Source organism: Nuphar pumila, chromosome 15, assembly GCF_984573655.1.
Source record: "Nuphar pumila chromosome 15, dmNupPumi1.hap1.1, whole genome shotgun sequence".
Lineage (NCBI taxonomy): Eukaryota > Viridiplantae > Streptophyta > Magnoliopsida > Nymphaeales > Nymphaeaceae > Nuphar > Nuphar pumila.
In genome coordinates this window covers 71,840,606-71,912,694 of record NC_143263.1, presented here as the reverse complement: position 1 = coordinate 71,912,694, position 72,089 = coordinate 71,840,606, and the positions used below count along the sequence as shown (strand labels likewise).

The 72,089-nt window shown below is 38.2% G+C and overlaps 1 protein-coding gene across 4 annotated transcripts; it reads left to right on the top strand.

The window, feature by feature from the left end:
• The first annotated feature begins 24,697 nt into the window (after positions 1-24,697).
• On the top strand, positions 24,698-71,461 carry LOC149815566 (shaggy-related protein kinase epsilon-like). 4 transcript variants are annotated; one of them, XR_016427840.1, is made up of 14 exons: positions 24,698-24,934; positions 65,241-65,439; positions 65,557-65,649; positions 66,340-66,399; positions 66,527-66,799; positions 66,995-67,069; positions 67,138-67,194; positions 67,981-68,121; positions 68,313-68,363; positions 68,459-68,554; positions 68,718-68,801; positions 69,430-69,532; positions 69,604-69,834; positions 71,062-71,461. XR_016427840.1 is itself a non-coding variant. In XM_089988469.1 (13 exons), the coding sequence occupies exons 2-13, from the start codon at positions 65,326-65,328 to the stop codon at positions 69,663-69,665; spliced, it is 1,209 nt and encodes a 402-aa protein (XP_089844595.1). In that variant the 5' UTR covers positions 24,698-24,934; positions 65,241-65,325; the 3' UTR covers positions 69,666-69,937. The 4 variants fall into 4 exon arrangements, 2 of the variants coding, with proteins under 2 accessions (XP_089844595.1, XP_089844596.1); XR_016427839.1 differs by having other exon boundaries at positions 70,014-71,461; XM_089988469.1 differs by lacking the exon at positions 71,062-71,461 and having other exon boundaries at positions 69,604-69,937.
• Positions 71,462-72,089: the final 628 nt, after the last annotated feature.

The window sequence follows — 72,089 nt, the reverse complement described above, 5'->3', positions numbered from 1 at the left end:
TACCTTTAAACCAGTCATACAACAATTATTATACTTCAATTTACTTGTGTATTCTCTTTATAAACTCGAGGGCCCCCGTGGAACCCTCTAATTCCTGGCTTGGCAACTCTTGTGCCAATACCAAACCGACCTACATTCTCGGTTATGAGTTTTTTCTTTGAGACCCTTCCAAGTCAATTACATAAAAGTAAGTGTAAAACAACATACCAACATTCATTTCATCAAGCATAATTCTATTTTCACTTGATCTTGAACTTAACACTATATAGGAGTAGGGCACAAACAATCACTCCTTTGTATTAAGGTGTTTATAAGAAGTTGAATAAATTCAGTGATCACTTTGTATTAAGGTGTTTATAAGAAGTTGAATAAATTCAGTGATCACTCAGTGCATAGTCTAGATATGCAATTTTAAAATTTTTCATAACAAACCTATATTCAGAATACTTTTCCAAAGAAGATTGCACTATATAATGAAAACAAAGTATGAAACGTACATAAAGCAACAATGGAATTGGCTTGCATATGGACTTGAATAAGCCAAGAATATGGCCAAGATAAACATGTTCACCTTTGCATGTGTCTCACAAGTGAAGTAAGAGCACAATTTCATAACAAAGATGCTTTATGCAAACCATATGATATACTCACAACTTTTCTATAGTAAGCAGTTAAATCTCAGACCAATTTCATCTTGTGCAATAACTGATTTCCGCAACTACCAACACCCCATCATTCATTTTGAATTCACAGTGGAATAAGGAAAAGCAATTCACATAATTTGACTGCATACAACAAACAATTTCAATAAATGATATTTCTTTAATATGTCTCACCGCTCTTCTACAGAAAGCAGTCAAAACTCAGACAAATTTCATCATGTGTAGCAACCGGTTTCCAAAACTATCACATTTGAAAAGAAATTCATAGAATCTGATTGCATGCAACAATTTCAGTTAACAATCTTTCTTTATATCAAACATGAATCATCTACTTGCGATTGGAAGTGATCTTTTAGTCAAAAAATTGCATTTTTGTCACGCTCTATTGATCCTTGATGAATATATAGCAAAACTCAGAACCAGTAGTTCAGTAAGAGGTGATTAGATGCAGAACCAAATATTTAAACTGCATGTTGTCTTTAAGAGTTAGAGGTTACAAAATTTTCATATCGAGTTTAAAACAGGTGATCTATTCTGAATGGAGCAATACAGACATAGGAGTTCTAATATTGAATTTAAAGCTAGGGTATGCAGATCAAGAATTCCAGCATATATATATATATTTCAAAATTTAAGGCATGCAGAACAAGGTCTTAATATATCTCAAGATTTATAACTAAACACATCCTACTTTTACTCATGGGGATAAACATAAACCCAATACAAATACGCAGATCGGGATTTTATGAGTACTTTCCAATGTTAAACTGCAATATGTTCATGTTGATCGGTCATACTAGAAGGTATTGATCGATTAACTTTACCAGGAATTCAATAATGTTGTTTTCATAATTTAAGGCATACAAAACTGGTAGCATAAAAAAAAATCGATATACACAGCCTAGATTCATTCACATACACTGATTCAAAGCACATACTCAGGTTATTCCCAAAACATTTCACGTATTTCATTGGTTATCAATTCTGAAACACAGATATCACATGCATCATTAATGTACAAAATCACACATTTCCAGGTATAAGTGAAATGCCCAAATGCAGACTTATGCGGCACAAAAATATGTACTTACTACTCTACTTCCTTCAATATTCAGTAGGCATATTAATCGCATAATTTTTTCACAAATAGTATGAGAAAATCCCTGTTAAAACCTATAGCACGCACAACATATATAAGTCTCAACGAGCCCCCCCCTTTATATATATATATATATATATATATATATATATATATATATATATATATATATATATATATATATATATATATATGACAGGACAACTCGAAATATCAAACAATAAGTAGTATAGAATCATACTACTCGAGACATGATATTCCAATGTCTAAGTATAGATTTTCCACAACTCTGTACATACGAAAATCACCATTTGTGTGCAGCACACACACAAAATCTAGATTTTGCATTTTTGGCTCAAATTAACCCATGTAAATGGGTTGTGCAACAATGTTTCCATACTTAAAACAAGCACATTACAAAAACACAGCAAATCCTACCCTGGCTGATTGAGATCCCCAATTTTTTTTTTATTTTGCTATTCACAACAACCCTAAATCCCACATTTTTTTATTTGGGATTCACGACAACCCATTGTATGCTTGGAAATCTGTACATATGTTAAAATCACTGTGAAAACCCATATTACATGCTTGAAACGTAGTACACTTGCAAAAACGCAATAAAATCCTACCTTTGAAAGTTTTTTCCCCTTCATTTCTTTGCAGAGATGGGATGCTGCCGTGCGCCCTTCTCCAACTCGTATGACAGCAAGAGGAAAGGAGCTAACGAGATGAAGAGAAAGAGGAAAAGGGGAAATAACGAAAGAGAGAGTGAAGGAGATAACGAAATGGAGATTAGAGATGGGTTTTGAGGAGGAGCGTGAGAGAGGGTGGGAAGATGGAAGGAGATCATGGGGGAGTAGGGGTCGGTTACCCCACTCTCCAACGGCTGCGTGAAATCGCAGCCCACCCTTCCTTCCTTTTTATTTCAAACACAAACCCTTTTTAGGGTTTGCATGTTTTTTTTATCGTGAGTTCATTTTAACGCAAGTGATCTTTCATCATTTTTTTCCGTGTCTAGATCTCCCACACTTGAGACCTGCGATCTAAAAATGGTTTGGGTCCTCATTTTGAAACTTGTCCCGAATCCATTCGCAGGTTCGGATTTTCTTTTCAAGTATAAATATTAATTTTTTTATATATAGAACCATATTAAATTACCTTAGGTCTAAGTCCATTATTGTGGATCTTTACTTATTTATTATGGATCCAAGATCCGTTATGCTCATAAAACCCTTTAAGGAATACTGATCTAAGGATCCAAAATTTTCTTCACACTATGGATCCTATTTAACATACGTAGATCTAGACCACTATTATGGATCCCAACATAAAAAATTTAATTGGATCATCGCCATAATTAAATTTTCGATGTCCCGGATCCAAATGCAATATTGTGGATCTGAACGTCGCATAGACTATACCAATCCCACTATAGTATAGTATGCCCAATATCAAATTTTCTCATTACAAATTCAATTTAAAATTCACGGATCCACTCAATTCATCCTGGATCCAATATCAGAGATTTGATCAATTTGACCAAAATCTATTATTAAATATCCAATTTAAGGTTCACGATCCGATGTCTAAGATTAGAATGAAATATTGAAACTCCGAACATGATATTAGGGATCCAATATTGAAGATCCAATTAGGATATCTGAGATCCAATTATGAATAAACAAATGCGACAATAAAAATATCCTTGTACCAACTTAAGGATATAAATTTGAAGTTTATTTATCTCATAAAAATTATGGGTATTACAACTCTGAACCGTGAAAACACATAGAACATTGCAATACAATGCAATAGCAATAAAAATAAATGTGATTTTTGTGATGCATTTAAAAGTAAATAAACAACAAACCAAAGCTCAAGGCTCTCCAGGCCCGTGATGATTCATTTTGATCATCGATGCACCCTATGCAAAAATTATATCAACACGCAATATATGCAGTGATGTCAACATGCCTCCAAATGCACATTCATATATACCAATTTAACCAATTAACAATGTGCACAAAATATAACATTCATATGCATGTGTTCCCCATGTAAGTATATGCGCTTTTAAAAAACCATTCCATAAACATACTTTCCTTCACGAATCACCTCAATTTGAAAATGTGATCACATGCATTTGAGTACAATGCGCAACACACGTCAATTTCATGTATGCACATGCACTTGAAACAACTTCATAAAGCATAATAATCTAGCATGTCACATCAGTTTAAGGATATGAAGCTTTTCATTCATAACATGTATTAACATCAACATACATGTACATAACCCAAATCTGAAAATTAATTACATGGCTGCACACATTCATATCATCTAAGCACCTGCACTAAAACAAACTTTAAAATAACATATAGCCAGGCTTGCATTCATATCCAACATGTTATAATCAAATTAAAGCATAAGAAGATTTCTAATCAATAGCCTGTAACATAATAAGTCCACCACACTTAGCAAAAATCTGTAAACTACTCACATGACTGAGCATATTCTTTTTAACTATACACGAGCACTTGGAACCACTTGAATTAGCATATTGCCATGCATATCATATCAACTCCGAGCATACGAAACAAAACTCCATTCTTTTGTAAGCAACAAGACCTTTCCCCTTTTTCTTTCAAAAAAGTCTTAACACCCAGCCCACCTGGTCGACTGGGGTCTTGATCAGGCTCAGCTGGGCCTAACAGAAGGTTGTCAGGCCTATGCTAGTCCAGCCAAGAGGCTGGACTGAGCCTGGCAAGGCGCTACCAGCCCTAGAGTGGCCCAACCAGCCCAACCGAGACATTCAACTGGGTCTGGCAGACCATGCACATGCCCGATTTGGGCCTGTGTATGATGTTCCAGGGCTTGGCAGTTAGCCAAGCCTCCCTCAGTTGGCTGCCAGCTGGGCCAACCATCGTGCTGAAAAAAAAGTTTTATTAAAAGATCCTTTTTTTGTACTATACCCCTGATTCACGCCCATAACAAGGTCCGAAAAAAATCTATATACATGTTCAACACAAATCACCGATTTAAAGCACAACCAATGGTAAAAACATATATATATATATATATATACTTATATCAAAAAATATTTTTCTTTTTTTTAAAAGGTTTACACCCAACCGATCTAGTCGGCTGGGGTCCCAAACAGGCCCAACCGACTAGGATCGGCTGGGTCTGGTCTGAGCAGACCCTGGCCGAGCCTGACAATGGACTACCAGGCCTCTCTCAGTCCTGCCCAATGGTCGAACTGGTTCTGGCCAGTCTCAGCTAGCCTTGGGTTAGCCGAGCCAGCCCAATCGAACCCAATCGGCTGGGCCTGACAGCCCATACATAGGCCCAGCCCGGGTCTTTGTGCATGTGTTGTCAGTGCATGGCTGACAGCCCCATAAACTAAAAAAAGAAAGCAAACTTTTAAATAAATTCTTTTTTTAAATCCCCCTCTTTTTTTTTCTTTGCTGCTGAACTTGAGTTGGCTCAATCGAGTCACTCAACTGAGCCCTATGGCTCAACAAGCCTTGCCAGGTCTGCTGGACTTAGTCCAACCGAGCTTGGTAGACCTGTGACAACATTGACAAGTTTGGCCAGACCTGGCCAACCAAGCCATGCTTGGCTGGTCTGTTCGGCCAGACCGTGAGACAAAAAAAAAGTCTCCTACACTACAGATAAAAATAAAATTTTCTTTTCTTCACAATGTGTATCGACAATGCATAGCTCATGAATAAAAACATATTAGATACATGATCAGACTTGCATAGTCATGCATCAACAAGTTTCATAGCTCAGCTTCACCTGATAAAGCATGATCACATCCACGTATGCTTACGAAACAAATCGGAGCATGAGCATGTTCAGAAATATAACATGAGCATTAAACTTACTCAAGAATACTCATTCAAGAATGCATGCATAATCAAGTTTCTCAATAAACATACCATTATACACACTTTTTATGAAAAAATACATGCATACAACATGGTTTTACATATATTTTCAGGCATCTACTCAGTCCATAGCATATATCCATTCATAAAAACCGATATTCATTGAAGAGGATTCTAAAAGAACCACTCCTACCACCAAATAAAATTTTGTTATCACATGTACAAAATTTCATTGAATGGAAAGATGAAAAAAACATCTAAGCATACAGCCATGAGAAAAAGATTCATGTATTCTTTTTTTGAAAATCATCACATACACGTTTTCCATGGATTTTTTATCCAAGATATTGTATAAAATGGAACCAACATTCGATTTCTCACTTGAATCCAAAGGCAAAAACCCATACTTTTATGTGAAAAATAAAGAAAACAACGGTGGAAGGAGAAGATGGGCTGGAGAAGAAGACCCTTCTTCTTCTTCCTCTCTCTCTCTCTCTCTCTCTTCCTTTCTTTCTCTATTGTTTTTTTTTATTATATAAAGAGAGGGAGAGGGGGTGACGCCCCCCTTCTTTAGCCCTTTCTAAAAGGTCTGGAGAGTTTAAAAATAGGGCAAATCTCTTTAGTTTCCAAAGTTTTTAAAACTTCCATGTTGACTTTTTTTTTTCTAAAACTTTCCAAGTCTTTTAGAACTCTTTCTAAAGTTTTCTTTAGCCTTCTAAGGCATGTATATGGATTCTTTTAAGAAGTCCTAAACTATCCTAAAATAAAATTTATAATTAATATAATATAATATTATTTATTTATTTATTTATTAAATATTAATTAATTAAATTTATCTAAAAACTTCCAAAAATAGCCAAATTAACCAAAAAGGATCCCTAACCTTATTAACCTCCAAATTAAAGTTTTTTTATTGAATTTAAAGCCAGAAAAATGTTGGGCTTGGATTTGGATCCGGATCCAAAATCTGAACTTATACCCAAAACGAAAATGGATCAATATTTGGTTTAAATCCATATTAAAGTAGGTCTTAAATAAGATCCAAATCCATAATAATTTGGATCATATGTATTGAATTCAACTCGATCTAAATTCGGATTCAATTTAACAAACTGCTCTCCTTTTGTAAAAATGTGATTTTCGGGTCAATCGAAACTCAAATCTAGCAAAGTAACATACCATTGTGCTCGACATTTTAAGACGAATTCAACGACATATTACACTACTATCAAATTGTAAACTTTATCCTAAAATAATCTAAATTTCGCTTGAATTTTACTTAAATTTAAAGGTCGAATTTAAAACTCTTTCTTAAGCTTCGATTAACTCATCTCGACCTTGTAAATGAGACCTGAGCTGGGCTCAGACTCAAAAACATCAATTTAAATAACGAGGTCCAACCGATTTTTCTCTCAAACTTAGCCAAATTTTCAAAAAATCATAATTTGGCTTTCAAAAATCATATTTTGGGAATGCAATAATTTTCAATTTATGTTTTCCCCCTTCGTGGCCTGATTTTGATATTTACACGGAGAAACTAACCCCAAGATCAGAGACCCCACATTGGCTCTACCTGCCGTACTTATTATCACTGTCCTGACAGAGTAAAACGAAAGCAGATCATGTAAGGTAAACATATTGTGGTCGTCCATTTTGTATTTTGAAAAGTTAAAAAGTCAACAGAACACTTATATGCTATGTGGCATTCATCCAAAATGTAAACAGACGGCCACGATGTTGGCATGAGCAAAAAGCTCAGCGTGACCTGATCTGCTTCCGAGTAAAACTTTGCAGGCTACTTATTGCCTTAAGGGAGTCGCGGCCCTTCAGCTTTAGCAAGAAATGACACGAATCCTCTAGATTTAGCAGTCAGTTGGCGTTTTGTGTGGCGTTTGTTGAATTATAACAACATGGTGGATCACTTGAAGGAAAGGAATGCTGGCACGATTAAAGACGAGCACTCATCTAGCTCGTTTCTCAGGCGGTTGCTGCTTATGGATATACTCAGCATGGTTAAATCCAAGTGGTTGCTTCAGGTATTTCATAGTGAGCTTGCTCTTTTTATTTCTATACTGCTTGAACCCTCATGAACCTAATTTTGTATTCTGATTTCGTTCTACTTTAATATAATTTTTCTTTCCCTCAAAAAAAGTAATCATGGTTAAAAGCCTACAAGGGCTCCGCACTTTTGGTTAGGTGGGTCGGCTTAAAACGATCAACTTTATTTGATACTAGAGGTTAGGGGTGTCAATGGGTCAGGTTTACCCGGACCTGACCTGAACCAAACCCTGCAGGGTCCGGGTATGGTGATAAAGATCTGAGTCTCGGCCCGAACGTCCGATTAATACATGGACCCAGTATAGTTTGTGAAATTTTATACCAGACCCAACCCAAGTTCCGATTAAGACCCGCAATTTTTCAATATAAAAATGATAAAAAAATATGGTTTTGCCGGGTGTGGTTCAAGTAGTTCTTATCGGGACCAGGTATGATTTTTCTTATAGTGGACTCGATTAGACCTAGGTCCAAACCCAATATCATACCCAAAAATCGAGTCCAAGTATGGTACCACCTGGGTCCGAACCAAACCCGACCTGTTGACACCCCTACTAGTGGTAAGTGAATTTGTATCTCTTACCAGCTGAAGCAACAGGCTCCCTGGGGGTTTTAACTGATTGAGGGTCGGCCATTTGATAGGGCGTCAATCTCTCCTGAACTACAACATTGAACCAGGGTTTTCCCTGTTTTAAAAAGAAAAAACTCATAATTAAAAAGATTTCAATGAGGACATCTAGCATCAACTTGGCCCTTAGGTCCTATATATATATAATTTTTTGTATTTATTTATATATATATATATATATATATATATATATATATATATGCCTTGTGACTTATATGGACAACTATACATTGTATCAAAACAAATGGAAAATCAACTTCAGTATATATATATATATATATATATATATATATATATATATATATATATATATATATGCCTTGTGACTTATATGGACAACCATACATTGTATCAAAACAAATGGAAAATCAACTTCAGTATATATATATATATATATATATATATATATATATATATATATATATATATATATATATATATATATGCCTTGTGACTTATATGGACAACCATACATTGTATCAAAACAAATGGAAAATCAACTTCAGTGTATATATATATATATATATGCCTTGTGACTTATATGGACAACCATACATTGTATCAAAACAAATGGAAAATCAACTTCAGTGTATGGACTTCATGCTTTTTTAGGGTAGAACCAATTGCTCATAGAAGACAAAAGAAGCCCTTTTGGCTCTCAACAAATAAGGCGCTTTATGTCTACCTGTCTCATTTTAAGGGAACATCCAACAAATCCTTGTCTACTTCAACATTGAAAACATCACTTTTCTTATGTTAAGGGTTTTACCAACCGGAGGCCAAGACAATGTGCGGTCTATGATTAGAGGGGACGGGTTTCCCTTGGATTATCGAAAAAAAAGCATTTTCTTAACAGACAATCATCGCTTCTAGTAGGTAAGGTAGCTAAGATGAAATGTTAAAAGCAATTTTGTCACTATCAGTGCGAATCGGCCGATTCTTATCGTATATGTAGAAGATCGATATGATTCTACCTAAATAGGATATTTTTAAATAAATATAAAAAATACTTAAAATTATTTTTTAATACCATTTAAATGTTATTTTAATGATTTTAACATGTGTGACGTTCTGATTGAGACATATTTTTTTAGCCAATTCAGAACGATTCACTTGAGAATCGGTATTGGCCTCGGCCAATTCACTTGAATCGTTGGCCAAACGATTCGATAGCCGATACGATCTTGACAACATTTGTTAAAAGGCAACAACCCTGAATTAGGGCTCAAGTTTGGCGTTTGATTATAGATAATTATTCCATTTTGGTCAATACAAATTAATGTCACAAACCTCACAATAGATTAGAAGAATTATGTTTGTGACAATTTGATAAAATATTAGCTTATGTAAAATACATAAAATATAGTACTAATATTAGCATGATAAAAATAAGAAGCATATATGTTCATATTGCAATAAAATCATATCTTTAGAATGTTATTCTTTTATATTGAACATATCGAAATAAGGTCTTGCAAACTTAGGGCCGAATGAGATAGCTGGCTGTAGGAATATAAACAGTTAGGGTTTGAGTAAGGTATCCCACCAAATCTCAGTCCATTCAGTTGGGTTCGCTATGCCAATCCAGATTCAAATGCTAATTGTGAAGAGCAGAGCCAAAACACAAGAGGAAGAATTTTTGTTGTATCTCATTAGGAAAAAATCAATATATACATCCATCCCACTATTTTTTAGATCACTATCTTGATAATGTATACACAAAAACTAATTCATAAAATCTTGTACATACTATATTTCTATTGTAAGGGTCTCGTCTCTATCCTAACAATAGAGGGAGAGAGAATCTACTACACACATCTCAACACTCCCTCTCAAATTGGGGACTGAAGGTCAAGAATGCTCAGTTTGCTTATCAAGTATGAAAACTGATATTTTCCCCAAGCTTTTGTAAAGAGGTCGGTGACTTGGTCCTTCGATTGGATGAACTTTGTTTTAATGACCCCTTCAAGTAATTTGTCTTGAACTAGATGACAATTAATGTCAATATATTTTGTTCTCTCATGAAACACAGGGTTAGCAGCAATATTCATTGTTGCCTGATTATCACACATAAGATATGCGGGGAATGGACAAATTCACTTGAAGATATTTAAACAAATAAGTCAGCCAGATTATCTCACATGTTGCATTAGCCATTGTATGATACTCGGCCTCTGCGGAGGATCATGAAACAGTGTTTTGCTTCTTTGTTTTCCATGAAACTGGACTGTGTCCTAAGTAAATACAATACCCGATAATTAATTTTTGAATCTCTGAGCAACCTACCCAATCTGAATCCTCTCTTGACCAGGTCCTTTCTTAAGATATTGAATCACTCGTAAGGTTGCTTCTAGATGGGGTTTTCTCGGTCTCTGCATGAATCTACTAAGCATGTGGACTGCATACATAATGTCTCGGCGGGTGATAGTAAGGTATATTAGTTGACCAATTAGTCTCTTATAGACTGATGGGTTCCATAACTCCTCACCATCAGTGGTTGTCAACATTGATTTATGTTTCATAGAAAACTAAATTGGCTTGGCTCCAATAAGACGAGTTTCATCCAAAATGTTGAGGGCATATTTTTTTTGAGTTAGATATATACCTGATTTTGATTGAGACACTTCAATACCGAGAAAGCATTTTAATGGTCTGAGATCCTTCATGCAAAACTGTTGGCTTAAATATTTTTTTCAACTCTAAAATGGTTGTATCATCATTTCCTGCTATCACTAGATCATCAACATATACGAATACTGCCATAAATATGTTCTCTTTGAAAAACATGAACAGAAAATAACCAACCTTGGATTGAGAAATTCCATATTGAACAAGTGTGGTGAAGAACTTAGAGAACCAATTTCTAGGAGCTTGCTTTAGACCATATAAAGATTTATTGAATTTGCAAACCATGTTATCCTCCTGTTTTGCAATCCCTAGAGATAAATCCATGTTGATATCTTCATCTAAATCACAATGAAGAAACATATTATATACATCAATTTGATAAAAAGCCCAATTATTTACTAATGTAATAGCCAGTAGACACCTAACATAGACCAACTTAGCCACGACAGCAAAAGTCTCATGATAATCGAGGTCTTCTTGTTGGGAGTAGCCTTTTGCAACAAGTCAAGTCTTATACCGTTCAATTAAGTCATCCTATTGATATTTCACTTTGTATATTTAGAGCTTGTATTTCTGTACTCATAGCATCATAAGAACAAGCCTCTTGTACAACTTGTTGAAAGGAGGTGCACTCAGTAATAGCAAAAATGAACAACAAGAACTTCTGATGAGAGGGTGAGAATTTTTTAAAAGAGACACAATTTATCAAAGAAAATTAAGTACCTTTCATGTTTTGGTTCGAAGCGAGGATAAAATTAAATTCATATTGAGCAATTGTACAATAAAAGTCTCTAAGTAGGATAGATGGACATTTTTCTCTACCAGATCGTCAAAGAGAGCTTTTGGTAGTGTTTGAATTTGGAGTAGGCTGCTGGTTTTCTTCTAAGAAAGTAGGGTTATCAAGAATTGGGTTAGGATGTTGGTGATTTTCAGATTCTTGTTCACTCATGAAAAATAGCATCTTAACTGCTGAACATCGAATTAGATTCTAAATCAAACACCTTATACGTTTTTTGTCTAAATGGGAAGACACATCTCTTAGACCTTGGGTCAAATTCAGATTTGATTTGTGTTAGTTGCCTAACACAAACACCTAAAGACTTTTAGTTGATTAAACATAATTTTTTTTATTAAATAGAATTTCATAGGGTGTTTTTTCACTAAGTCTTGGTGTGGGAGTTCTACTTATGAGATGCATTGTCGGTAAAACACATTTTCCCAAAACTTAGTAAGTTGGATTGAAATATTAGTGCCCTTGCTACTTCCAACAAGTGCATATATTTTTGTTCAACTACAACATTCTGTTGAGGAGTTGATACACAACTATATTGATGGTAAACTCCTTTTTCTTCAAAAAAATATTGGACATCATAAGAAAAAAATATGATTCATTGTCAGATCTAACAGATTTAATTTGGCATTGCAATTGGCTTTGGATCATATTAAAAAAGTTTTTCAGAAAAATTTTTGCTTCGCTTTTGTGATGCATTAGATATATCCATACACATCGTGAAAAATCATCAACTATAGTAAGAAAATAATGTGCCCTACTTAATGAACTTTGAAAGTAGGGTCTCGAAATATGAACATGCAAAAGATCAAATATTTTAATAGTATAAATCTCATTGGACCAAAATGGAAGTCTAGTTTTTTTGGCACGATTACATGCATCACGATAACATAAATTTTTTACATAAATTGTAGAATCATAGTTTAAAAATAATTTCATACGCATAGACGAGGGATGACCAAGACATTGATGCCAAATATTAGGTTGAATCACGGGAGAGGACAATGATGAAACAATGAGACTTTATACTTTTAGCATGTTCAGTCTATCTCACTCCTCACCTACTATAATCTTCGCCTTCGATGCAAGGTCCTGAATAATACATGAGTCAGGAAAGAAAGTAATAGAACAATTTAGAGATTTAGTTAACTGACTAACTAAGATGAGATTAAACTTAAATAAAGGAATACACAGAACATTTTGAATAAAAATGACATCTGAATTTTTTTATCAAACCTTGGTGAGATTCTCCAACTGATGAACCGTTGGGAAGTTTAACATGAACATTAGAGGCTTCAAGTTCATTAAAAAAATGTGAAGATGAGGCAATATGGTCACTCGCTCCTGAATTAATAATTCAAAGCAAGAGAAGGGGTATGAAATGACTGGCCTATGAAATTTTCCATTGAGGGCTTGCCTTTGATAAATGTCATGAGCTAGTTGTATTCACTCTGGGTGAAAGCAACAGTCTCAAACTTTACTTCATTACCTTGAGTTGATGTTGCATTTATGGTTGGTAAGGAACGATTGCTCTTAATTTATGCAAGCGATGACTTGGTGGGTACCCATGCAACTTGTAGCGCTTCTCCTTCATGTGACATACCACAGTGTGAGCACATGGGTCATCCACACCAAGCACCCTATTTTTGTCGCTTAGGTTCAGTTGAATCACATCCATGTTGACATCAATATTTTTAGCATGGAAAAAGAAAGCTGATTTGCTGAAGGTTGTTGTGGGGATCACAAGAGCTTCCCTACTACACTCATATTTAATCACAAGAGCATAAATTTGTGCAACTGAAGGCGGTCTTTGAGAAGAATTTGCCCTCACGGTGTCGTAGGAATCGTTAAGGCCCATAGGGAAATACCCTTTCACGCTCTTGTTGTTCTTTCAGTTGCTTAACCTGTAATAACCTAGATTTTTGGCAATTACTTGTTCAAATTATTTGAAAAAATGGGTATTTTTCTAAATTTGGGTCTGGGATCTAAATTTTGGATCTAGGACCCATAAAGGGATCTCTACGTATACTTATCTCATATAAACTTATATGTATATATATAAGTGAAATAATTTAAGTTAATCGAATTATTCAAGTGATGGCTATTTATATAAGGCATAAATGGGCTTGGGATCTACATTCTGGATCCAAGACTCAGTTAGGATCCTTATGGATATAGGTAAAATACCATATATATATTATAAGTGTTTTCATGGGATCCATTCGGATCCAATCCGTGGATCCATACCGAGTGGGAGGCGTAGGTCCAGAACCGCAACTCAGTTTGGATCTCGAGTCGCAGACCCAGACCCGGGCTGTGCCTTATAAAGAAAGGAAAAGAGAATCGTGCCTAAGGCATGATTCTTGCTTTTATCGAAGGGGGAGGAGGGGGCAATTACAGAGGGTAATGATGTAAGACCCATAATTTTTCAGTATCTTTCTGAAGAAATTCACGAGGCATTTTCAAGTAAAAATAGCATCTGAACCCGAAATACGAATCAGATCGATTTGTACGAACCAGTTATACTTGAGATATTCGTCGCTTTGTGAATATATGCTCAAATACTCTGGAAGCCATAACTTCCTAACTAAACAAAATCAAATGATTTCCTCGAGCCAACTTTCTTAGTTACGTCAATACGAAGAGAATGGCGTACTCAGAATTTTTCAAAAAAAAAAATCGCCGAAAAACCCAAAATTTTTGCGGGACCCACGGAAATGTTGGTGGGACCCACAGAAATATTCCTCAGAAAATATCTTGTGGGACCCACAAAAATATCCCATGGAATATCCAAGTGGGCCCCACACCAAGGAACCTCTTGGAATTAAAAAGAAGCCAAGGGGGTAGAAGGGGCATGGAAAAACCCAAGAGGAGGTGGGCTTGGGCTATAAATAGCCCTCCCCACTCTCTCTCTTCTCATAAAAATCGACCCCCCTCTCTCTCTTGCCTTCTCTCTCTCTCCTAAACCTCCCCTACCTAGCCTAGCCCACCTGAGCCCACCTGACCTGGTCTGAGCCTGCCTGACTTAGCCTAAGCTTGCCTGACCTGGTCCTAACCCACCTGACCTGGGTCTGAACCCACTTGACCTGGTCCAAACCCAGTTGACTTGACTTGAACCTAGTTGGGTTTAAAGTCAAAGTCAAAGTCCTTTTTGGTCCAGATTCTGGTTTGGATTTCTGAACCCAGACTTAGCCTACTTGAGTTGAGTTCGAACCTGCTGAACCCAGTTGACTTGGATCGAACCCTGTTTGGTTCAAACCACTTAGGTTGAGTAGCTTGACCTGCTCTACCTCTTTCTCAACTAAGTCAGCTTTATCTGACTTAGTCTGACCTCTCGAAGGAAGGCTCGAAGCCAAAGAAGCAACCCAGAGCCGTTTCTTCCTCGATTTGAAGTAAGTTTGCTTCGTTGATCCATCTCTCTCAAGTATTTGATTGTTTGTATATAAAATATACTTTCTGAAGTAGTATCTTGCTTTAGTTCTTGATTGAGCCCTTTTTGGACACTTCGGTGTTCACCCGCTCGTCTCGTAACTATCGTCGGATATATCTATGTTCAAACACGCAGTATATGCGTTTTTAAAATGATATCTCACCCTAGTTCTTGGTTGAGCCCTTTAGAACACTTCGGTGTTCACCCGCTCGCCTCGTAACTATCGTTGGATACAGATCTAGGTGTATATCTGCTGATTCTGCCGACGCGTCCTATATCGCACAGGCTATGTAATTTACCTTTGCCGTCGCGTCGTATGATGCCAAGGTTCCCTGTTTTCTGCACTTCCGATTACTGCACTTCCGATTATGCATTTACTTACGCCGTCGCGTCGAACGATGCCAAGGCTCCTGCTTTCTGCAATGTATTTACTTACGCCGTCGCGTCGAACGATGCCAAGGCTTCTGCTTTGTTATATATGTAGAATATTTCGTTCAGTTACACACCCTGAACAATAGTATATGTATTTCTTTACGCCGTCGCTGTATAAAGCATAGGCTTCTGCTTATACTACATATATGGCGCATAAATGAGCGTTCAAATGGAGATCAACTTTAAATCGCCCATGCGATTCCTTTACCGCTCCTTGTTCAAGATTCTGCTTGACGAATGAAGCCCCTATTGGAAAGGCTTCGCTTTTTGGCAAAATGCTCTTTACGTAAAGACTAAGTCAAAGTCAATTACGTATGGCCTGACTATGGCCAAGGGTTCCTGCAACCTTGATGGATGCAAAGTACGCACAACGGTGCGCATCCATTTCCCGAATTAAGCGTGGCGATTTCCTACCAAAGAGGGGAGATGCCGCTGAAATGTATAAAAGAAACGCACGCTTTCTCCGTAAAAGAGAGGAAATGCTGCTGAAATTTCTGAAGAAGCTAAGGATAGCTCAGAAAGAACGTAACAGGATACTCTGACATATAGCAGAGTGCTACCCAGTTCATGGTTTGCCCTCTACAACGTAGAAGGGTTCGTCGCACCACTGCCGGTAGAGCAGGGGAGGAGCTGACGAAATGGTTGGCAGAAGAGCTGTCGGAACCAATGGAACAACATAATGATGTCCGTTGATGGAACGATGCCAGATCGGCTCGTATCCTTGTGCCTGCAAGGGCACCTTGCTCGTAAGGGCCGCTGAGCCGGAGTAGAGGTTGCGCCTTGGCTAGGTTTGGACTCGTTGCGTAAAAATACGCCGAGTAGCCGATCTATTTAGATCGAGTCATATGCATGCTCATTGAGAACGGTTACGCAACCAGACTCGTAAGGGCCGAAGAGCTAGAGTGTGTTGTTTTCACCCAAAGAGGTGTGATGCTCGTGGTGGCCGAAGTGCCAAAGAGCGGTGTTCTGCATGCATATGAATAAGACTTAAGGTCGCACATACCCCGCGGTTGAAGATCGTGTTAGGGGTACCCCTTCAGTAATGACTGTGTTGGGGCAGACTGAATGGGGTCGGGTACATACTCCCGTAGTGCTGAAAGCACGGGCTGCCTAAATGGCATGCAGATTCTGTCCAAGTAATTGTAAGACTGGCAGACCCCTTCAGGAATTATGCTCACTGTGGAATGACAGTGATGGTACAGCCTTGAGTGACACGTATTTTACTTTGGACCTGATAGAGTCCACGATGGCCTCAGTCACTCATGGGTTTTGGGGTCGTGGTTATCCTTAAGATCTAAGGATTGAACCCAACTACTGCAAGTAGAGGATGCATCCGAATATGGGCCTAGTAGGATTCTCCCAGTTGAAACACACTGCCCTACTATGGATAGGGTCAACAGGCCTCTGGGGTATCTAAAATACATAGAATAATCAACCCCCAGAACGTCGCATTGATGCCCGGACAATAGCTCTACCTGCGTACCAAAGGCGGGAGCGGTTAATTATCAAACAATGCATTAGTTTTAGGTACAACGATGCTTTGAATGTATGAGTGGATGACGTGTTGAGTCAGTCCTGCATAACCTTTGTGAAGGTGTCATGTTCGGTATACTACTGGACCGACTGGGCAAAGACCCGTGTTGTATCCGCACGACTAAGCGAAGCTCGAGGAGTTGTCCTTAGATGCGTGGGATACGGATGTGCCAAGTATGAAGACTTGAGCTAGACATCATTTTGAGACCCGGAAGAGGTCATAGCTAAGTCATGGAGACTTAAGCGGCTATTCAAATCACAGCCCTGAAAAGGCTTGCTCTAAGTCATGAGGACTCGAGCGGATGTTCAACTCATAGCCCTGAGGAGGCTCTTGCGATATATGCTAAGTCTTGGAGGCTTGAGCGTCGTTATTGCGCATTGCGACCCTGAGTGGTCATTACCGTACTTGAGTTGAATGGATGTATGACTGCATGCTTACCAGACCATCAGTGGTTCTGACCCCGTTTTATGGGGATTTCAGGTGTTGGACCTGCGTGACGATATGCGGAGCAAGGCGACATCGAGTTCCAGGGTTTCTCTAGACAGAGTTGTACTGCTTCCTTTTATTGAATCTACACTGCTTTTCTAAGCAGTAGTGTTGTAATAAACATGTGTTTTCGATAAAATGGAACACTTTGGTGGTCAATGAGTTGCTCGGCCACATACCTGCAACGTGCTCGGAGTTTTCTAAAACCGACGACTCATTATCGTCTTATTCCGCTGCTAAAAGCTTTTCTGAGTTCCGCTGCAAAGAAAAAAAAAGAAATTCATGAAAATTTTAACTTAGCTTTGTTTTGGAAATCCGGGGCGTTACAGTGTAACTGACCCCGTGCTTCTCAGAAAAGAGGAGTGGGGGTTCGACGTGATAAAAAGGGGGGTGGAGAGGGTTTCACCCTCTTCACTTGTCTCTCTCTCTCTCTCGCTCAGTGTGCGCATGCCGGAGGAAGGAGCCCCATTACCTGCGAATCTCTGGCCATCCGCAACCGTCAAGGGCCCCTCGAGCATCTCCCTTCACGGCAGTAGGGAGGAGCATCACCAGTCTGCATCCCTCCGCGACGACAATCTCTGGCCACCGAAAAATCGCCATAAAGAAGTACGGGTCTTCCTGAAAATGGGGTGAGGGATCGAACAGGGGTTCGATTCTGTGTGTGTGATTTGAGGTAGTGTCCACAGAAAAACCACATCGGCGAATGTGTCTTTCGTTTTCAAAAGGTGAAAAAGGGGGTTTTCAGTGGTCTTGGCACCCGATTTGGGAGTTCTCTGGCTGGGAACCCATGAATATGCATAAGATGAGAAAAAGAAAGGGGAAATCTGAATCTGGAGGTTTTTGAATGATTTTTTTTATATATAACCCTATTTGGTAGTAGATTCGTAGAAAGATACAGGAGTCTTTCCTGTGTGTTTTTATTTTCTCTGCCACAATGTTCTATTCTTGGATATGATATGGTAACGATAATTTAAAGTCATGAAACCAGTTGATCTTGCGTATGAATTTAAGTCTTTATATTGTTACTCACCTGAAATGTGTTGTATCTGAACCTGAGTGCTTGTATTCTTAAAACCAAGTACATAAGGACTGTTTGGGATTTGTAGTTATTGTTGCTAATTGGGTAATTAAGCCTCAGAAATTTACTGCAAATCTTGTCTTGCTATTTCCATAATGGAGCATTGTATTTTGGACTGAATATTGAATTACCAGAATTTGAATTTATGTTTTCGGTTTGCATTTGGTTATTGTACTATCAAAAGGGGTATGTTATTTTAACATTCCTTGGAAGACTTCCTGTTGTGATGAGTTCGAAGGATTGAAACAACTCTACTTCTTGTGAAAGTTCTTTAGCTTTCATTCAATTCTTTGCTAAATAAACTATTAGTGTCCAATCTTTTTCCTACCCTATTTTTGGTTATTCACAATTAAATATTGGCTTATACTATCAAGAAGAATTTCCTCATTCTATCCAATATTAACACTCAATGCTGGACAAGCAACTTATGAGATTAGTTAGACATACCTCTTAGCCAGCAAAGGTATCTATGTATCTTGATGGAATTCGTACCTTGGCAGGATATATAGACAAAAGTATCATGCAACAGCCAATCAAAAATTTCTCCCAGCTACTTGGGGAAACTACCATACCCAGATGTTATATATATATATATATATATATTATGAAAAATGTAAAATGGAAGTGTAGTTGTGGAATCAAGTAGTCCCAATGACCTAATGTATTATTGACATACTTTGAGCATGCAGGGTGTATAAGTTTTCCATGGAAGTTTATGATTTCAATTGACTGATATGAATCAGTTTTGATGAAAATGTGTTCCAGATTTAATAAATACTGTGTATGATCTAAGTTCCAATATGAATAAAGGGAAATCTTGGAACCTATACACACCTATATATGTGTCAAGAACATGCTGGAATGTTATTTAGAAGAAGGTTATGTAATTGTTATTGTTATGTTTATGGTACTCATGAATGTGAGCATGATTCAGTTATTGATAATTCTTCTTAGGCATGAATGTTTGATTTATTATGTGAAATGGTATATGTACACTCACACACTCAAAGAAGACATGGATTGGTTAATACTCGTATGTGATGTAGGTAACACAGATATAGTGAAAATGCATATGATTGATAAATGACATGCATATGGTTGGATTATGATTGCATGAGTGTACATGCTTTTGGCATTATTGGCATAGTGTTATGGATAAACACTACTTGGTTTTATTATGTGATGCACCGATGGCCTAAATGGACCATCATCGGCCTGTAGAGCCATGGGTTTGTTTTCTTTTCACATATAATTTGACTGCATCACTTACACCACATAAGTTGGTATGACACACTATTACACTGTTCCTGTGGTATTTGTAGGCTGGAGTCCCGTAAGAATTCTCGCAGAGTTGGATGCGAGCTTTTTCACTTTACTGTTGCATATGATGTTGCAAACTTAAAGAATTGAATTTAAACATAATAAAGAACAATGTAACATATGTTTTGAGATCTTTCATCTGGAGAATGAAGATCTTAGAGTTTCGGTCTTGGGGAGACCGTGAGGATACAAAAACTCTGTGTGCGTAAATTTGGTCCCATGAACCCGATGTTGAGGTTCATTCTCTTGGCCACGGTTTTAGGGAGAGACCGTCACTTTACCCGAGAGTGGTGTGTTGGTTACAACTGTGTGTTTGTTTGGTACCAAGTAAGTGACACTTGTGGGCTTGTGGTGTCTCTTGTGTCCCCGACATTAGATGTGGAGGTCTAATATTCCGAGGGTGACTCAGTCGATGACTAAGTTGGAACCTAGTAATAAAATAAAAATTGTGTGCTAAGCTACCCCGAGAACCTACTTGACCTCAGAGATTTTACTCATTTGGTGTATCCACAGGCGATGAAAATTAAAAATAGGAACTTAAAGATGTATGCATTAGATAGGGCATGCATATGGAAAGAAAAAGAGAACTTAAAGGTAAGATAATAAAGAAATTCATGCATTGAAAAGGGTATCATGCATTTTTCTGTTCTGCATTAAATCATGCATAATTTGGAATGTTCTCTAGTTCATGATATGGTAATGGTATATAATTCATTTCCTAAAAGCATGCTGAAAGGTTTGGTTACTTGGTTCTTGCTATATGCTACTGCCTTACTGTTATTTATTGGTGAGTATATGCAATCTGTCACATGTATAAATTGTCAGATTCTGCACATTTGTTATATTTTCACTCATTCAAATTATTATATGAAATCTTATCCATGTTCTTTGTCTCACCTGTTTTTTTTAGAAGTAGTTGTGCTGAGAATTTCGGTTCTGACACCCTACTTTGTTCGTTTTTCTCAGGAAATGGTGGACAATGAGGTTAGACTGGCTACTGGGAATGGATAAAGTCATACTTGGGCTTGACAGCTTCAACAGAGAACATAGTGGCTCTTTCTTTTATTTCGATCCTTCTTGCTTTTTCAATTGTTGTTTTATTTTCAGTCAAATAAAACATTGTCTCTGAAATTCACTCTTATTCATAAATAAAGAAATTGTTTCGGTTCTTATGAATGATGACTGTAAGTTCGTTTGTGTTATTTGGGCTATCCAGTTGGAATTGGAACTGTGAGGACCCCGGATCTCTGGGAAGTTTTCCGCACTATTTAAAAAAAAATATTCCGCATTTTCAAAAGGTATGAGTTGGGGTCGTTACATAACCACACCACACATGCAAGTTGGTAGTGGGTTGTATGGCGATAGCAGATCCCAAAATCCTTTCAGCTTAGAGAAATATATAGCAACTAACATTGAGTCATGGCGAAGACCCACAATGGCACATTGTATTTGATAAATACAGAGATCAATACTTTGAGAAAATCTCTTATGAAGGTCTGGCCATACTTCATAGGCTATAATAGCACAGATCATGCTATTTGCCAAGCCCCATGAAATTGAGTTCGACAACTATGATAAGATCATGTTGTTGCATCTCACCCACTTTGGGTAGTCTATCGATCCACTTTTGGGGTTCGAGAAATAGCCATCTATAAACCTTATCTTATTTTTAGTACTCAAAGTCATTATCGTGGCTCTACTCCTGATGGGGTAATTATCCCCATCAAATGGTGCAAAATGATTTGTAGTTTCATCATATATGTATGAAGATGTAGTAATTGATTCAACCATAATGATCAAAGGAGATAACAAGAACAGAAGTATTGACTTAACTTGTGACAAACAACCTTGAGCGCAAAACCAGAGGCCGGCTACTGTCGACATAGATGATGATGATGATGATGATGATGATGACAAGGCTGTTGACGCTATCTTGCGGTTCATCACAACCACACTCGGCAATATGCATGTTGCGATCAAGATAGACTTCACGATCAACTTCAGCAGGTGAGTTGTGGCAGAACCAGTTTCAATGAGCGTTCAACATCAAGATGATAGACCTTTCAATGCCTCAACTGTGATACCATGCTGAGAGCATAGCCAAAATACGAGAGAAAAAAATTTCGTTGTATCTCATTATGAGAAAAGCAAACAATATATACATCCGTCCCACTATTTTTGGGATCACTATCTTGATAAGCTATACATAGAAACTAATTCATAAAATCTTGTTCATAATATATTTCTATTGTACATAACATAACGCCCATTTGGATAGGGTCTCGTCTCTATCTAACGATAGAGGGAGAGAATCTACGCTACGCATTTCAACACTAATTGGACTCAACTCCACAACATTTTCACATCAGATGTCCAACCTTATCCAAGTCTGCCTTGAAGCCACACAAGATCCCACCTGAGTTAGAAGGAGTGGGTCTCTGAGAATTTTTTTTGCTAAGTCAGATGGGTTCTCTATAATATCTTGAAAGTTAGGCTCCTGTTTATAAATATGTCAAAAGCTAGGTGGGTTTTTGTAAATAAAAAAAGGTTCAGGAAGTCTTTTTTTTGCTAACTACTTTCGCCAATTTTTTTTTTTTAAGGCATGCTGGGGTTAGACAGACCTCTACCAGTTATACACCTATACCTTTGGGTTTTGAACCTGCAACTTTCCAACACAAGGTAACGTGCATTAGCTCCTACTAGACAGGTGGAGCCCCGTTGGTGACGATGAGCTTGAGGTCTCGTTCAAATCCAACCTGGATCTGAATCATGTGACTTTGACCCGACCAGATTTGATTCAATTCATACTTAATTAGGCATATTCCATGCATGATTAAATAAACGTAAAGGCCATTTTTTATGCAGCAGTATGCATGCAGCTCCACTACTGCTGACTATCCATCACCACATTTCTCAAGATGGACAATGCACCGGCCTTGAGAAATGCCAAGATGAATGGTTGTCAGTCTATCAATTTGTGGAAAGTCTTGCATGTGATTGTTATCCAACTAGCGCGAGTCCAATCCAAATGAGCCCAACAAGGCTCGAGTAACATGTGGCTCTGGTTTGAGCTATGATTTTTGCCGGATATCATCTGACCCAAATAACATTTGAGCGAGTTGCCAACAAGGGCTCCGTTCATCTCGTAAGAGCGTCACCAAACTGAAGGGACACCATGATTTCGAAACCCGTGAGTGTGCTTCACTTGTCTAGGCGTGTCCAGTGAGCAAGAGGAGTCTGGGGTTTTTACACCAATGATCTCACGAGTAGGTGAGGTGGTTACTATTGATAAAAAGAAAAAGAAAAGTGTGTAATTGTTTTTTTTTGACAGAGAAAGCTGGGGTTAGACTAGGGGTGGTTATTTCTGACACGACCCGCCAACCCGCCTCTTAGGTGGGTTCGGGTTGGGCTTAAGCCAACCCGTTTAATAAACGGGTCGACCCGCGTAACCCATTTATTAAACAGGTCGGGTTCGGGTTGGGGGTATGCCAACCCGCCAACCCGGCTGACCCATTTAATAAACGGGTTAGGCGGGTGGGTCAACCTGTCAACCCAACCCGCGAACCTGAAAACCCGTTTACTCGACCCAACCCATTTATTAAATGTGTTGGCGGGCCGTGTCGGGTTACCCGTTTATTAAACGGGTCGGGTTCGTGTTTGCCACAGCCGACCCGTTTAATAAACGGGTCGGGTTCGGGTTGAGGTATGCTGACCCGCCAACCCGACCCGATTGCCACCCCTAGGTTAGACAGACCATTTGGGGTTCGAACTTGCAACGTCCCAACACAAGGTGACGTGCACTAACAGAGAGAGCCCCCGTTGGTATCTCAAAGTGTAAATTAGTAATCAAAGACTGACCATATTCTGAAAATATGAAGTTTTTGTCTCACCTATTCCAACATTTACAAAACAACAGTGGTATTTTTATATATAGGTGATTTTTTTTTTTATATTTACGTGAAAAACTGCCCCAGAATTAAAGACCTAGCCGTACGTGGCTTTGCCTGCCGTACTTTGGTTACGGTCATGGCAGCGTAAAACTCTGTGGGCTTACTCCTTGACTTCAGAGAATCACGATGCTTCACCTAGTACAAGAGGTGATGCCCCTGATATTTGAACCTAAATCACCTGCCTAGCGGCCTAGGCCCCATCCCACTAGCCAAGCCCTTTGAAGGGATATCGGCGATATTTGCTACTATGATCTTAGCACCAGATCTGGCTCAGGTTTATGAACCGAGGGAATGAACGCACCATTTAGCCCCACCAATTGAGCCCGGTCCGAACCTACCAACCCAACCACCGCTCAATCGGAGAACCGACAAGTGGGTCCCACTTCTATGCCTCCAACCAACAAGCGGGGACCAACGCGGACAGCACATGGAGCCCACTCTTCTTCGATGGCAGTGAAGGCCCACGATGAGGTTTAGTGTGGGCCCCACTTCTACAGCGCATAAATCTACGGCCTAATAACTGTTCCCAGGTCAGCAACCGTCATGTGTCGCTTCAAGAGGTGGGCCGTAAGATCGAACCTCTCTCCGCCGAAGCTAACGTAGGTGGGGGGATGAATGCCAGGCTGTCACGCGAGCGTCTGCCTGGCAGGCGGATGGCAAGCGCCTCGGATCAAGGGGATTTAGAAACGCTTTGGGTTCCGCCCTGCCTGCTGTTTTCTGCTGCTCCTGACCTTCGTATGGATGGACGGGGGGTATAAAAGGGGAAGGTCTTAAGCCTGCCTTCTTCCTCGCTGATCAGCTGCAGCTCACTCTCTGAGAGAGAGAGAGAAGGATTGTTGTCTCTGAAAGGATAGTGACGAGCGTGAAGCTTTCGGTGGAGCGATCATGCTTTCCCAGGTCGTGGAAGAACGAGCAGAGGAGCCGATTCAGGAGGTTCTTTGAGAAGGTGAGTTTCCGATTCTGTCAATTTCGAGGTTTTATATTCTGATTTACTGTAATTTTTAGCGTGTTTCGCGTGGATTTCAGTGAGTTTCGTTTTTTTCTTTTGTTTTTTATTCGCTTGATTTGCCTATTTTAAGCTTATCTTGCTTGTACGTTGGAATTTTAGTGGGACATTTTGCGATTTTTGTTGATTATCTCCGATCACACTTGCTTTGATTTTTTCTGGTCCAATTGAGAGTAGTTTTATCTGCTTATGCTGATTTTGCTGTCTTTTTCATTGATTTGCTTTCTATTCTATCTATTTTAGTCTTAATTTCACTTCTTCAATTTGGCATGTGAGATAATGGAGTCGAATGAGGTAGCTGGATGGTAAGTCGCACTAACTGAGTGGTCTTCAGGTTTGAACTGCCGTCGTTCCCCAGCTTGCCTATCTTCTCTTAAATTAAAACGGAGAATTGCCTAATCACTTAAATTCTTTTGTTCTTGGGCACCCAAACGTCTTGGCAAGAACAAACGATGATGTAGATGTAGGGTGCAGGACTTTTTGTAGGTGTCTGGTGGATTTGATGCAATTGCTTTAGATAAAGCATTTGAATCAGTGCTCTGTATGAATAGTACGAAAGATACCTTCAAATCTAGAATAGATATGGTTCCCCACCTCGTAGTGAAAACTCATAGTTGTTTTTTACCAATCAGACTGTTCAAAGTCCTGCTATGAGAATGTTGGAGTATCCCTGAGATTTGCAAGTTCAAATGATTCGTGGAGAATTAATTAGTTTTGGATGTGTCCATCACCTTGCTTCAATGGGACTGGTACAACTTTGTCTAGCAAGTTGTTTGGATCGTGGTCATCATGTTCGCTGGTGGCTAGGTCCATAGGACCTTTAACAAAGAATAGATATGGTTCCCCACCTCGTAGTGAAAACTCAATAGTTTTTTTGTTAGCATAAAATGGATCGCGGAAGAGCCACTTACCGGATGCGGCCTTGGACGATTCGATAGACACATCGGTGGATATAGGTGGTCGACATTCTCTTGAGCCAATCGACACCTTCGATGAGCTCAGGCCGTCAGGTCGAAAGGTGAGCAGGACCCTTGAACCTAATGTGTGAAAGAGATCATCCTTTGGTTGCTACCATCAAGCTACCAAGGACCTTTTTATGTAGGGGAGAAGAAGTGGGGGATACATGCATGGCATTCATGCATGTAAACTCTTCACATTCCATAATGAATGTGAACTCTTTACATTCACGTAACAACCCTCCTGATGCAGAGCATCCTGAAGATCCGAGCTTTGAAGACGAATTAGATCCAAATCCAATCCTCAAGATCTGATCCATGATGCGATCCATGGCAGATCCAATTGAGCAGGACCATCCGGGTCCAATTGGATTTTCATGTACCTAGATCCGTTTTTAATATCATGCTGCAACATCTGAGATATTTTGTATCTTTCTTAGAGATTGTAAATTTATGTTTCGATTTCATTTTGTCATGTTACGGAATCACAGTTGTAATACCCATGAATTTTATCCGATAAATAAACTTGAATTTTATGTTCTTGAACTGAATATCAGATAATTTTTATTATTGTATGTGTTAATTGTATTTAGATATCGGATATTCTATTTGGATCTTCAATGTTGGAACCTTTATACCTTGTTCAGAACTTCGATTATTCCATTTGAATCTTAGTTAACAGATCTCAAACATTTTAAGTGGATAACCAATAAGGAATTTTAAGCAAATGGATTGGATCTTTGATATTGGATCCTCCCTATCAGGGTCATATTGGATATTGGATCCAGGACAAATGGAGTTGATCCACGATGTTAAAATCGGATTTTAGTGAGGAAAATTTCAATATCGGATCTATAACACTTTCATGGGATCCGTAGTAGCTTATGCGAAGTTTAGACCCACAGTATTTCTTTTGGATCCTGGACCTCGGAGATTCTATTGTTGTATGGATCTAATTAAAATTTTAATGTTGGATCTATAATAGATTGTTGGAATCCACGATTCGGATCCGGGACCCATATCAATTCGGGTCCATATATATATATTATCATATACATATATTAGAAATAAATAGATAAATATATATATATATAAATAATTTTAATAAATTTACGGTTGGATCCATATGGATCCAACTCACGGATCCACATCGCAAGAGGGACGCGGATCCAACACTCGGTTGGATCCCGGGTCATGGATCCAGACCCGAGCCGCACCCCGCGTACGCAAGGTAAGTGTTTAAATTTTTTTTTTACCCGATACTGGGCTTCCCGATATGCTGCGTAGGGTTCTGAGTGAACCCTAACGCCAGACGATGGCGTGAGAGGGGAAGGGGTGTGCGCAGCCGCCGGGGAGGAGGAGGTAACTACCTCCTTCCGTTTCGGGGGGCCACCTGCCTTATTTACTCCCCCTCCCACACCTCTCTTCCTCTCATGCCTTCCTCTTCCTCCCAGCTCCCTCTCGTTTTTGCGCGCGCCAGCAGGGGCAGCCGACACCCTTTGCATCTTCCCCCCTACGCTCTTCCCCTCCCGTTTCCTTTCCAGCAGCCAGCAGTGATGCTGCCGATTCCCCTTCCCTCGCATACTTCCTCGACTCCCGATGCCTCGCTGCAGCAACCACCCTCACCGGAGCCGGCGGCCCTCCTTCCGCAACAACAACTTATGAGCGCCGAAACAGGTAGGATTCCTGTATCTCTTCTTGCTGGGTATTGAATTAGTCTGGGTGTGATTGGGTTGGTCAGGGAGAAACCCTGTGGTTGGCATGCACCGAGTGTCTGATGAGATTCTTGGCTGCCGGAAAAAGCCTAAGTCTCGTATTTGGGTGGGTTCTTGCCAAACCCTAACTCGGCAATATCCGATCCCATCGATTTGTGGGTTCTTGCATAACCCTAACCTGGAAAATCCCAAATCCGATCGATTTGGAGTTTCGGCTGGATCGCCCCAACTGCGGGGTTTCCGATTTCTTGTATTTGATAACCTCAGATTTGGGGGTTTGATTCTTGGGGGTTAGATGACATAATTTAGGGGTGTTCATTCCAGTATTTGGGTGGAGGAAACATTGAAATTTTTGTATGCTTTATCATGCTGATGAAATCCCTGTTGATTGATCATGTTAGTCTTATCACATAACACATACCCTGTCGATATGAGTTCGGTTGGTCGATATCATGTTAGTTTTATTCGGTAACACATTTCATCATTAGGTTAATTCTTGGTTAGCCGAATGTGTCGGTTTCATTCTGAACGTATAGCTTACTTATAGTAAATTTTGTTAACCGATTCTTGCGTCTGTTCATTTTGAGAATATAAACATGTTAAATTAATTTCTGCTAACCGATCACGATTGTTTCACTTGTAAAATATGGCATCCTTATGCTCAATTCAGGTCAATAGAATGGTGTACAATTCGACCAACCTCGCGAACTGACTTTATTGATAGTTTCTGATCTGCATATCCTTGACAAAAGTATATATTATGACTTGAGTTTGAAATGCCTCATTGGTTGGTTAAATTGATTTGAGGATTATAAACTAAACACTTCTAGGTCTTTATAAATACATATGATGTTAAAACTCTGTATCGGATTTTGGAATTGACTTAGGCTCTTATGCATTTAAATGACTATACATTCAGATAGTGGTTCTGTGATTATACCACATGGCTTTCAAGAAAACTAGAATCTGGTTCGCGTGATTTCAAGGTTGAAACAACAGATCAGACTTTGTAATATGTTTAAACAGTGAATTGCATTCGCCAGGCTTCTCTGGTGTCGGGACAGATCTACATCTGCTTAAACTGTTTTTTTTTTCTGTCAGAAAATGTATTATTTGAACTGCTGGAATGTGGTATGATAGTTGTGTTGAGGAATGGGGTTTTTAAATTGGTTTCACACATACGATGGAGTATATAGTGATATATGGATATGTGATTTGCCTAAGAGGGCAATATATGAATGAGTTACCCGACGTGGGTACTTGAGTTATTGGTTTGCGTGCTATGATGATAAGAATGATAAAAACCTATTTGTAATTATGGTGTGCTAAGTGAGCCTCTGAAAATGTAGACTTCTCTCAATTGTTGATTCTTATAAAATGGTCATACTAGCCATACTATTGTTGGATCTCAAAGGAGGATCATGTTAATCTATTTTGTTGTTTCATCATAGGTTTCTGAAAAATTTAGTTTTACTAGCCCTATATGTGATATCAGTGATCTCTGTTAAATGAAATCTATAGGTTCACAACATCATGTGATAGGATTAGGAATCAACATGCTTATTTTATGGGATTGTTAAAATTGTTTGGAAACAGATTGAAACATTTGCTATTTCTAAATATACATACCTGGTAATCTGTTGTGGGAGAAACCTTGGAAGCAAGTATACATGAGAATCTAGTTGGATTCATGTTAAGTTGAAATTTAAGTTAATATTTACATGCAAATTCCTATTTAGATGCTTATAGGTGGATGCTCGGGTCCATATGAAGCTGCATATTAGTTAGATGCTCAATGCCTATGTAACTGCATAGTAAGTGTATGTTCAATTTCGTACAAAGCTGCATATCAAGTTGATATTCAATGCAAACTTAATTGCATATTAGGTTGTTATTCACTGTTACATGAAGCTGTATATTAAGCTAATGCTCAAATGCTTATTTAGCTGAATGGTAAAATGGTATTCAATTTTATATACTAAGCTGCATAATTTAGCATGTTCAATTGCATATTCCTTAAAATAGGCAAAATGCCATTAAGTATATATCATCTAGAAGGTGCAAATGGCCATGAAGATGTTTATTCTCCAATGTTCATATGCATGTTAAACTGTATATATTTTTCTGAAATACTATTGCCTAACACTACATATTTGCTGAAAGTATTAAATGCCAACTAAGCTATATATCTTGTGGAATGTTCAAATGAGAAGGTGTTTGGAAAAATGTATATAGTTGTATTACCAAATCTCTAAGATTACCCTGCATGCTCAATAAGGGACACCAAGAGTGTCTTTGCTTGTTGGCAGAGCTTTTAATGCATGCCACCCTTTTTATACATAGAGGCGTTGTGGCAATTTTTCTATTAAAGAATAAATAAATAATAATAATGATGATGAATGATGATTTGATAACCGAACCTATTGTAATGAAATAAGCGGAAGAAACCAAGAATGCTAAAGCATTCACTATGTCCCACACGGACAAATGCAACAAGCACAAGAGAGAAAATCCACTAAGGGATATACAAAGGGCCTTATAAAAAGGCTACACACATGAAAAATAATATCACTATTATTGAAGAGGAGCTCTCAAGAGCAATACAACATACATGGGGGGTTCCCCCTATTTATAAGAAGAGGAGACCAAAGGGGCTCCCAATAGAGTCGTTGGGAGCCCCCAACGGTCACATATGTGACCGTTGGGGGCCCCAACGACTCCATTGTGGGGCCCCTTTTCGGTATCCAAAAAATACAAAAATAAAAATAAAAATAAAAATAAAAAATAGTGAAATACGAGAAGCAAAATAAGTACCCCTATGGGGTACTTTGTGAAATGACCATAATACCCCTATCGGGTATTATGGTATTATTACATATGTTTTAACACCCCCCCTCAAACTTTACGGGGGAATGACTGAAAGTTTGCCAAGGAGGAACAAGAAGCGAGGAGCAGGCAGGGCTTTGGTGAAGAAATCAGCAAGTTGATATTCTGAAGTGACATATGGCAGTGTTACTGTCCCACGAAGATATTCATCACGTACATAATGACAATCCATTTCAATATGTTTCGTCCTCTCATGGAAAGTGTGGTTGCTGGCAATGTAGATAGCACTTTTGTTGTCGCAACAAAGCTTCGAAGCCCCGGTAATTTCGACTCCCATATCTTGAAGAAGACTTCGAAGCCACACCAGCTCCATTGTAGTGGTTGCCATAACCCTGTATTCTGCTTCAGTAGAAGACAATGAGACTTTCTGTTGTTTCTTGCACCTCCAAGCAATTAGCGAATCTCCTAGGAATACACAAAAGCCAGTAGTTGAGATTCGATCATTTGGGTTTCCTCCCCAGTCAGCATGAGTATAAGCTAGTAAATCTAAGGAAGAGATTGAGGATAGGAATAGCCCTTTAGTCAAAGTATTTTTAATATATCGAATGATCCGGAGCACAGCACTCATATGCACAGATGTAGGAGCATGCTGAAATTAGCTTGCAGAGTGCACAGCATGAGCAATATCGGGCCTGGTGATAGTCAGATAGGTGAGGGAGCCTATGAGTTGCCTGTAGGGCGTAGGATCGTCCAGCAGAACTCCATCCTCCAGTCGTAGTTTAGCATTGATAACCTCGGGAGTCTCCACCTTTTTATCATCTGAAATCCCAGATTTGGAGCATATGTCTGCAGCAAGCTTCATCTGTGACAGTATATACCCTCGAGGAGAGTATGCAACTTCTATGCCAAGAAAGTACCTGAGAAAACCCAGATCAGACATATCAAAATTATGTTTTAACATATTTTTAACTTTAAGAATACCGTTTTCATCATTGCCAGTGATGATCATATCATCAACATAAAGCAGAAGGATGATGATACTATTACCTGCATTTTTAACAAAAAGAGCAGTGTCAGTATAACATGAGCGAAATCCCAATTGTAACATGATAGCACTAAATCTATCATACCAAGCCTTAGGGGCTTGTTTAAGACCATATAAGGCTTTTAATAACCGAAGGGTTTGTCCTTGGTTAACACTGATTCCCGGCGGAGGATCCATATATACTTCTTCATTCAACTGACCATTAAGAAAGACATTTTTAACATCTAATTGGAATATAGGCCATTTCTTAGATGATGCTACCGCAATTAAAGTTCTAACGCTTGTCATGCGAGCCACGGGAGCAAAAGTCTCCTCATAATCGATGCCATATTCTTGTGAGTATCCTTTAGCAACTAATCTAGCTTTATAGCGCTCTAGGGAACCATCACTTTTTGTTTTGACTTTATAGACCCATCGACATCCTATAGCTTTCTTATTTGGAGGAAGGTGAACTATTTCCCAAGTTTTAGCTTTATTTAAAGCATCTAGTTCAACTTTCATTGCTTCAACCCAATGAGGTATACTTTTTGCTTGATTATAATGGGAGGGTTCATAGTAAGAATGCAAGGCTATTAGACAAGCTCTATATTTAGGTGAAAGAGTTTCATATGAGACAAACCTATTAGGTGGAATTGATTATCTAGAAGAACGCCTAAGGGAGGTTTCTTCTAGGGGTTCATTAAGCCGCAAGAATTTTTCTAAAGCACTAATAGGTTGGGCTTCCTCACGCCGAGTGTATACTTGGAGATTGTCACCATTAGTTGGTGATACATCATCATCATGAGAATCATGAGTATTTTCTAAAATTTCCGGATGACTCAAAGAGTCATCATTTGAATCTTCTAAAAGATCATTGATAAACATATAATCAATTTCATTTGATTTTTCCAATATGTCAAATCCATTTTCATCTTCTAAAAAGGTTACATCTTTGGAGACAAATAACTTATTGTTTTTATGATCAAAGCATCTATAGCCTTTTTGATTTTCACCATATCCTAAAAATACACATTCTATTGCTTTAGGTGACAATTTATCTCTTTTATGTAAAAGAACAAAGCATTTACACCCAAAAATCCGAAGACGATTGTAGTCGGGTGTCATATTAAAAAGTTTTTCATAGGGAGAGATATTATTCAATTTTGAAGATGGCATCCTATTGATTAAATAGGTGGAGGTTAACACGGCTTCGGCCCAAAATTTTTTCGGGATATTTTTAGAAATGAGTAAGGATCTAGTGGTTTCCAAAATATGTCTATGTTTTCTTTCCGCTAGACCGTTTTGTTGAGGAGTTCTTGGGCAAGATTTTTGATGACAAATGCCATGTTGTTTTAGATATGCTTGAAAATCATTTGATAAGTATTCTCCACCCGAATCGGATCTAAGAATGGATATTTGACTTTGAAATTGATTTTGAATTTTTGCATGGAATTCTTTAAAGAAGTTAAAAACTTCCGATTTAAAGTTAAGAAAATAAATCCATACATATCTAGTATAATCATCAATAAAAGTAACATAATATGAATAACCACCTTTAGATAGAACCGGAGATGGCCCCCAAACATCGGAATGCACCAATTCAAAAGGTCTTGTTGTCACAAAGGATCTAATAGGAAAAGGAGTAGACTTCATTTTGCCAAAAATGCAATCTTTGCAATTGATATCTTTTTCTTTACAAAACTTGTGTCCAAAAGGAAAAAGATACATTTTAGAGTAACTTGGATGTCCAAGCCTTTTATGCCAAGTTTCAATATTTTTGTCTTGGACATAAGTACAAAATGAGGTATTTGGAAGCATTAAATTATCCATAAAATAAAGGTCTCCCTTCCTATGGCCTTGCCCAATCCGCTTCCCGGACCGGAGATCCTGCACAAAGCACCCTTGGGATGAGAAAGATATTTCACATCCATGGTCGGCTATTTGAGAAACGGAAAAGAGGTTAAGATTTAATTTTGGAACTATTCTAACTTTTGGAACAAGGAAATTTTGAACATTTTTAGAATCAAGAGTTCCAACACCATTTATTTTGAGAAAAGTTCCATCGGCCGTAGAGACACAAGACATTTTTGAATTGATGTGCACATTGGTTAATGCATTTTCATGAGGGGTCATGTGAAAAGAAGCTCCGGAATCTAAAATCCAAGAGTACGTACCGGGAGGTGATGATGAGGCAATGGCGGCACCGGAGGTGGAAGAAGTGACCTTTAAGATTTGTTGAAGAGCCAAGGAGATTTGTCCAAGAGTGTCTTTGAGATCCCCGTTCTTGCCGTCATCTTCTTTGGTGGTGGATTCTTCAACGGAAGCCACCTTTGGCTTGAATGCCCCATTTAGCTTTGGGCAAACGGGTTTAATATGTCCCGGCTCATAACAATGGTGACATATAATCATTTTTCTTCCACCACTCCCTTGCTTACCAAAATGAGGTGGTTTGTATGTTTTAACATGATTGCCGGGTTTAGATACGGCAAGAACTTCCTCTATGCTTTTACCCATGCTATGCCTAGTCTCTTCTTGAGTAATCTCGGCAATAGCTTCTTCTAAGGGAGGAAACGTGGATCTATGGAGAAGTGAGGATCTCACTTGTTCAAATTCGGGACGAAGCCCAAATAAAAATTGAAACAATCTATCTTGTTCCATTTGTTTTTGTCTTAGAACCACATCCTCCATAGATACCCATTTAGGCTCTAAAAGAGCCAATTCATCCCACAAAGGATTTAGAGCACTATAGTAATCTTGTATGCTCATGTCGCCTTGTTTTGTGGTTCTTACTTTTTCTTGCAAGAAATAAGCTCTTGCAAGATCCTTTTGGGTAAACATACCCTTCATAAAAAACCAAGCTTCATTTGCCCGGCGGAATTTTGCAATATTTGCACATACCTTAAGTTCGACATTATTCATAAACCATGCAAGGATTTTTGCATGGTTGCTCTCCCAATCTTCCATTTGATGATTATAATCTTCAATGGCCTTGAGACGAGCATCGCCTTCAAGTGCTTTCTCTTGATCTCCTTCCATCTTTGTGAGCTTAAGTTGGGGTTCCGGAACGGTTCCCATTACATAACCCCAAAGCTTCTTGCCTTTGAGATTATTCTCCATTGCGGATGCCCACATCATCTAATTTTTTCCATTGAGTTTGAATGATAGATCGATCTTGACTTCCATTGCTACACAAGGAAGATGTGAGAAAGAAAGGAAGTAGAGAGAGACAAGATTTTACCTTTAGAAGATCTTATGGCTCTGATACCATGTAATGAAATAAGCGGAAGAAACTAAGAATGCTAAAGCATTCACTATGTCCCACACGGACAAATGCAACAAGCACAAGAGAGAAAATCCACTAAGGGATATACAAAGGGCCTTATAAAAAGGCTACACACATGAAAAATAATATCACTATTATTGAAGAGGAGCTCTCAAGAGCAATACAACATACATGGGGGGTTCCCCCTATTTATAAGAAGAGGAGACCAAAGGGGCTCCCAATAGAGTCGTTGGGAGCCCCCAACGGTCACATATGTGACCGTTGGGGGCCCCAACGACTCCATTGTGGGGCCCCTTTTCGGTATCCAAAAAATACAAAAATAAAAATAAAAAGAAAAATAAAAAATAGTGAAATACGAGAAGCAAAATAAGTACCCCTGTGGGGTACTTTGTGAAATGACCATAATACCCCTATCGGGTATTATGGTATTATTACATATGTTTTAACACCTATGGGTCGGTTTGTTATGGACATATGAATGTCAAGCGAATGTATTGAGGGTCAGGCATAGACCATCGAAGTTATGATGTGAATCCACATGGAAAAAGAAAATATAATATGGTTGCCCGACTGGTTTAAAGGTATCGGGGCATTCGTGCTTGATTGGTTTAAAGGCACCGAAGCACTTTGGGTGGGTTATGCAATCAATATGACAAAGGTCTGGGACTGGTTTATACACCTTGGTAAAATGACTAAGGTTGGGAATTTTACTGCTATGATAGTAGAAGGAAGTTGGGGAAATGCCCCATACTTCGGGAATATAATTAAATGAAAAGATTAACCCACTCAGATTCGGGCTTACCTTGGAGAGGGTAGGTGGTACAAAACTCCGGGGACATGTGTTTATCTGTTTCGAGCTAAAGTGACTCGATGGTCCCCAGTCCTCGGAGTTGTGGGGGGGGGGACCCGGACTACCAATATGTCCTAGGTGGTAGCTCTTTGTTCTTCTGCAGAACTTAGGGATGCATCCTGTTTTTGGTTTTGGCCTTTGGGAGGTTCTCTCGGTCACTGGCCGCTCCCTTAGGATTTTAGTCACAGTTAGAATGTTCGGGTTAATAAAACAACTTTGAATAATATACCCCCGAACGTTCTCTTCTGTGATGGTTGCCTTGACCCGTGTGTACCCGCGGGATAAGATAATATAAACACTATTTAGAACAGTTAGGTATCACAGTGAGTGAAGTTACTCAAGGGACATGTACATATTCTTTCAGCATGCTCTATATTTTGAAATTTAAATGAACTGAAATTCTGAAATGGGTAAATATGAGATGATTGAACTATTACATGAAAGTTATGCATGTTATTGTTATTGTTGTTGCATAACTTAACTCACTTGCTTATTAATGTTGCATACCGTGTACTATCTGCTCACGTATATGACTGTTGATTACTGTTGTTGCTTTACGTGCTATTGTATATACTAAAGATTTACACTTGACACCCACATCATATACTAGACTCATGATGTACTTGCATTAAGAGTTACAGTTTTCCTACTTAGACGTGGTAGTCTAATTCCAATCAATTTACTATTTTTTTCAGGTAAAGAATATGGTTTATGAGCGGCTGCAGGATGAGGCATCGGATCGAGGTTTTTGGATTTATTGTTTGAGGAATCGCTTGGGTTTATTGTAATTTTTAACTGTTCATATAAATTATAACTCTGTTAATTTTCATTGATAAATGGAATGAGATAAATGTGTTGCATTTTCTCTCCACCGTAATGTCTCGAAATACTTAACCCTATATTATTTCTTGTTTCCGTTGTTATATATATATATATATATAAAAAAAAATCTTCAAATTTTTGGTTAAAATTTCGGGGCGTTACAGTTATGGTATCAGAGCTTGGGAACAATAAATCAAAGATCACGGTCGTGCCACACCCTGCAAACGCTCTGTGAGTATGAGTTATTTTGTTTTGTTATTTATCATAATACCTGTTCTTTTATTGTGATTCTCATATTAGCATATAGGTGAATTCACGCCTACAATTGATTAATTTGGACTTATTAGGGAATGATGTATCACGCCTACGTAGTTTCTCTGTAGATGATTGTATTATGATTGTCCGAATGGATTTATCATGATTGATGTCTGTGTCATGGATATCTGATTAAATTTCTTAGTAGATATGTGTGTGTGTTTCACGTCGAAATAATCAAATATGATATGATATAATAATTATCAATTCACATGATATGATGATCCGAATGTCTCAGATACATATATGATTGGAATCCTATCTGCATCACTCGAACTACGTAGAAGTTACGTATCTTGAGGTTTAGTTGATTCTTGATATATAGATGATCACATTGTATAGAACTCATGCTTCGAGGTTAGATTTGGAAAATGCAATGCTCCGAGTGGTAATGATATGGTGTATAGGATAATATGCTTTTATATGATCTAATTGAAAGGCCACGTGATCTCAAATTTTGAAATCATGCGATATATGCTTAAGTTCACTAGTGAACTATGATTCATGGAGCCTTATTGGTGAAAAAGTGTGATTCCATGATTTTTAGAGTCATATGAAGTGATGATGCATATTAATGATATGTATACTTGTGCCCATATTGGTGGCTACCGACCTTGAGAGCGGTCGATCGTAGTTATGCATATATCACTATTTTGGCACCTGTTGAAGACCTTTTCCATAAAAGGTTATCTGGGAAGGCGTGTATGACCAAGATCAGGTAATCCGGCTAGAACGGTAGATCTCCGTGAGGAAATACATTGTCCAAGAACGGGCAGCCGCAAGGACGGTAAGTTCCTGTGAGGAAGTGTAATGTCCAAGACCGGGTATACCATCTAGGGCAGTAATTCCGTGTGGGGTTGTGCATTTCCTAGACCAGATGATTCAACATGGATCTTGTTAACCTTTAATTAATAAAGAGTCATGTCAAATTGAGAGAATTTGCTGAGATTAATTGATATAGCCTATTAGGGATCAAGAGATTTGGCTTTGGTTATAGCAGAATTAGATCATTATTGATTTTAGGTCTTGATACAATGTTATGTTTATGTCTTTCGTGGATAGATGAGTCATTCTGTGAGAGAATTATGCCTTGGGCGAGATCTCGATTGGAGACAACTAACCGTGCAAAGCCTTGAGAAGTAGGAATAAGTGGAGGTTATTCAGGATAAAAAGTCCATCAGAAATAACAAAGACAAAAACAATGACATGGTTATGATAAAATAAAGGAAAACTCTATCCAATAATCAAGAACAAGCTAAAAGAATATCAGGTCGTGTCTATCCTCACTAGGAATTAGTGAAAATACACTCTAATTGTCTTAGGTTAAGATTTTCTCGTGATTCATTACATTTTTGCCATTAAAGGAATCATATATGAATTTTTGTCGAGACCAAATTTTAGCTCCAAACTTCTCTTAGAAACTCATCGTGTGTTGTCCTCATATTTATATGTGGGTTATATGTAGGGAGCTCGCACACATACGTACGTCCTTGACGATACCAATCCTCTCAGACTACGATCTCTACGGGAATACTACAATGAAATTTCGAGGACAAAATTCTTTTTAGGGGGAAAGGATGTAATACCCATGAATTTTATCCGATAAATAAACTTGAATTTTATGTTCTTGAACTGAATATCAGATAATTTTTATTATTGTATGTGTTAATTGTATTTAGATATCAGATATTCTATTTGGATCTTCAATGTTGGAACCTTTATACCCTGTTCAGAACTTCGATTGTTCCATTTGAATCTTAGTTAACAGATCTCAAACATTTTAAGTGGATAACCAATAAGGAATTTTAAGCAAATGGATTGGATCTTTGATATTGGATCCTCCCTATCAGGGTCATATTGGATATTGGATCCAGGACAAATGGAGTTGATCCACGATGTTAAAACCGGATTTTAGTGAGGAAAATTTCAATATCGGATCTATAACACTTTCATGGGATCCGTAGTAGCTTATGCGAAGTTTAGACCCACAGTATTTCTTTTGGATCCTGGACCTCGGAGATTCTAATGTTGTATGGATCTAATTAAAATTTTAATGTTGGATCTATAATAGATTGTTGGAATCCACGATTCGGATCCGGGACCCATATCAATTCGGGTCCATATATATATATTATCATATACATATATTAGAAATAAATAGATAAATATATATATATATATATATAAATAATTTTAATAAATTTACGGTTGGATCCATATGGATCCAACTCACGGATCCACATCGCAAGAGGGACGCGGATCCAACACTCGGTTGGATCCCGGGTCATGGATCCAGACCCGAGCCGCACCCCGCGTACGCAAGGTAAGTGTTTAATTTTTTTTTTTACCCGATACTGGGCTTCTCGATATGCTGCGTAGGGTTCTGAGTGAACCCTAACGCCAGACGATGGCGTGAGAGGGGAAGGGGTGTGCGCAGCCGCCGGGGAGGAGGAGGTAACTACCTCCTTCCGTTTCGGGGCCACCTGCCTTATTTACTCCCCTCCCACACCTCTCTTCCTCTCATGCCTTCCTCTTCCTCCCAGCTCCCTCTCGTTTTTGCACGCGCCAGCAGGGGCAGCCGACACCCTTTGCATCTTCCCCCCTGCGCTCTTCCCCTCCCGTTTCCTTTCCAGCAGCCAGCAGTGATGCTGCCGATTCCCCTTCCCTCGCATACTTCTTCGACTCCCGATGCCTCGCTGCAGCAACCACCCTCACCGGAGCCGGCGGCCCTCCTTCCGCAACAGCAACTTATGAGCGCCGAAACAGGTAGGATTCCTGTATCTCTTCTTGCTGGGTATTGAATTAGTCTGGGTGTGATTGGGTTGGTCAGGGAGAAACCCTGTGGTTGGCATGCACCGAGTGTCTGATGAGATTCTTGGCTGCCGGAAAAGCCTAAGTCTCGTATTTGGGTGGGTTCTTGCCAAACCCTAACTCGGCAATATCTGATCCCATCGATTTGTGGGTTCTTGCATAACCCTAACTTGAAAAATCCCAAATCCGATCGATTTGGAGTTTCGGCTGGATCGCCCCAACCGTGGGGTTTCCGATTTCTTGTATTTGATAACCTCAGATTTGGGGGTTTGATTCTTGGGGGTTAGATGACATAATTTAGGGGTGTTCATTCCAGTATTTGGGTGGAGGAAACATTGAAATTTTTGTATGCTTTATCATGCTGATGAAATCCCTGTTGATTGATCATGTTAGTCTTATCACATAACACATACCCTGTCGATATGAGTTCGGTTGGTCGATATCATGTTAGTTTTATTCGGTAACACATTTCATCATTAGGTTAATTCTTGGTTAGCCGAATGTGTCGGTTTCATTCTGAACGTATAGCTTACTTATAGTAAATTTTGTTAACCGATTCTTGCGTCTGTTCATTTTGAGAATATAAACATGTTAAATTAATTTCTGCTAACCGATCACGATTGTTTCACTTGTAAAATATGGCATCCTTATGCTCAATGCAGGTCAATAGAATGGTGACTTGAGTTTGAAATGCCTCATTGGTTGGTTAAATTGATTTGAGGATTATAAACTAAACACTTCTAGGTCTTTATAAATACATATGATGTTAAAACTCTGTATCGGATTTTGGAATTGACTTAGGCTCTTATGCATTTAAATGACTATACATTCAGATAGTGGTTCTGTGATTATACCACATGGCTTTCAAGAAAACTAGAATCTGGTTCGCGTGATTTCAAGGTTGAAACAACAGATCAGACTTTGTAATATGTTTAAACAGTGAATTGCATTCGCCAGGCTTCTCTGGTGTCGGGACAGATCTACATCTGCTTAAACTGTTTTTTTTTTCTGTCAGAAAATGTATTATTTGAACTGCTTGAATGTGGTATGATAGTTGTGTTGAGGAATGGGGTTTTTAAATTGGTTTCACACATACGATGGAGTATATAGTGATATATGGATATGTGATTTGCCTAAGAGGGCAATATATGAATGAGTTACCCGACGTGGGTACTTGAGTTATTGGTTTGCGTGCTATGATGATAAGAATGATAAAAACCTATTTGTAATTATGGTGTGCTAAGTGAGCCTCTGAAAATGTAGACTTCTCTCAATTGTTGATTCTTATAAAATGGTCATACTAGCCATACTATTGTTGGATCTCAAAGGAGGATCATGTTAATCTATTTTGTTGTTTCATCATAGGTTTCTGAAAAATTTAGTTTTACTAGCCCTATATGTGATATCAGTGATCTCTGTTAAATGAAATCTATAGGTTCACAACATCATGTGATAGGATTAGGAATCAACATGCTTATTTTATGGGATTGTTAAAATTGTTTGGAAACAGATTGAAACATTTGCTATTTCTAAATATACATACCTGGTAATCTGTTGTGGGAGAAACCTTGGAAGCAAGTATACATGAGAATCTAGTTGGATTCATGTTAAGTTGAAATTTAAGTTAATATTTACAGGCATATTCAGTTGATATGCAAATTCCTATTTAGATGCTTATAGGTGGATGCTCGGGTCCATATGAAGCTGCATATTAGTTAGATGCTCAATGCCTATGTAACTGCATAGTAAGTGTATGTTCAATTTCGTACAAAGCTGCATATCAAGTTGATATTCAATGCAAACTTAATTGCATATTAGGTTGTTATTCACTGTTACATGAAGCTGTATATTAAGCTAATGCTCAAATGCTTATTTAGCTGAATGGTAAAATGGTATTCAATTTTATATACTAAGCTGCATAATTTAGCATGTTCAATTGCATATTCCTTAAAATAGGCAAAATGCCATTAAGTATATATCATCTAGAAGGTGCAAATGGCCATGAAGATGTTTATTCTCCAATGTTCATATGCATGTTAAACTGTATATATTTTTCTGAAATACTATTGCCTAACACTACATATTTGCTGAAAGTATTAAATGCCAACTAAGCTATATATCTTGTGGAATGTTCAAATGAGAAGGTGTTTGGAAAAATGTATATAGTTGTATTACCAAATCTCTAAGATTACCCTGCATGCTCAATAGGGGACACCAAGAGTGTCTTTGCTTGTTGGCAGAGCTTTTAATGCATGCCACCCTTTTTATACATGGAGGCGTTGTGGCAATTTTTCTATTAAAGAATAAATAAATAATAATAATGATGATGAATGATGATTTGATAACCGAACCTATGGGTCGGTTTGTTATGGACATATGAATGTCAAGCGAATGTATTGAGGGTCAGGCATAGACCATCGAAGTTATGATGTGAATCCACATGGAAAAAGAAAATATAATATGGTTGCCCGACTGGTTTAAAGGCATCGGGGCATTCGTGCTTGACTGGTTTAAAGGCACCGAAGCACTTTGGGTGGGTTATGCAATCAATATGACAAAGGTCTGGGACTGGTTTATACACCTTGGTAAAATGACTAAGGTTGGGAATTTTACTGCAATGATAGTAGAAGGAAGTTGGGGAAATGCCCCATACTTCGGGAATATAATTAAATGAAAAGATTAACCCACTCAGATTCGGGCTTACCTTGGAGAGGGTAGGTGGTACAAAACTCCGGGGACATGTGTTTATCTGTTTCGAGCTAAAGTGACTCGATGGTCCCCAGTCCTCGGAGTTGTGGGGGGGGACCCGGACTACCAATATGTCCTAGGTGGTAGCTCTTTGTTCTTCTGCAGAAGTTAGGGATGCATCCTGTTTTTGGTTTTGGCCTTTGGGAGGTTCTCTCGGTCACTGGTCGCTCCCTTAGGATTTCAGTCACAGTTAGAATGTTCGGGTTAATAAAACAACTTTGAATAATATACCCCCGAACGTTCTCTTCTGTGATGGTTGCCTTGACCCGTGTGTACCCGCGGGATAAGATAATATAAACACTATTTAGAACAGTTAGGTATCACAGTGAGTGAAGTTACTCAAGGGACATGTGCATATTCTTTCAGGATGCTCTATATTTTGAAATTTAAATGAACTGAAATCCTGAAATGGGTAAATATGAGATGATTGAACTATTACATGAAAGTTATACATGTTATTGTTATTGTTGTTGCATAACTTAACTCACTTGCTTATTAATGTTGCATACCATGTACTACCTGCTCACGTATATGACTGTTGATTATTGTTGTTGCTTTACGTGCTATTGTATATGCTAAAGATTTACACTTGACACCCACATCATATACTAGACTCATGATGTACTTGCATTAAGAGTTACAGTTTTCCTACTTAGACGTGGTAGTCTAATTCCAATCAATTTACTATTTTTTTCAGGTAAAGAATATGGTTTATGAGCGGCTGCAGGATGAGGCATCGGATCGAGGTTTTTGGATTTATTGTTCGAGGAATCGCTTGGGTTTATTGTAATTTTTAACAGTTCATATAAATTATAACTCTGTTAATTTTCATTGATAAATGGAATGAGATAAATGTGTTGCATTTTCTCTCCACCGTAATGTCTCGAAATACTTAACCCTATATTATTTCTTGTTTCCGCTGTTATATATATATAAAAAAAAATCTTCAAATTTTGGGTTAAAATTTCGGGGCGTTACAACAGTAAATTTTTTTTAGGTACCAGATTGTACGGATCCGGATAGTTCTAGTACCCTGTAGGATTGATTTGCGGCACTAGAGGGTGTATGAGGAAGTCGAGTAGATTTTTTTTCCTGCATTTTTTGATTTGGATGCAGAATATCGAACGTTTGGATCTTACACAAGATCCAAACCACTTGAGGTCCAATACTAGTTGGTGCCACTTCATGTGGACAACCAAAGGCTCCAGTCAAACTCCAAGTTTGACTGAGAAAAGGAGCATATGGCTGTTGGAGGCAATGATGCATTTTTTTTTCAAAAGGAGCCCATGCATTGGGCAAGTGGGCGACAACTTGGAGAAGCCCACCCCCCTTTGTGAGTGATTGGAGCTGGGGCGTGGCATCATCATTTCACCATTTGAGAGCTTAAGACCCTTATGGTGGTCGACCATGAGGGTTGGTGGTTGTTGTTTTGAGAAAAAAAAGAAAAGAAATTTGAAATAGTGATGAAAGAGGAGAAGAGGCTGTTTGAAGGGTGAACACAGTCCCAATATTTTGGCCGTATCTCCTCAAATATTGGTCTAAATTGCATGATTTTTAGCTTGCTGGAAAGCTAAGATCCTTCTCTACAAGTTTGTTGTTTACTATTTGGCTTGATTCAGCTCGGTTAAGTGGCTAAAGTCCCGGACAAGTTGCCTGCTTACGACATCAAGGAAGAAGGTGAAAGGAAAATGCGAGTTGGAGCTTGGTGTGTGCTCGAAGGTTCTATTGGAGAAGGTCACGTAGGTTGAGTTGCTGCAGGAGTCATGTCCACGGCTTGAGGGCTCAACATCTCCTACCTTCCACGAACTAGTGATGGTGTTGGCTGCAACACAGCCGCACCATCTTCTTTATGAAATTGTGTTTGCATCCCTTGATCTCCTGTTATTTTTATGCTTCAATCTTGATGTTTGTTGAATATAACTGCAAATTAATTGATTGTTGTCAATGTACTGAGTGTTTAAAAACATTTTATGTTATTGAATGCGATTTCCAGTCATATCTTGATTCTGAGCATTGTGGTTTATCCATTTCGTTTTTTTGTCAAAAATCGGAATCCCAATTCTAGAGTTGTCAGAGACGACTCCAAAGAATTGATTGTATCTGCTTAGATACTGGTCCAATTTTAGTGTTCTTGGGCTTTCTAGAAAGCCAAGACACAAACCTTCAACATTGCTGTTGAGATTGCGGCCTGATTTGTTCGGCAGGGACCCGAAAATTCTATGTGAAACCGTCGGTCGGACAGAGCCTGTCAGCTCCTGTCCCGTCTAGAACACTCCAGATAGTGTTTCGTGTTTTTGGGATTCCTCTCGATTCCCTCCATGAAAATTTGATTTGTTTGATTCCGTGGAAAGCTAAGCCATAACCCTAAAACTTTTATGTTCAACATCATGGCTGATCTTAGTCTAAGTGTCTCAAAATTATCCATCTATCTGCTGTTGTCGGGAATTTAAAGCATTTGTTAATATCCTGATTTAGATTTTTTAGTCTCTCGATTTTTTGAAATTTCCTGCATGATTTGTGAATATGAAACTTGAATTAGTTAGCTGAAATACTATTGAACCTAATTACTATTCTGAGTTTCATTTGATTCGTACGTTTGCAAGTCTGAAATTCATGTTGATGTGAGTGCATGTTACGAACCCTAGATTACAATTTATAACAAATACCACATACTGTTTTGAAAGTTTAAAAATCCATAGAGGATCATAGAAAACTCAGAAAAATTCAAATTATAGCTCGTTGGAAAGATCTGGATTTGACTTATATTTCATCCGTTGAGATTTTTCATAAACTCTTTTGTCTGAGGGGTCAAAGACCCCTTCGAACAGACTGTTTGCTGAACCGGGAGTTTGTCGCAGACTTGCCTACCAGTCCCAGTTTCGAGTCCGTGGAAAATCTTGTGATTTCATATTCGTTAGAAAGATGCGTGAGTCACGCATGACTTTCCTTTGGATCGCCTTTGTCGAAACAGAGCACATGGGTCCCAAAAACTCTGTTTTCCATAGTCCTATTCGGACTCACTCCCGTGAAACGCTTCCGCACGTATCGAGATCCATTTGGATCTTGGATAGTGGATTGGTGCTTACTGAGTCCACATCACCTCCCCACTTCTTATCTTTTGGTGTGCCTTGTGTCAAATCGGGTCACCTCTGGTTGGACCCAATCCGAAATGTCCAACATTCTCCCACTTGACCCATTGACACAAATAAGCACATAATTGAGTTTTTTTACCGTTATCTTAATTTAATTTTCGTGTGGGTTCACATGCTATTCTGTATCAGAAGAATGAATCATACGAGTTACGAGATGTCATATTTTCATGCACTATAATATTATTCATTTTCAGTGTTTTAGTATGTTAAGATTATCTTTATGAATGAGTTGATCTCTAACCTATTCTATTGGTCCTTTTTAATATTGTTATTCTGCTATTATCTCTACCCAAATGAGAGATACTTTATACAACATCAACAATGCACAAAACCATATAGAATCAATTTAGTTTCATAAATGTGATCGCATATAACCATAATGTATTGTCATACATCAAAATGAATTAAACAGACCCATCCCCATTATATGTTGGGAACTTAATTCCGGTGCTAGCCCTTTAGTAAGGGGATCCACAATCATTTCCTTTGTACCGATTGTATCAATACACACTAAATGGTTCTCGGTCATTTCTTAATAACAAAGTATTTCAACTCCATTGTTGACATGAGGTGGAACCTTTGTTGTTATCCGAGAAGGATATGACAACTTCATTATCACATAAGATCTTTAGTGGCCTCTCAATAGAGTCTACTATACGAAAACCCGAAATGAAACTTCTAATCCATATGCCCTGAGATGAAATTTTGTTTAAATAAATAATTTTTGCCTTAATGACTTTCAGAAATTCCTTCACTATTCTACAGTAAGAGATGACACCTCGAATATTCTTAGTCACTCGCGATTGCAAATGCAACAGACTAAGATTATTTGAGCACTCTCACTTCTCATAAACAGCCTTCTGAGTGCTCTCACTTCTCATAGACAACCTTCGTAACGATTGTTCTATTCTCTGTGTGAGTGGGAGATTGCTCTATATGAGATTCATATTGAAAAGGTAAACATGAGACCCTTTATTATTCACCTTTTCTAAGACAAGTATAATAGAGTCATTATTGTTCCACTTTGGTGAAAACAATAATACTTAAAGTTGCTTCGCCTTCTCAATTCTCAAGGAATTGTCTTCAATTGGTGAAACTAATAGATCATGTAACCAGGGGCAATTCAGCACTTTACCTTTGGGTACGAACATGCTTGTGTACACATATGCTATTATACCTTATGTGAATTTGGAACACAATAACCTACCTTTGAGCAGAATCATTGTTTCGTAAAGTCACACACAATCTCAATACCGAATTTCAATCTCAACACGGTCCAAAAAACCCTCAATCAACAAAACTCAGATAATTTTTTGTGATAACTAGAGTGAGTTGATCAAAATCTCTTACCGCAAGTTCATGTAAAGCATGTCATAACACAAATAAAGTGCATACATTCATAATCTCATGCTTAAATAATCATGGATATCTCAAAAAACAACGTGAAACACACCTTATATCATGTTAGAGTTACCAAAAAATATGTGATCAATAATAAAGACATGCATTTATGAGTCATATCCGGGATTGAGGTCTTAAAACTGCCTAAACGGGTCCTTAAAGACTCTGAATCGGTCACTAAAAGCTCTGAACCAGTCACAAAAACTCTGAACCAGTTTAGAAAACCACTGAATCGGTCACTGAACCGGTTCTGCTCTTTAAAAGGGGTAAACAATGCATGTATCCAGTTTCAGACTTGATCCGACCCAAAACAACACCTGGGTTGGATCTCTCAATCCAGACCCAGTCTAAAACAGATTATGAGTCGGATCCCATGATCCAAACCCGGTCCAACCAGAACCCACAACAGGTCTGGGTCCTGGACTGGGTCCAACCTGGTACACCTGGAACCCACAACGGATCCGGGTCTTGGACCAGGTCCGACCTAGTCGGTCATATATCCGGTCCACCCGGAACCCCTAACGGGTCTGGGTCCCGGATCGAGCGCAGGCTCAATCCACTCGGACCCATACCCAATCCACCCGGAATGCTCTTCTTGAAATACAACCTCTGGAGATCTCAAATGCCGACGAGGTCTGAACGAAAGTTGCTCGAAATTTAATTGCGAACAACTTTCGTTTTAACGTCGTTGCTGAAAACGCAAATCAAGGCATCGGGCTGTGCTTGGACAAAGTTCTACCGAAATTCTGTAGAGCCGTTGGAAAACACGCTGGAATCCCTCCACACAACTATCATTCAAACAAGATCTTCACACGTCAATGAACTTAGATCCACTGGCGGATCGTCGATTCTCTATCGGAGATGGACAAAATTTAATGATATACAGTAAAGGCTGCCTCAACAGTCGTTGGCGGACAACCAACCAAATGGTTGGCTGAAACGACTGTGTCTGGTGGTGGGTTGCTTGTCAATGCTTCCCCCATCATCGCTAGACATCCCAAAACCAAACGGGAGTTCAACAAGAGAGAACAACGCCAACAAAAAAATTTGGTAAGTGCTGCATAGACACCGACACCCACACCCCGAATATGCGCAACAGATGCACGGTGTGAGCCCATAACCCAATGTTAGCATGAAATGGATCGCAGAAGAGCCACTTACCGGATGTGGCCTTGTATGATTCGAACGACATGTGTGAGCCCATAACCCAATGTTAGAATAAAATGGATCGCAAAGGAGCCACTTACCGGATGCGGCCTTGGACTATCTCATCGGCACTTCGGTGGATGCGGGTGGTCGACATTCTCCTCAGCCAATCGACGCCGTCGATGAGCCTAGGTCAAAAGGTGAGGAGGACCCTTGAACCCAATGTGTGAAAGAGATCACCCTTTGGTTGCTACCATCAAGCTACCAAAACCCTTCACATTCCATAATGAATGTAAACTCTTCACATTCATGCAACAACCCTCCCCACTTCTCATTGTCCTTTGGTGTGTCTTGTGTCAAACTGAGTCACCTTCGGTTGGACCCAATCCGAAATGTCCAACATTTTTTACCCGTCAGGCTGTTCAAAATCGTGCTATGAGAATGTTGTTTGAGCATCCCTGAGATTTGCAAATTCAAATTTGTCGTGGAGAGGAAATTAGTTTTGGATGTGTCACCTTGCTTCAATGGGTCTGGTACGACTTTGTCTAGCAAGTTGTTTGGATTGTGGTCATCATGTTCGCTGGTGGCTAGGTCCATAGGACCGTCAACAAAGAAGTGGGTTTACTAGGGAAATCTTGATTCCTTTTTATCTTGTCAACGAGATGATGCTTGCTAAGCTATTTATGTTGGAGCCGTCCTTGGATGCAGCTGTTGTAGATACCATAAACAGGGATATAAAGAGCCAAATAGCTAAACAAGTTCATGCTTGTTGTTCTAGTGTTAGATCCCTCTTACCTATTTGCTATATTCATATTGCCACCCTTAGCATATTCATTGTTGGTACAAAGTAAAACTGGCTCATGTTCTATCAAATAACCTGGGATAACTTGAAGAAATATGTACTTGTGATGCAGCGCAAAATGGCGATGCTTTCACGATAAGGGGTGCCCTCGTTGGCGCTCCTCAATGCAGCCACAGGAGACAGACCACAACGTAACAAGCCTGGCACTGTTATAGTTCTTCCATGCACGATCAGGCGTGCGGCAATAAATAACACAAACGAACTGCACTTGATGCAGCGAACAGGGGGAATTGCAAGGGTCACGCGAAGAGGGGCTGACGCTGATGGCTTCGTGCGATGCACAACCGTGCAGCCTGAAGGAAGAATCCACTAATAATGCCCACGGAAAGGGTTTGACAACAGGGAGTAATGAATAAAAAACAGCAAAAGATCACTAGGTCTGAGTAACTTGTTATTATTAAAGGACTGACATTGTTGACAGAAAAAGAGAAGCTGCTGCAACAAAAACAAAAGAGTAAAATGTAAAACAAAGAACTTAACGTAAAAGCTGTTGTAGAAAACTGTGTAAACTGAACATGACAGAAGAATAATAAACAATAGGGAAGTAAAGACAAAAACTATAATTGCAAAACAGGAAGAATCAAGGAAAATGACAAAGGAAAAAGGAACTGTTGAAAAAACCCAAAAGCAAAGGCTGCTGCAATCTTTAATTACGTCTTCTCCTCCTCACGCAACCCTAGAATAGGGTATTTTAAAAGTGGCTAACGGATCTGGATCTCTGGTCCAGTCCTCGGACCCGATCATTCCTTATGCTGCAATTGGATCCGGATCTCGGGTCCGGCCTTGGACCCGGGACAACTCTTGTTTCCTGCTGGAGGTGGGTTGGGCTTGCAGGGCCCTGATGTGCAACCGAATGACATTAAAGCGGGCCTGCGCAAGGATGTCGGCCCCGCGATCATCCAGCAGATGGTGTCATATCCATCATGGTTTCTTGATGCATTCAATTATGCCATTGCAACAAATATGGATGTCTTAAATTTGCGTATTGGTGGACCTGATTACTTAGACCTTCCATTGGTCGAAACGGTTTGGGAGTTGAATGCAAATAATATTATTATGGTTTCGGCAATGGGGAATGACGAGCCTCTTTATGGAACATTGAACATTCCAACAATAATTGATCTTTTGAAGCCGTTTGGGTTTGTTTTGGGGAACAAGATCATGAGCGGGGATTTCTCTATGGGCAGTGAGCAGAGCCACTATGCATTCAGGGCAAATATACTAAAATTTTCAGAAGGTGGTCCAGTTTTTGGTAATCATGCTTGTATTGTTGGGATTCTAGCCAAACCCTTAAGACCATGTGCTGGAGGGACAAAAATTCAGCTTGTGCTTCCATGGGGTGACATAGCAGATGGTACAGACGATCAACTTCAAAACAAATCTACAGGCTTTGATTTGGGGGTATTCCGAGAATATCGATACATGTTGCCTATCGTCAATGTGTCTGGTTTATATGCATATCGTGATGACAACAAGTCGTCAGAGTCGACTTCTTCCCAACCAGGGAAGAATGATGCAGAGCAGGACCGGACGTCCCAGATCCAGCAGGAAACAAGAGCTGTCCCGGGTCCAAGGCCGGACCCGAGATCCGGATCCAATTGCAACATAAGGAATGATCGGGTCTGAGGACTGGACCAGAGATCCAGATCCGTTAGCCACTTTTAAAATACCCTATTCTAGGGTTGCGTGAGGAGGAGAAGACGTAATTAAAGATTGCAACAACCTTTGCTTTTGGGTTTTTTCAGCAGTTCCTTTTTCCTTTGTCATTTTCCTTGATTCTTTCTGTTTTGCAATTATAGTTTTTGTCTTTACTTCCCTATTGTTTATTATTCCTCTGTCATGTTCAGTTTACACAGTTTTCTACAACAGCTTTTACGTTAAGTTCTTTGTTTTACATTTTACTCTTTTGTTTTTGTTGCAGCAGCTTCTCTTTTCCTGTCAACAATGTCAGTCTTTTAATAATAACAAGTTACTCAGACCTAGTGATCTTTTGCTGTTTTTTATTCATTACTCCCTGTTGTCAAACCCATTCTGTGGGCATTATTAGTGGATTCTTCCTTCAGGCTGCACGGCTGTGCATCGCACGAAGCCATCAGCTTCAGCCCCTCTTTGCGTGACCCTTGCAATTCCCCCTGTTCGCTGCATCAAGTGCAGTTCGTTTGTGTTATTTATTGTCGCACGCCTGATCGTGCGTGGAAGAACTATAACAGTGCCAGGCCTGTCACGTTGTGGTCTGTCTCCTGTGGCTGCATTGAGGAGCGCCAGCGAGGGCACCCCTTATTGTGAAAGCATCGCCATTTTGCGCTGCATCAACTTGCCAATTAATTTGATCAGAAAGAGCCAAAACCTGAAGTGAGAGCCAATACTTTGGCAGAACAATGTGAGAATCTCATTCAAAAAATGGAATGCAGTTGAGGTGGGGAGAAGAGGAGGGATGGGGTGGGGTCCAAAATGGTTGATACAAAACACTGACCTGGATGTACTAATTGGGGGCAAGGGAGTTGCTGTTAAAATATATTGTTATTATATATATATATATATATATATATATATATATATATATATATATATATATTGTAATACCCACTAGGGGTAAAATAGTCTTTTCACATGTTTACACACATATCCATTATATGCTTTCTTTTTTTTTTCTTTTCATTATGAAAGGAGGGGTCCACCATAGAGTCGTTGGACCCCTCCAACGGTCATAACCGTTGGAGGGGCTCCAACGACTCCATGGGACCCCTTCCTTGGTTCCCTTTTATGTATAAATAAGGGGCTTTGCCCCGTGTATTCTAAAGCTTGTTTAAGCTTTTCTCAATAAAGGTTTTCATATTTTTTAGCTCTCTTTTCTCTCATTTTGTGTTTGTCAATTGCCACTTTGTGGCTTATTGTATTTTTGGCCATTAGTGGCCCATTGCTTGTGCATCTCTTAGTCACTTAGTGACATTATCTTTTCTCATTAGTGTTTCATTACATGGTATCAGAGCATTGGTTGTCAAAGTATCGTTGGATTTCTCTTACTTACGTTTAAGTAAGCTTTTAAGAGTCAATCATTTGTTCTTCATCAAATTCCTGCAAGAAGGCTGACAAAGACACAAGGATCGATCTTTCATTCATATTGAATGGAACAAATTATAGAACGTGGACAGCCGCCATGGAAAACAATCTCAAAGGTAAAAGACTTTGGGGATATGTACGTGGAACCATTCTAGAACCACAATTGAAGCTTACTAAAAAGGAGGGAAATGAAGAAAAGGCCTTGAATGAAGAAGAGAAAGCTAAAGCTATTCAAGAGTACCAATCTAAAGTTGAAGATTGGGAAAGTGAACATGCTAAAATATTAGTATGGTTTATGAATAATGTGAAGCTCAAAATATGCGCCAATCTTGCCAAATTCAAGAAAACAAATAAAGCTTAGTTCTTTATGAAAGATATGTACACTCAAAAGGACCTTGCTAGGCATTTCTTTTTGCAAGAGAAAATAAGAGGAACCAAGTAAGGGGACATGTGCATTAGAGACTACTATAGTGCTCTATCCCCGTTACGGGATAAACTTGCTCTTCTTGAACCACAATGGGAGGGAAGTGCTATTGCTATGAGGCAAGAGCAAATGGAGAGAGAGAGGTTTTTTTAATTTATACATGGGCTTCGTCCCGAATTTGAACAACTAAGATGATCCCTTATTTATAGGGTTTCTACCCCTCTTAGTGAAAATTTAGCCGATTTGTGACAAGAAGAAACTCACTTGGCTCTTAAGAAAGATATTGATGAAGTCCATGCGGTATCTAGACCGAGAAATAATATGACATATAAACCTCTTCATTTTTGGAAAAATAACAATGGTGAAGGAAAAAAAATTATTTGTGACCATTGTAATGAACCGGGTCATCTTCAACTGGATTGTCCTAAGCTCAAAAGAAAGGTGGCTTCCGTTGGAGAATGTTCGAATAATTCAAGTGAAGAATCAAAGAAAGATGGAGATATAAAAGACTCCATTGCGCAACTTACCAAAACTCTCCAACAATTCATAAGGATCAATTCTTTCATACCTTCCACCTTTGGTGACGCAATCTCATCAACTTTCGGTATGTCCTATTGGATTCTTGATTCGGGTGCCTCTTTTCAGATGACTCCGAATGCATCTCTTTTATCAAACCAAGTCTCAATTCTTTTAAATCTGACTGATGTAACATCATTAGATGTTGAAGGAATGAGAAACCTTGAAAAAGTTTATCGCAAAAGTAAATAATTTCATGTTCCAAAAATTAGAATCATTCCAAAACTTAATTTAAATCTTTTTTTGGTCTCTCAAATTACCGATTTTGGATGTAGTGTTTCTTTTTCACTAACCAATTGCTATGTGCAGGATCTCCGATCCGAGAAGCGGATCGGGCAAGGCCATAGAAGAGGAGACCTATATTATATGATTTTTTTGTCTTTGTCATCCAAATCTTTTTGTTATCATGTTCAATCTAAAGATCTTGAGACTTGGTACAAAAGGTTTGGTCATCGTGGTATTTTCAAGTTGTATCTTTTTTCATTTTTGGAAAAATTTTGTAATGAAAAGACATTTACTTGCATTGATTGTATCCTAGATGCATTCGCTTCTGTATCCACATAGCAATTTTATTTCCAAAAGATCATTTGAACTAGTGCATTCGGATGTATGGGAACTGACACCCGTTATGTCTAAAAAAGGGTATTTCTATTACATTGTCTTTATTGATGACTTTACTAGATACACATGGGTTTATTTTATCAAAAACAAATCCGATGTCTTTTTCAATTTTAAAGAATTTCATGTTCTCATTCAAAATCAATTTCAAAACAACATAGCTATTTTTAGATCCGATTTCGGAGAAGAATACATGTCAAAAGAATTTCAAAACTATCTTAAACTGCATTATACATCAACAATCTTGTCCAAAAACTCTTCTACAAAATGGTCTTGTCGAGAGGAAACATAGGCATCTCATTGAAACAACAAGGACTCTTCTTGTTTATAAAAATGTTCCAAAGAACTTTTGGGCCGAAGCCACTCTTACTGCAACTTATCTCATAAATTGGATGCCTTTTCTTTAAAAAATGTTTCTCCTTTTGAAAATTTGTTCAAAGTATCTCCGGATTTTAAAAGATTGAAAGTCTTTTTTGTTGTAAGTGCTTTGTTTTTTTTCAAGGACAAGATAAAGTTGATAAACTATCACCAAAAGCTCTTGAATGTGCTTTTATTAGATACGGTGAAAATAAAAAGGTTATAGATGTTATGATATTCAAAACAAAAAACTTTATGTTTCAAGAAATATGACCTTTCTTGAAGAACAAAATGGTTTTGAAATTCAAAAATCTAAAGAAGAGATTGACTATTCTTTTCTATTTGACTTATTACCTAGAAATAAGTGTAAAAGTGATTTAATTTGTGATCATAATTGTAATAATTGTAATGACAATTCACATCAAAATGTTGATTTGTCATATCAAATTGTTGATTCTCACAATGAGAATCCTAATAATATATATATATATATATATATATATATATATATATATGTATGTATATTCGGCGTGAGGGCAATGGACATCAAAGTGCTTTTGATATATACTCTCAAGACATCTCCTTAGAAGATCTAGTTGAAGAAACCCAACCTAGGCGATCTTCTAGGAATAGTAGACCTCCTCAAAAATTTGTGTCATATGATTCCTTTTCTCCAAATTATAGAACTTGTCTAATGATGATACATTTCTATCATGAGCCTTCCAATTTTAAAGAGGCTAAGCAATATCTACATTGGGTTGATGCTACGAGACTTGAACTAGAAGCCCTTAACAAAGCCAACACTTGGACTATCGTACGTCAACCATTAGGGAAAAGAGCTATTAGATGCAGATGAGTTTAGAAGGTCAAAACAAATAGTGATGGGACATTAAAAAGATACAAAGATATCTTAGTTGCTAAAGGATATGCTCAAGAATATGAAATCGATTATGAGAAAACCTTTGCCCCAGTTGCTAGGATGACCAGTGTAAGAACCTTGATAGCTTTAACATCTATTAAACAATGTCCTATCTATCAACTAGGTGTTAAAAATGCATTTTTAAATGAGAATCTTTGTGAAGAAGTATTTATAGATCCTCCGCCGAGTCTTGAGATTGGTAAAGGAAAAATTCTTAAACTTAACAAAGGACTTTATGATCTCAAACAAGCTCTAAAAGCTTGGTATGATCTTTTTAGTAAAGTTGTTCTTGCTAATGGTTTTACCTCTTGTTATATTGATACTACTTTATTTGTTAAGTCTGTAGGAGATCACGTAACTATCTTATTGTTATATGTTGATGATATGATCATCACTAGAAATTATAACAAGAGCATTGAGCTTATTAAAAGTATTCTCAAAAATAATTTTGATATGTATGACCTTGGATTTCTAAGGTATTTTTTAGGGATCGAAGTTGGATATTCTCCTGGGGAGTATGTTTTCTTTCGGATGCAGCTTGCATCAGACATTATTGCTAGGTTTGTATTAACTGACGAAAAGAAAGTAAACACTCTCGAAGTAATCAATACCAAGATGAGAGCTAATGATGGAACTCTTTTATAAGATCCCATTCTTTATCGTGAGCTGATTGGATCACTAACATATTTGTCTATTACAAGGCCAAATATTGTTAGTTTGGATCATGGATCCGACCCGCACCACATTCCAAGGATCCACCTCGGGATGCATGGGTGGTGGCATGTTTGTAATTTAACTTTATTACTTGTGTAATGTTATACCCTGTATAACACTTATAAATAAGAAAAGAAAAGGGAAAACCCTATTGCCGCTGACTCCTCTCTTCTCTCTTTACCTTATCTCTAACCCTTGCAGGTTGATATTTCTGACATGGTATCAAAGCACAGGCGCGAAAATCAATCATCTAGAAGGCCTCTAAGGACCAGCACGTGCTGCTAAAGGACGTAGGTTTTATTTCTGTCCCTTTTTCCTTAATCAGATTTGCTTCTTTCCTCTTTTTCTTAATTCTCTTTCACGCCATTCCAGTTTCTCTTTCGATTCCTTTCATTTTCAGTATTTTTCTGGTACGCACGTCTTAACATTCTGTTTTCAGTCTGCCGAATCCTTGCTTTTCTCCCCAAAACATTTCTGTTTAATATTCTTCTGGTTCGCACGTCACTATTCCTCTGTGTAACGTGTATGCTAATATCATTTTCTGTGTAACGTGTGTGCTGATATCATTTTTCTGTGCAACGTGTGTGCTGATATTATTTTCAGCACACAACATTGTTGTTTTCCCCTCAATGCAATGTTAGTACAGTCGGCATTCAATAATTTTCTGGTTCGCACACCACTATTCTTCTGTGTAACGTGTGTGCTGATATTATTTTCAGCACACAACATTGCTGTTTTTTTTCCTCAATACACTGTTGGTACAGTTGGCATCTCATTCTTCATATAACCCATGGATTCCAAGTTGAACCCTAGTTTTCTTACTCACCTCATGACCCACAAGTTATCCCATGATAACTACTTACTTTGGAAACGTCAGATTGTGCCCTTTATTCGCAACCATGGTCTTTATGGGCATCTAGATGGGCGATCACCCGCCCCACCTACACATATCATGCAAGAAATAACAGGTGAAGATGAGAAGGTGAGTCAACTTCGAATCACTAATCCTGCTTATGACATATGGGTACAACGGGATCAGATATTAGTTGCTTACATAACTTCCACACTTTCTGATCGTGTTTTACAAACTATTTCTGATGATCAATCTGCTGTCGAGTTGTGGAATGGACTAGCTCATTCTTTTTCTCAGGTTTCCGAATCTCGAGCTTTACAACTCAAGTGGCAATTCCAATCCATGCGAAAAGGAAACAAATCCATTACAGAGTTCATGGGGGATGTCAGAGTGATTACAGCTCAGTTAGCTGCAATTGGAAGTCCTGTATCAGATAAGGATATGGTACAAAAGGTATTAGGTAGCCTTGGACCTGAATATCGCATATTTTGCACGACACTCCAGGTTGTTTCAATTCTTCCATGTTTTGATGATCTTCAATCTAAACTTTTGCAATATGAGGTCAGTTTAAATCAGTAACACACGTCAGATGATGCCCATCCTGTGATGATGGCACATACGCCTATTCAAACAGGAGTCTTATTTACTCCTCTTAGTCCCAATGGAACACCTATGAACAAAGGAGGATTACTACCTACACTAGGTGGAGGAGGTATTGGTTCAGGCAGTGTACCACGAGGGGGACGTGTTCCTACTTGTTTTCTGTGCAACAAGCAGGGACATGTTAAAGCAAATTACTGGTACAATCCTCAGAATCGGAACAAAACAGGGAGGCCAGATAGTAGGCCAGGGCAGAAGGCAACTCATCAGTTTGCACGCACTTCTCAGGGACAGGTTCTTCCACAAGACGTACAAAATATCCTTATGACTACTTTCAATCAGATGAACTTGCGCCAAAATGATGAAGGTATATGGTATATTGATTCAGGGGCAACAACACATGTTACTTCTGATGCAGGTAAATTTTCTCACTTGACTCCTTACACTGAAAATAGCACTATAGTCATAGGAGATGGATCTCACCACCCCATCTCTCACACTGGAAATGTCTCCATTTCTTTGCCTGAATCTCAATTACCCTTGTCAAATGTCTTACTCACACCTGCTATTCAAAAGAATATTCTATCTGTGTCAAAATTAGTTGATGAAACAAATTCTTCCGTTGAATTTACTCCTTCTTCTGTTTATCTTAAGGATCTTCACACCAAGAAGACGCTCGCTAAAGGTGACCGACGCGGGAATATGTACGTCTTTGAAGAATCTCATGTGCCTTTGAAGACGTCGTCTTCCGTAGCCGTGGCTTCTTCAGCTTCTTCCTTCCCAACATTTTTGAGTCGATCTACAAATCATAGTTCTTCATCTAGAGTCTTGAAACTTAATAAGCCAGACTTATGGCATCTTCGTTTGGGTCTTTGTAGTCAAGTTTTTCTTGACAAGTTGTCTGCTAAAGGTTTAATACCCGCAGTTAGTTTAGAGTCAAAATGTCCAAGTTGTCACTTATGCAAAAGTCATGTACTTCCTTTTCATAGTATCAATAAAAGAGCAACAAAGCCTTTTGAGATTATATGCTCAGATGTTTGGGGACCTGCGCCCACTGCCTCTCTTTCTGGATCTCGATACTATGTACTCTTTCTTGACTCTTACACTCGTTTTAGTTGGATTTACTTCATGAAAAACAAACATGAAGTTTTTAAGTTGTTCAAACAGTTTCATGCACTAGTCCAAAACCAATTCAATACCAATGTTGTATATTTCCAGTGTGATGGGGGGAGAATACATATCCCATGATTTTAGTGAATATTTGAAGGAGCATGGCATTACACGTAACATTTCTTGCCCTCATACCCCTCAACAAAATGGAGTAGCTGAGAGAAAACACAGGCATATTGTTGAGACAACCTTGAGCATGATGCACACTGTGGGTATTCCTTTCTCTCTTTGGACAGAGGCTTTCCATACAGCTGTTTTCGTTATTAACAGGTTGCCCATGACCATCCTTGAAGATAATTCTCCATATTTTGTTCTTTATAATTGTCATCCATCATATAAAGAGCTACATCCTTTTGGTTGTGTATGTTATTCATTGAGAAATAAGTTTCAAGACAGAGCTGTACAATGCAAGTTTCTTGGGTATGCAGATGACTATAAGGGATACAGGTGTTATGATCCTCGTACAAGCAAAATTCGGGTATCTAGAAATGTTGTTTTTGATGATGAAAACTTTGACACTCTGGGTTCATCTTCCATAGATACACAGGATAGTTATGATCCTTGGCTCAGTGGCTCACTTTTATATGACTTGTTGCCTTATGAGGATTCAGCTTTATCGACAGACAATGAACCCTATACTTTCGATGTGGAACCACATATGGAAGACATTCCTCCTACAACAACATCCTCACGTTTTTCTGGTCTTGTTTATTCTCGTAGAGTTCATCCAGTTAATGATGAGACTCCTCTACGACGTTCCACTCGGATTAGACACCCCATAGATCGCTGGGTAAGTTATACCAATTTCTCTTTGGATTTTCAAACATTTCTAACTAGAGTGTCCAAGGAAATAGAACCCTCCTCCTTTCATGAGGCTGTTCATTCCCGTGCTTGGGTAGAGGCGATGAATGAGGAAATGGAAGCATTGCATGAATGCAACACATGGGAAATTGTACCAAGGCCAGATAACAAGAATGTTGTAGGATCCAAATAGGTGTACAAGATCAAGCACAAACCGGATGGTAGTGTTGAGCGCTATAAGGCTCGTCTGGTTGCACGAGGCTTCACACAGCAGTATGGGCAGGACTACGATGAAACGTTCAACCCAGTAGTAAAATTGGGCACCGTCAGGATTATCATTGCATTGGCATTACAACATGGATGGTCACTCAGTCAACTTGATGTTAAAAATGCTTTTCTGCATGGTGAACTAAAGGAAAAAGTTTACATGTAGCAGCCACCTGGTTATAGCATGCATGATTCATCAAATTGGGTTTGTAAACTTCGACGCTCTCTTTATGGCCTGAAACAAGCTTCTCGATCTTGGTTGAAAGTTTTTCCATGGAAATCCAGCATCATGGGTTCACTAAAAGTGTTCTAGACCATTCATTGTTCATATTCAAAAGTGATTCAGCTATTGTTTGGGTGCTTATATATGTTGATGACATCATTATTACCGGGAGTGATGAGGATCACATATCTTGGGTTAAGTCTATGCTGATGGCTAAATTCAAGATGAAAGACTTGGGTCCCTTGCGATATTTTCTGGGTGTGGAAGTTGATAGTCGACATGAGACTATTACATTGAGCCAACATAAGTACACCATTGATATTTTACTTGCTATAGGGATAGAAAATTGTAAACCAATTAGCACACCTTGCCTTCTAAATTATAAGCTAAGTGCTAAAGAAGGCATTACTTATCATGATCCTACTTTGTATCGTCGAGTTGTAGGGATGTTACAATACTTAACATTCACTAAGCCTGACATAGCATACTCTGTCAATCAGGCTTCACAGTTTATGCATGCTCCTACAGATGTACATATGGAAGGAGTAAAAAGAATCCTTCGGTATTTAAAGGGTACGATTGGAGATGGCTTGATGTATACCAAGGACAGAGCTTATACGTCAGGGCATCGACTATTCACCTACACAGACGCGGATTGGGCTGGTGATCCTGACGAGCACAGATCAGTTTCGGGGTATTGCATTCTTATCGGCAATAATATTGTAACATGGAGTAGCAAGAAGCAAAAGGCAAGAATTACAAGAACCGATCTCGTCCTCTATGCTTCTTTGCGATAATCAGAGTGTTATTAATATTGCCTTCAATCCCATCCTTCATTGTCGCACGAAGCATATCGAGATCGATCAACACTTTGTTAGACAAAAGGTGGAAGAAAAAGAAATTGAACCTGCATATGTTCGGTCAGATATGCAAGTTGCTGACATCTTTACCAAGGGATTATCCACTCATCAGTTTTGGGCACTCAAAGACAAGTTGAGCATGATCAAAGACCATACTCAACTTGAGGGAGGCTGTTAGTTTGGATCATGGATCCGACCCGCACCACATTCCAAGGATCCACCTCGGGATGCGTGGGTGGTGGCATGTTTGTAATTTAACTTTATTACTTGTGTAATGTTATACCCTGTATAACACTTATAAATAAGAAAAGAAAAGGGAAAACCCTATTGCCGCCGACTCCTCTCTTCTCTCTCTTCTCTCTTTACCTCATCTCTAACCCTTGCAGGTTGATATTTCTGACAAATATTACTCATGTTGTTCATAATGCAAGCCAATTTTTGACTGCTCCTACTTCTATTCACATGACAATTGTTATGAGAATTATCAGATATTTAAAGAAAACTATAACAAAAGGATTATTCTTATCTTCCTCTTCATCTCCTAATTTAATTACTTATACTGACTCTGATTGAGGGGTAATACCAATGATTGTATTTCTACAACAGGTTATTGTGTTTTTTTTGGAGAATCATTAATTTCTTGGAGATGTAATAAACAAAAGAAGGTGTCCCTTTCTTCCACAGAGGTTGAGTAAAGGGCGATGGCCACCACTACCACTGAACTTGTCTGGCTGAGAATTCTGCTCAAAGATATGGGTATTCTTTTCTCTACTCCTTTGTAGTTGTGCTGCGACAACAAGAGTGCTATTTACATTGCTAGCAATCACACCTTCTATGAACGAACAAAGCATATAGAGATGGATTGCCACTATGTTTGAGATAAATTCTTACGGGGTACAATTCAACTAACCTATGTTACTTCAGAGTATCAGCTAGCGAACTTCTTCAACAAAGCATTGCCATCGCCTCACTTCTACTTTCTCCTCAGCAAAATCTCGGTAATCTCACGTGTGTTTGAGGGGGGGTGTTAAAATATATTGTTATTACATATATATATATATAAATACTTACTAGGGGTAAAATAGTCTTTTTCACATATATACATGCATATCCATTAGGGATACGTTTTTTTTCCTTTTTCTTTATTTTTTATTTCTTTTCATTATGAAAGGAGGGGCCCCTCCAACGACTCTATGGTGGACCCTTCCTTGGTTCCCTTTTATATCTAAATAAGGGACTTTGCCCCTTGTATTCTCAAGCTTGTTTAAGCTTTTCTCAATAAAGGTTCTCATGTTTTTTTAGCTCTCTTTTCTCCCATTTTGTGTTTGTCAATTTTCACTTTGTGGCTTATTGTATTTTCCCCATTAATGGCCCATTGCTTGTATGCTTGTACGTCTCTTAGTCACTTAGTGACATTATCTTTTCTCATTAGTGTTTCATTACAGTTGCTTCCTTTTTTTCTCTTTTGTTTTACCTCCAGTTGACAGTGTCTGCCAAGTTTTTGCAGCACATCATAACTTGTAGGGGATCTTTGGAAGGTTGTGCAAACATTTATGGAGATGAACACAACTTGAAAGCTAGGACTGGATAATAAATAATGAGGATGGTAGGGGAGCGGGTTGTGGAGTTGAGATCACAACTGGTCAAACCAATAATAAAATGAATGTTCTTTGAAATTGGTCGTATCCATCAATTTTTTCATGGGGTCCAAAGTTGTGAAGTTTTTTTTTTTTTGAAAGGCAAGCTGGGGTTAGGCAGACCCCCCACCAGTTACACAACAATACCATTGAGATTTGAACTTACCACGTCCCAACACAAGGTGATTGTACTCACTACTACCAGACAACCGGAGCCCCCAAAGTTGTGAAGTTTTGGATTGTCAAACACATAACTTATGGAGAATGCAATTTTATTATGAATCTTATCCGTCAAAAGCATTAGGCGGTGCCTAGTGACCCACAAAAGAATAGAGTTTTCTAAAGCAAAAATATAAACAAATAATCATATAAATAAGAAAAAAATGAAAACTTAAACGTTTCAAAATACACAACCAAAACATGATTATTAATATTCTAAACATTATGAAAAACAAATATGAAATACCAACCTTGGTGCCCCACTGAGGCACTTGCCTAGGCACCTAAGTGCTCCTAAGCAATAGCCTAGGTTGTCTAGGCAGGTTTTAACTACTAGGTAACGAAGGGACAAATTGATTGATTGATCAGCTTTTACAATATCAAGATCTGCCACTTTTTTTTTTCCTTTTTTGGGTTACAGCTACCTCTCATAGATGTTGATTGGGAGTTATTGTATTTGCAGCCGAAGAAAGGAGACTATCTCTCCATCTGCAATGCCTGTTATGATCCTAATACATGCTATGAGCCTAGACTGCAATGCCTGCTATGATACTAATGTGAAGCAAGCGCATCATGATTTCTATGACACCTAAAAGTCTCAAAGCATAGTTTAGTTTCTACAGTTTATGTTAAGAGTATTGGTGGCAGTGGTGGCTTGCGATATTATATAAAGTAGCTTTTAAAGTTCATACTTTTAGCTGTCTTGTATCATCTGTAGAAGCTGACATGCGATAATAGTTTTGATGGTGGTTGCATGGTTATCTGATGATGGATGGTTGTAGTTGCAGTCTGACTGTAAATGCTGTGATAACGAAGAACATTTGTTTGTTAGTCAAAGGTAGAGTAATACTGAAATTGAAAGAAAGAAAAAAAGGAAAAGGACATCCAGCAGTCTAATATCAAGATAGATTCACCTGCACTTAGAAATAGGTTCATATTATTCAAATAAGTGAAGCTTCAGTTCTGTCAATAGACTTTTCTAAATGGGATTTTTGAAGCACACTTTTCCGGGTAAACTGGACCTATATTAGTTTGAGTATCTGAGGGTTGTAGACCTAATCTTGATCAAGATATTAGCATAAAATAGATTAATCTTGGGGTCCAAGGATTTAATTCTTTTTTGTCATAAATAGTAAACCGGATCATCAAAGATAGTCCTTGATCATAAAAGAAAAAGTTAGACTCTAGTTCTCTGCTGGTTTATCTTGAATGTTCATGTTCTAGAGCTCTGAGATGTGTGGTAGACAGTCTCAATGTGGACCTTGGAAATTTATTGGTATCTTGTGATGTTTATAGAAAAAAATATTCTTCTCAAAAGAATTGCGGTGAAATTATACTTACATACTGTAAGTATAAAACAAAAAGAAAAACTGAGAAAAATGAAAACTTACTGTTTCGTTTGAAAGTTCTATGATGATATTATGATGAAACTGAAACTTGTGATTTCTCTGAAAACAACAGAATACTTTTGGATAGTTTGCTTTTTTCAAGAAGGGTCCCCCACACCAAATCCTACTTGTTAGTTTCTTTGTTTGTTGATGCTTTAGAAGGTTATTTTTCTTGCTCTTTGTCAAATTTTGAACTACAAGGAGCAATCAATGGTATTTTACCACCTGAAGTATACACTAAGGTTGTAAGTAGCATATTGTAACCCGTATCGATCAAGTCCAAAGTAAGATACGTATCGTATCGTAAAAAAATCATAAATTTCACTAAAAAAATTTAAAAATCTAAAATCATAGAACACAAGAACACAATATATTTTTGTAATAAGATTAACTAAACATAGATATGCCATTAAACATTTAACAACCCACATTTGGTTGTGCAGCCATGAGGGGAAAGTCATACAAGTTAGAGTTCAGAAACATGTCTTATATATAAAAGTCATCTTTAGTATCTAACTTTAGCGCAATGATTTTCTTCATTTATTGCATCGTTCAATGACTTAAGATAATAATGGGTCATCTTCATCTTCTGAATCAGGGACCACATCTGGCAATTTCTCTTTCATAAATGTTTCACGTACTCGTGTTTTTCTTTTATCATCTTCTATAAGACTAGTAAGAGGCTCAACACAAATATCAGAAGGAATGCGATGTGTACATAATTTCATAGTGGAGTTGCTATGCCCCACAACATGACATTTAAATCCATACAATCTTCCATGCATTACAAAATCACAAAAGTTACATTTCATTATTCATTTTAAACAGACCTTCAAGTCAATTGGTGTACAATATTTTCAATGCAAGATCCTTTGAGAGACATCCTCTAAGACTTGCACTCTTCATCAACCTCCTAGATCACGTATTGCTAAATCTAATCACTACAAAGATGTAAAACAATGTTCAATAACACACTTAGGGACAAATTTTGACTTCTAAGGATACAAAATGAGATTAAGGGTAAAAAACTAAAAGTAAAGTAATATCTTCTAAGAACTTAAAAAAAAAACTAGTTTACCCTCCTTCAACTTCAATTATACACAAATGAAATAAAGAACAATAATTTTTTACCTTATCTTAACTCCTTGAATGAAAATTGGATAAAATGCACTCTTATGCAAGAAAACCATAAAGGCCTCTTCCTTGGCACAAGAATTGGACCCCAAAATGCTTTCAAGTCTCATATGGGTGCGTGAGTTTCCTTCTAATAGTCTCTACACAAATGAAGAAATCGGCCCTAGGAATGTCTTTTACACCCAAAGTAAAAAAAAGTTTTGGCCCTTTTAAAGTGCACCCGAAGGGTATTGTATGATACACCCGATACGGATACGATACACACTCGTATCATGATATGAGTGTATCGTATCATTAGAATAAATAGTAATGATACGTATCACACCATATGATACAACACTTGTATAAACTACTGATTTGTCTCTTACTGTTAAAAATCCTCATATAACACTAAATTAATGGGGTTATGGGATATGTTTGCTACTGATTAGTATTGTTGTTGCTGTTATTATTATTGTTATTATTTTGTTTTGACAACTGTATGTTTTTCATTGCATTTTTCCCCCACATTTTAGGTTGCGAAGTGCTTTCCATTAGTCAAGAAGATAGCTTCACAAGGCATTTTAGCAAAAAGTTGCTGCTTTTGTCTTGTTCCTGCATATGGCTTCCACAGGTGCAATGTGTTCTGCAGCAGTTAGAAAATCCAATGGCAATGCAGCAGGTGTGGACAAATTACCGGAGGGAATAAATGAGATGAAGATAAGGGATGACAAGGTATAAAATTGGTCTTTTTTACCTGTTTTGACATGAAAAGCTTTTGCTGCAGATTTTGATTGGTCTGTCTTCTTTTCTTATCAGGGAAATTATTTCTAAGCAGAATTTATTTTGCAGGAAATGGAAGCGACTGTTGTTGATGGCAATGACACGGAGACAGGGCATATTATTGTAACAACAATTGGTGGTAGAAATGGCCAGCCCAAGCAGGTAAGCATCTTATTTGGACAAAGAAACCTGTTTCTGGAGTGCAAATGTGAATAATTCTTGGTTAGAGAACCCATGGCAAGAAAGAAATATGAACAGTAAAAAGTTGGTCTCCAAACTGAAAGTTCTCCATTATGATAATAGAGTAAGCATAATACTCAGAAACTATCAATGGTCTCTCGTCATCATATTTTCTTTCCCATTTCTCATATTCTGTTCTTTTTTGTCATTTTTTCTTTTCTTTTTTGTGTCATATGTGTTGTTGGAACAGACACAGAAAGAGTGCTGTTCAATCTATAATGTGCTGGTTAGGATTTATTCTCCATGGTTGGATTCAGAACCCATGAACTTGAATGAATTGTCACCAAATGGTCAATGAAGATAGCATTGTGCCTTTAAGCTTAGCCAAGTCGTTATATACTTGGTTGACTTAGCTTGGTTACATCAACTCCAAGTCTGGTTTGGATTTTTTCATGGATTACCCCTGTCAGAAACTCAGGTTTGACAAGAGAACCTGGCATCGACTTGGGTGAAGTTCACATGGACTCAGTTAAAGTCAACTGAGTTTATTCTTTTTCTTGGCTTGTTTTCTCCTTCAGAGACTCCTCTTTAGCTCAGACAACTTAATGTCACTGGTTGGGCCATCTTTATATTACTTTCTTTTTCTAAATACATTCTTCAATTTTGCTTCAGACAATAAGTTACATGGCAGAACGTGTGGTGGGGCATGGTTCCTTTGGAATTGTATTTCAGGTGAACATTATTTTCCGATATCATCATTATATATTGTAACTCTTGTTATCTTTATTTGTCATCAATCATCATCAAGATGGCAACATACTTAGTTCTAATATACATAATAATGGATTTCTTCCTCCAGGCAAAGTGCTTGGAGACAGGGGAAACTGTAGCAATTAAGAAGGTGCTGCAGGATAAGCGATACAAGAATCGTGAGCTGCAAACTATGCGACTTCTAGATCATCCTAATGTTGTAGCCCTCAAGCATTGCTTCTTCTCAACCACTGAGAAGGATGAACTCTATCTGAATCTTGTGCTAGAATACGTACCTGAGACTGTTTATCGTGTTGCAAAACATTACAACAGGATGAACCAGAGGATGCCTTTAATTTATGTTAAGATGTACACTTATCAGGTTTGGCTTTTGTCGATGTGCTTTCTCTGTTTTCTTGGAAAAAGGGATTAGATAAAACTCTTAATGCTTCTCTTTTTTGTTAGTTCAACTTTGATTTCTTCTTTGTTAGTTCACTATCGGCATACTACATTATGGTGCTTGAAACAATGGTACTTTGTTCAGGAATCTAGCCTAATATTCAAATATCATGACCAGATCTGCAGGGCATTAGCATATATTCATGGGGCCGTAGGAGTCTGCCATAGGGACATCAAGCCACAGAATTTACTGGTTTGTAATTGTTTCCATCAGATTCTCTGCCAACTTGCTTGTTTACTAATAATGACCAAATGCTGCAGGTTAATCCTCATACCCACCAGCTTAAATTATGTGATTTTGGAAGCGCAAAAGTTCTGGTAGGTTATATATGTTCCAAATTGTGCCTTCGTTTTTACAATCTAACAACTACTCAACATACTTTAATAAGATTTGTAATGTTCTCCAGTTTCTCTGTTATGGTTGAGTTCTTTTAGGTGTATGCTTTGGTTAACTCTGAAACACAAATTGTATGGTATTTGCATGATTCCTGTATATGTTGTCCTATAGGCATCCTTATTTTTTAATTTAGGTTGACTAAATTATTTGGATAGATTTGCTTGCTCCAGTTGCTACTTGTTTGTTCTTTGCCTTCATCTGTACCATTGTCATGTATTTCACTGTCACCTGAGTCATAGTTGAGAGGTGTGAGTTGCCAAGTGCCTGTGGACCGCATTATGTTAAGGCTATGTAGCAGGGATATCTAACTTATTCTCATGCTGTTCCCTCTTAAATACTACTACTAATGAAAATTTATACAAAAATGGCATGTGCCATGCCTTTTTCTTCCTGTCCTTGTGACATAGTGATAAGGTAGACCCATTTGAACTAAAAGGACCTTGGTACGTAGGAAGGCTGGGTTGGTGCAGCCCATAGTACAGAATTGAGAAACTTTGGTGTATTTTGGGTTTAAATGGAACATCAGAAGAAAAAATGTACATGATTTTTGTATCTGAATTTTCTGCTATCTTTGGTATATGCCTTTTGTTTTTGCATCTGATATTTTGCCATCTTTGGTATCTGTTTTTTGTTCCACATCTGTTTTCTGTTTTGTTTCTATGAGTAATTTTTACATGTTTCATTAATTTTTGGGCATAATGTTGAAGGTCAAAGGAGAACCAAATATATCATACATTTGTTCTCGCTACTATCGTGCCCCTGAGCTCATTTTTGGGGCTACAGAGTATACTACTGCTATTGACATGTGGTCTGTCGGTTGTGTTCTAGCCGAGCTGCTGCTTGGGCAGGTTTGTACCTTCTTTTGTTTGGATAAATGGTTCAAAATATATGACATCAAAATTAAAATCACACCCAAAATATCTTATAGACTTTCATTGTGGGATTATAGTCACAGTTTGCCTCACTATATTTTCAATTCTGTTGGATATAATTTGACTTTCCACAGTTTCAATATGCTGATATTTTTTCTTTTTGACAGCCTCTGTTCCCTGGAGAGAGTGGAGTGGACCAGCTAGTGGAGATAATCAAGGTGAAACCATCCTTAAATTTCATCCATATTAGAAATATCTAGGTTAACTTTGGGAAAAAATAATATAACTTTCATTTATCATCACCAATTTGTAGGTTCTTGGTACGCCTACCAGAGAAGAAATTAAGTGTATGAATCCAAATTATACTGAATTCAAATTCCCGCAAATCAAAGCTCATCCATGGCACAAGGTCAGAATAATGGTTGATCAATTTCTCTATTCTTTTACTTTGTCTTTCCTTTGGCATGCTGGCATTCTGGTTGAAGATAGCAAATTTTTTATTTCTAGCTGTTTTTTTAATAGACTCTTATCTAAACTTTAACTTACTCCTCTCTGTTATGCATCAATATCAGTTATTCCACAAGCGCATGCCACCGGAAGCAGTAGATCTTGTCTCAAGATTTCTTCAATATTCACCAAATCTGCGTTGCACTGCTGTAAGTTTATTTCTTTTTCTAATTTTCTTTTGTGCTACGTCCACAATCTCAATTGCTGCATCTGTCGCAGCTTGTGCGTCACTTTAATTGTGCAAAAATAGGCTATCATGCTGTCAAATTGTATTAGATTTTATTATTTTGAGATTGTTAAGGTGATTTATTGGTCTTCAATGAGAAGGTTAAGAACCATATTCAATGTTAAAAATGGATTCACTGTCATTCAGTAGTAACTTGTGTAGATTTTTTGATGCTTTATATTATTTTGTTTTCATATTTTTGCAGGTTTTGAGTTGTCAGGGACAAAATCATCTTCTTTAAGAATTTCCTGTTATTCCCAGTTATTCTGAAAATTCAAGTTCTCTTGAAAGTTCCATGATAATATGTAAAACTGGAGCTGTGATTGATAATTACTTTGTGTGGTTTTGTATACAAAACTGACGATCTTCTCAAGAATTTGCAGTTCTTCATTCTGTACTTCATTGACAAAAAAACATTAGTCAATATTTTAAGAAAATTGTTAGAACTCTATATAACTGTTTAACTTTGCTGCTGCGATGAGCAACTAATATCATTCCTTTCTTATGATTTGAATCTATCGCTAATTTTTTGTTATGAACACTGGGTGCAGTTAGAGGCCTGCATACATCCATTTTTTGATGAGCTTCGCGATCTGAATACTCGTCTCCCTAATGGTCGTCCATTGCCACCATTGTTTAATTTTAAACCCCAAGGTCCCCCCCCCCCTCTCTCTCTCTCTCTCTCTCTCTCTCCCCTCTCTAACATATGAGTGTGATGTGTGTAGAGCTCAAAGGTGTGACATTGGAGCTGCTGGTGAAGCTGATTCCAGAACATGCCCGGAAGTAGTGTCCATTCCTTGCTTTCTAACTATCCAATGCAAGAGTGCATCAAATGCACAGCATTATTGTATCATATGTCATTTGAAGTTAAGGAAACCAACCAGCCTTTGTTACATGTTTCCAAATACTGATTGATAGCGCTTGGTGATTTTACATGTAGGGCATTGTCTGTTCAGGTATGTAGCCTTTTGAATCAAACATGTATTATTGTTAATCTTGAGAAGGCTTGAGCACAATGTTGGACCTAATTGTCTTGTTATTATATTCTCATATTCAACCTTGATTTTTACTATTTTTTTTTCAAACTGCACCATATTTCCACTCTGGTTTACTAGGAAATGTTCTTGTAGAAAAGGCCGCTGGCACAACTCTGTGAGAGATGGATTCTACCAAAAATTTTCTGCAAACATGTCTGAGTGGTTGGAGCTTCGCATGGTTCTACATCTTGGCTGTGTAGGATGGCTGTAATTACCAGATGCCTGAAATCAATGGGATTAGTCATTGTCCTGGTTGGATCCATCTACCAGTATTCGCCCTTGCTGTATCTGAAAGCCAGGGGAAGCATTTCTTTTCAGTTTTCAGATGGTTTCCCTTGATACACTTACTTTTGACTGATTAAACTCCCTCTTTCAGTTGGCATTGATTGGCAATTATGAGCACCTTCCTTGATGGATGACATCAATTTGCTTTTTTCCAGATAAACTGGTATCGAGTGGCTTTTTTAAACACTGGAGTGCATTGCCTACATGATACAAGTTCATGTACCACCTAAATTTAGTAGATTGTGACATGCAATTCAGATTTGTGAATTATGAATAAGCCGACACAGTAGCTTAAGCAATCACTTTTTTCCTCAAACTTTACATCCTTGTTCCAAGAGTCCTCACTTTTGGCACTTTGTTTTTGCCTCTATTTTTTTTCTTTATTTTAAAGTCAGTAATCATGTTTGTCAATTCTGGGTAAACTTAGTTGAATCATGTCCACTTGAGAAGTGCCTTTGTTTGTTGACTGTGCAAACACTGTTAAGACTTAGGTCATAAAATCAGCATCCAAGAGATCTTGTTAGGTGGTTCTCTTGTGTAGGTAGGATCAGAGAACTTTCTTGATGCCTCTGAAGAGTTAGGAAAGCCTAACTGGGTTTCAAATACTTCTAGTGGTTGTAAAGGTCACCATCGGCTTCTCCTTTCCGGAAATCATGAAGCCATTTTGCATGTCTGTTTATCAATCAGGAAAATCATTGAGTTGACCATTGAATTTGAGGGTCTTCCATGCAGATCCTGGTTGTTCAGAAGTGTTAGATTTTTTTTAATATAGTTCCCCTTTTTAGGGATTTGCTCAAACTCAAGCAAGAAGACAGGAAAATACTCCTTCAGACAGTGGATTGATTTACAAATTTGTTTCAGGTCTGATTGGCATGGTGTCAACCTGGATTGCATTGTACATGATTGAGCCAGTTGATGATGCAGTTACTTGTGGCATAATTTTAGCAAGTTGTCTGGCTTTTCAAATTCATCAAAGGCTCCCACTTGCCTTTATTTCTTTCAAGCAAAAAGTGTTTATATGAGAATGAGAATAGTAGCTAACATTGAGGGTTTTCTGTTAGTCATTTTCGACTTTCTATTCAGAGTTGAGGCTTTTTGTTTATTTTCCGTAATGCTGTTGTAGAGGATGTAGAATTGGTGCTATATGACAGATTTTCCATTGTTACTCCTACAATGTATCCACTTTTTATACTACTTTCAGTGGAAAACTCCACCGAAGTGGCCATATCCCTGCATCTGAAGCTATATTGATGTGACATAGCACAAATAGAGTTGACAAGGGTATTTAGCATAAACCCAAAGTAAGAATATAAACTAAAACAAATTTAAATCATACCATTTAGACTTCTTAAGAAATTAACAATTTTACAAGATTAACAAAATATATGTGAGTCTTGAATGCTGCAACTATTGGCCATAACCCTTCTCATGATTCTGGCCATATCATGCTTTATCGTTCCTACCATGCTATTCTTGTGCAAACTTGAACGGGGCATTTGTATCGACCTCTTACGTAAACCATTTAAGATTTTAGGAATATCCTGATCCAACAATCCCCCTAGATCTATATGTTCATCTTAGCATATGGATCTACATATATTTATTTAAAAGTACATGTGATTCGGTAGATACGAGTACCCTCACATACGAGTACCCTCACACGCAAGGTTTAAAACAAACCTTCCTCAGCCATGGCTAAAACCCATGGTTGTGTATGTATGATTTCATATAGGTTTGCGAAAGGTATGCAATATACTTGTGTTACAGGGCGCAAAACACATCCATAAAGAATATATTGCCCCTTACCTTATTCGGAAGATCGAGCCGGTGGAGATGGCGTCACTTCTTCTCAGTTGGAGCTCCACGTAAGGCGAGGAAGAGAGCTCCCC

Bases quoted from the DNA above. Each gene is read 5' to 3' on its own strand.
- LOC149815566 (XM_089988469.1), top strand. From the start codon at position 65,326: ATGGCTTCCACAGGTGCAATGTGTTCTGCAGCAGTTAGAAAATCCAAT. The intron at 68,364-68,458 runs GTGAAACCATCC...ACCAATTTGTAG, and splicing joins AGCTAGTGGAGATAATCAAG to GTTCTTGGTACGCCTACCAG. The intron at 69,533-69,603 runs GTCCCCCCCCCC...TGATGTGTGTAG, and splicing joins GTTTAATTTTAAACCCCAAG to AGCTCAAAGGTGTGACATTG.